This window comes from Eulemur rufifrons, chromosome 2 (assembly GCF_041146395.1).
Source record: "Eulemur rufifrons isolate Redbay chromosome 2, OSU_ERuf_1, whole genome shotgun sequence".
NCBI classification, from domain to species: Eukaryota; Metazoa; Chordata; class Mammalia; order Primates; family Lemuridae; genus Eulemur; species Eulemur rufifrons.
In genome coordinates, this window is record NC_090984.1 from 32,109,996 (window position 1) to 32,172,742 (window position 62,747).

The following is a 62,747-nucleotide window of genomic DNA, read 5'->3' on the forward strand; positions in this document are numbered from 1 at the left end:
TACACACTTCTAAGGTGAAGGAAACCAGGTGCCGAATGTGAGATTTCAGGGGCAGCTTCTCAGACCTGGCTGGATAGAACAGCTGCAGAGTTCTCAGGGCAGTAAATAGAATTTCCACTGGTATCTCACAGTTCTTTGAACAGTCAGGTGGGAGCTCCATGTGCAGGATCCCTGACAGGAGGCTGCCAAGGCAGAGGGACTCTACCTGGGTGCCCTTTCATCTGCCATCAGTGCAGGGGCCGGAGGACATTTTAGGAGAAATTGAGCTTTGGAGGACGAATCAGAGTTACAAGTAGAGGTTTACTTCTCCTGCTGCCTGAATGCCTCAGAGGTTTTGACACTGTACTGTGCTTTGGTTAAAGAACTGAAGCTACCTAGGCCTGATCATTAGAAATTCTTCTGAGATCTGCTACACATTAAGTGCCAAAATAAATTCCAGGCTAATTAAAAAGTTAAAGAATAAATATCACAACACAAGAATTAGAATAGGGCACATTTTGTTGATCCTAAGATGACCAAAGCCTGTCTAAGCACAGCAGCAAAAAGAAAGCAACAGATTTGAAATATGTATGTGTATGCAAGTGAATTCTCATATTAAAAAATTCTGCATGATTAAAAAAATCATCAAAAATGAAATTAATAAGAAACAAGTTGGGAATAATATTTGTAATATATATGATTAACGGTTAATATCCTTAATATAGGAGGATAAAGAAGAAATAGATGACCATCCCAATAGAAAAGTGCTAATGGCCAATAAACATATGAAAAATATTAATTAAAACAACAGTAAAATATGACAAAATACTACTTCAAAATAATGGTTCTTCTGGATTAAATGAGAGAGGAAAAACACAATATCCAGTATTTTAAAGAGTCTAAAGAAAGAGGCATTCTTATACATTTACACCAGGAATGGAAATTGGTTTCACTTTTCTGGAGCATAATTTGGCAATTTATACCTTAAAATGTGCATAACTTTTGATTCAGCAATCCTCTTCTACTAATTGATCCTAAGGAAACAATCAAAAATGTACCCAAAAATTTATGTACAAGAATGTTTATTGTGGTGTTAATAGTGAAAAATCAGGAGGAGTACTGAATTAAGATTTGTGTGGTGGGTACATGGGCTTCACTACTGTATTAGTTTTCTATTGTTGCTATAACAAATTACCATAAAATTAATGGCTTGCAACAACACAAATTTATTATCTTACAGCTCTGTATTTCAGAAGTCTTACCCAGGTCTCACCGGGCTACAGCTGAGGTGTTGGCAGGACTGTGTTCCTTTCTGGAGGCTCCAGGGCAGAGTCGATTTCCTTGCCTTTTCCAGCTTCGGGAGCTGCCCACACTCCTCGGCTCATGGTCTCTCCTTCTACCTTCAAAGCCAGCAACATGGCATCTCTCAGTCCCTTCTTCCATCATCACATCTCCTTCTCTCTTCTGTCTTCCTCTTCCACTTTTAAAGACCCTTGTAATTACATTGAGTCTACCAAGATAATCCAGGATAATCTTCCTAGATTTCACTTGCCAAGTAACTACAGGTCCTAGGGATTAGGTCATTGATGTCTTTAGGGGCCATTATTCTGCCTATACAATTGTAGTATCCTATATCCCTATCTGCATGAAAATAATATTTATCAATCTTATTATTATAAATATCAAATATTTAAAAACCCAAACCTAATGTCCAATTTAGTATATGGTTAAAATGAGGATATATAGTCATAGGATAAATGCTGTGTGCCCATTAGCTATCATAATGTAGAAAAATACATAGTAACATGGAGTGATGCTCATTAATTATATAGTAAGTGAGAGGGGGAAAAAAAATCAAGTCTAAAAAAGATCATGTAAAAGATGATCCCAGTGACATAAAACCAACCCCCAAAATAAACCTACATGCAAGTGAGTCAAAAATGTTTAGAAGGACATAGGTCAAAAGCTAGCAATGTTTATCTCTGGATAGTAATTTAAATTTTCTTCTATCTTTCTGCATTTTCCTAGATGTATATTATACATGTATTGTTTTTGCAAAGAGAAATAAAAGGTGATTAAGAACATCTAGTAAGTACAATTTCCTGGTCAAGGGTCTCCCTGCTTTCTCAGCTTTCGGTCACACGTGCTCACATCGGTCCTTCAAGTTTGTCCTTATCAAAATATTTCACGTCTAGCTATCGGTGGCATCGCCACTTTTTCAGGCCCATTTGTTGACTCTGGAAAGTACAGGCAGGGCAGGAAGGGGCCTCTGGCTGAGCTAAGCACAGCAGCGAACCGGTGCTCTTTAAACGTTTTTTCAGAACAAAGCCAACCTCACCACGCAGAGAACTTCGAAACCTGCACCTTGGAAGGGGGATCTACAAGAATGTGAGCCTCTTTCATAACCTCGCTGGCACATATTAATGGTTAATAACATTGTATTTTTTAATACACAAAAGAACAGAGAATAGTCGCATCGTCCCGTGTGCCCATCCGCACAGCGAACCGAGAGCGGGCTGGGTGGCCGGGGCCGTGGGGTGAGCGGCCCGCCTGGTTCCAGGAAGGCGGGCAGGGAAGGCCCGAGGCGGGTCCCCAGCCCGCCCCACAACCGCCGGAGCCTGGCCCCGGGCGCCGCTGGCCCCAGCGCAACGCCGGCGGCCCTAGCCCGGGAGCCGCAAGGTTCCACCCGCCGACCTTCTCCCCGGACCTCAGACCCCGCTGGAGCGGCCCCACCACCGAGAGGAGCGCCTAGAGCGGACAGGCCCGCCCCGCCTCTCCGCTCCGCTCCTCCCAGCCTCCTCTATCCCGGAAGTTGATGCCGAGCTCCAGATCGCGTGCTGCTCGCCAGGGGTGTCGTCTGAGAGGTCTGGACCAGCTGGGTTCGCGAAAGCATCAAGATGCCTGTGAGTTGTTTGCTTCGGCCTCCGGGTTTGTTTCGGGCTTGTCTGTCAGTCGAGGGGGACAGGGGGCGGATGAGCCCGACGGCTTCCCAGGCCTGTGTAGCTCCCTGCCGAACGTGGCGAGGCAGCTGGGATCGCGCAGCTTCTTCCCGAGTGTGGGCATGTAGGGACTTGCCCGGGCAGCGCGGCGTGGCGGGCCCTGCATGGGCGTGGGCTGCGGTCTGGAGTCGGCGGCTGGGAGGGGAACAGCTCCGTGGGTAACTTCTTCGGTCCTCTTGGTTTTTAGTGGGCGCCCGCGAGGCTGTGCTCTTTGGGGTCCTGCTTGTTTCCTTTTTTAAAAACTGTCTTCGTTGTTGCCTTGTATATTAATTCCATCAAGGACGGTCACGCCTCAGCCGCTCGGAGTTCATGTCAGATCAGATGTTGAACCCTGGGAGCAGAAATCACCCTAGCGTTGGCGTTCTCTGGTCCACTTCAGCAATTTCTAGTCTCAGCGAGTCCAGGGTCCGGGTCACGTTCTTAGTGCAGCGCCACAGTTTTGTTTTTATTGAAGACTGTTATTCAGCTGAGTAAAGGAAGGGGTTAGCCATACCATATGCTTCCTGATCGTCATAAAACCCTTTTATAGGGTCTTGGAGAACGCAAGCATTATAAAAAGTATTGGTGAAAGTTATTAACAGGCTTTAAAAAATAACTTTTTAACATCTGAAGTGTTGCCTCTGCGGGGTAGGACCATTATACCTGTTTTTGCATGTATATTTCACGCATGGTTAAATCTGCCAGCGTTGTGATTTAACTCTAGTGGTAACAATATGCTTTTTTATTCAGTTGGCTAGAGATTTACTACATCCATCCTTGGAAGAGGAAAAGAAAAAACATAAAAAGAAACGGCTAGTTCAAAGTCCAAACTCTTATTTTATGGATGTAAAATGTCCAGGTAAGATTTCAGATATTCTTTTGTAAGGAAAATTTCTGTAGGGATTGCTAACGTGGTGTGTATGTTTAGGCACATTAGGACTCCGTTGAGTGGAAGTGGGAATACAGAATTGGAAATGTCATAAGGGACATGAGTAATAAATGTACTCAAATCGTTTTAGAAACATTGGGGGAGGGTAAGTGAAATGGGCATCCAAAGGGAATATGCTGTTTGACTTACTAAGTCTTTAAGTTGTTCAGATGATGAGTTTTCTACTTCATGACACAATGAAAAGTCTGTTGGTTCTTCAGTCTAAAGCTGTGCTGCCCAATGTGGCCATTAGCCATAAGTGGCACCAAGCACTTGAAATGCGGATAATCAAAATGGAGATGTTCTTTAAGTTTAAAATACACAGTGGATTTTGAAGATGTTAACATGAAAAAAAAAACCATATTAATTACATGTTGAAATAATATTTTGGAAATATTAAGTTCAATAAAATATTAATTTCACCTTTTAAAAAATCTTTTATGTAGCTGCTAGAAAAGTTTATGTTACATATGTGGGGCTTGCTGTTGCACAACACTTAAGTTCTTAATTTTTTACATATTATTGGAAATATGTTGAACAGGTGCTATGTTTTCTTCTGCTTTTCACTTTTAACATTGCCCTCCTCTTTTTTAGGTTGCTACAAGATTACCACAGTTTTCAGCCATGCTCAGACAGTGGTTCTTTGTGTAGGTTGTTCAACAGTGCTGTGCCAGCCTACAGGAGGAAAGGCCAGACTCACAGAAGGTATAGCAATTAGCATTTTCTAACCAGGGATGAGATTTTATGTAAATGTCTCCCATCTTTACTAAAAAGTTTAAAGAAATTTTAAATTCATTATTACCAAAATTATTTTTACCTTTCATTGTGTGCTCTGTCAGTAAAGAGTGCAGTGTTCTATGGATAAATTTATACTCTTAACAACTATTATTTTTTTAGTTTGAAACAGCCAGTTCTTTTGTATTCATTCACTTAGTTTGCTTAACTTGGGATAAATTAAAAATAAATCAGAATGGAAGCAAAAGATTGAGTTCCTATAGTTAGTAGGACATGGGGATTTTTAAAACTATAGAATTTTAAAATTTCTCCTATAAAATTTTGTTTCACGTGACTTAAGACAGTTTTTTTATCATTGCCAGCTAAGCAACAGATGACCAAGGTATAAATTAAAATGACAGAGGTTTTATTTTTATGAGCAACTACCTAATGATTAATATACAAATCAAATTTTAATTTCTCTTTCACTTTAGTGCAATAAGAAAAAAAAATTATACAGTTTGCCACAGTGATACTGTGGATTTACAATTCCATAATGATATTTGAAATTTGCGTGTAATATTTTGGGGAGCTGTGAATTCCATGTTCTTACTGGAAGAGTTACAAGTGGATTGGTAGCAAAACCAAGATCTATTTGGTGTGACTTGGTGAGATGTAAGAAGTCAGCATATGATATTTAAGACTGGTATTGCTCCTAAAGTGTACTTGTAAGATTTCTGAAACTCTTATGTTATGTCATGATTTGGGAAATTTTTGCCCATATGCTGACAGATGGCTCAAAGGGTACATCTGTACCAGTTTTCCAAATAGATCTGAAAAGAACTCTAATCAAAATTATTTTCTTGGGAGAATTATTCAGAATACTTCATAAAAATTAAGAGTGCATCTACTGACAGCTTGCATAAAACAGTTTTAACCGTTGAATTCAAGCTGGTGGTCTTAAATAGACTTTATAGCATTTGAGAAACAGGAGGGACAGTTATATCAGAATGAACTCAGACATAACATTTATTTTAGCAAATTTCTAGTATAAAAGGATAAATATGTGTATGAATATTTCTAAAATTTTTTTATTTAAAAAATACTTTTTGTCAATAAAATTGTATCAAAGATGGAATGGTCTTCTGCTTAATATACTCTTGTGATTCCTTTCCAGGGTGTTCATTTAGAAGAAAGCAACACTAATGATCTACACAACTTCCTGAATTTGTGTTATCTCACAGAAAGCCTTATCATAAGTTCAGTAATTCTAGTTAATCTACCAAAATAATTACATTTGATTTTGTAAGGTATATAACAGTGATCTACTATTTTGGTGTCAGTTTTTCAATAAAGTTTTGATTCTGGGGAGATCCTTTTTCCTTTGTTCTTTTTAAAGTTATGTGTGAGAATGCCATACATTTATATATACTGTGTGTGTGAATTTGGTTTAAACATTTTTAAAACTAATCAGAATTAGTTTGTGTTTCATTTCAAGATTAGAAACCCTAAATATTTGATTTCCAGTTCTTTTCCACACTGCTATGAAGGAGACTAAATGATTACAAATGTAAGGTCCATTATTGGTTCATTGGAAGTGTAGTTTTGCTGTCATACCTATGGAAACATTTATAGAAGTACATATTTAATGCAGTAACAATCACTGTGAAATGCCTTAGATTTATATAGCGCTACTATCCTACTGTATATTTAGGACAGTAATGCTACCTGCTGGTGTCTTGAGTTATTGGAAGCTCCCTTTTGGGCTAGAAAATTTGAGAGGAGAAATCAGGAGTAATGTGAGTTACCCCCATAAGTCCTGGGTGAGCACAGTAGGTGGTGTTGAATTCTCTGGTCCAGACATGTATGTGCACACTCCTTACTACAGATATGTGTTGAGTGGCTTTGGTGCCTCATCATCGTTTTCACAGTTTATAAAGTGACCCTGGGGAGCTGGGAAGGGGAGTGTATCTTTCCTCTTTCTAGCCACTGTATGACTCCTCATTGGACTAGGAAGATAGTCCAATTTCTATTCTGCTTCCATTTGATTTGTTACCTTAAGGTAGGTACTTAAGAAAGGCATTTCCTATCAACAGGTGTTCCTGCATACACACCCCCAATCTGAGTGACTGATCTTTTCATATTCTGCAGCTTGTATCAGAAATGTTGCCCAAGAACTGAAGTATGATGGGAAGTTTGGGGTATATATAATATGTGGGGAAGCTGATGACTCAGAGGTTCTCAGACTTGGTTAAAGGCATCTTTAGAGTCCTAGTAATTTCTTCACTTTGTCTCTTGGCAAAAAAAAATTTCAGTAGTTAGGTTCTAATAAATTTAGAAAATCATAAGAGCAAAAGTAATGTGATAATTTTTATCTCATTCTTAAATCACTACAGTTACTAATGGAATGTATATGCCATTCGGGCTCTGCACAATTTCTCAAAATTGGGGTCAGATTGGACACCATTGTCCTCAATTCTTACACATTGATTTTTGCATAGTGCTTTTTGTTATTGCAATGGCCCCAAACCTAGCTTCATAAAGACATGGTATTATCAAAGGGAATGCAGTGCCTCTTAATGTTAAAACTGAACTACCAGTTTATATTAATACATGGTGTCCAGAAGATGTCTAGTATCAGTGTTTTTCCTGAGGCACTCCAGGGCACCTCCAGGGCTTGTACAGTTTAGGGACCTTGGTTATAAAGAGAGCCAGTAGGGATCACAGCTTTTTAATAGAAGGAATAAAACCTATAAGAACGAATATAGAGGGCAAGCCCCTGGAAATTCCCCTGGAAATAGTATTAAAAGAAAGTATTGTACTTAAAGAACACATCCAAGGATTAAGTTACAGAGATTCTTGACATTGAGAACTCAAACAGTATATTAAGTTTTACTTCATTTAGACAGTATTACTGGGTTTGAAAAATGGTAAATAGGACACTAAGACTTACCCAAACTTCAGAGTCAGCAATGCACATTATTATTTACTGAATATTATGTTGACCTTTTTAATGTAAAAAATGAAGGAAACCTTATATAAATGGAAAAACAAGTTACATAAAGATAGCTAAAAGTAAAATTAAATTCTTGGCTTCTGACCTGATTAGATGACAGATGGTTTTGTGTCTGGTTGTCCCTGTAAGTCATCTGACAAAGTTTTCTCTCTCTTTTTTTTTTTTGAAATTTAATTCAGATACCGGAAAATCCAACCTTTTATAAAAATATAAAAGTCAGTAGTTTTAAATATATTTCCAAGGTTGTGCAACCATTACCACTATCCCAGACCATTTTCATCACCCCCAAAAGAAACTCCATACACATTATTATTGACTCTTCATTCTTCCCTCCTCCCAATCTACTTTCTGTCCCCATGGATTTGCCTCTTCTGGATATTTCAAATAAATGGAATCATACAATATGTGGTCTTCTGTATCTTTCACTTAGAATAGTGTTTTCAAAGGCTATCCATGCTGTACAGCATGGATCAGTACTTCATTCCTTTTCATGATTGAATACTATTCTGTTGTAAGAATATAGGCCAGGTGCAGTGGCTCACACCTGTAATCACAGCACTTTGGGAGGATCACTTGAGGCCTGGAACTGGAGACCAAAACCAAATTTTTTAAAAATTATCTAGGCATGGTGGTAGTGCACACCTGTAGTTTCAGCTACTTGGGAGGCTGAGGTGGGAGGATTGCTTAAGCCCAGGAGTTCGAGGTTGCAATGAGCTATGATAGATCGAGCTACTGCACTCCAGCGTGGAGTGCAAAAAAAAAAAAAAAAAAAAAAACCACTTTCGGCTACTATGAATAATGCTGATATGAACATTTTGTGTGGACATATATTTTAAATTCTCTTCAGTATATACCAAAGAGTGGAATTGCTAGGTCATAGAGTATTCTATGTTTAACTTTTTGAGGAATTGTCTGTTGTACCATTTTACATTCCTACCAGCAATGCACAAGGGTTTATATTTCTCTACATCCTCTCCAACATTTAGTATTGTCTGTCTTTTTGATCATAGCCATCCTAGAGTATGGTTGCAAAACATACCAAAACTACAAACCTCAGTGTGGATTTGATTTGTATTTCCCTAATGATTAACGATGTTGAGCATCTTTTCATGTGTTTATTGGCCAATTGTATATCTTCTTTGGAGAAATGTCTATTCAGATCCTTTGCCCATTTTTTTAATTGGGTTGTTTATCTTTTTACTGTTGAGTTGTGAAAGTTCTTATATATTCTAGACGGCAGTCCCTTATATATTTACTTGCAAATATTTTCTTCCATGCTATGGATTGTCATTTCACCTTTTGTCCTTTCAAACAGAAACATTTAATTTTTATGAAGTCTAATGTATCTATTTTTTCCTTTGTTGCTTATATTTTTTGTGTCATATCTAAGAAACCATTGCCTAATCCAAGGTCATGAAAATTTATGCCTATGTTTTCTTCTTCTAAGAGTTTTATAGTTTTAGTTCTTAATCCATTTTTAATTAATTTTTGCATATCGTATGAGGCAGGGGTCCAACTTCATTCTCTAATTCTTTTTATTTATTTATTTTTATTTTTTGTAGAGACAGGGTCTCACTATGTTACCCAGGCTGATCTTGAAGTCCTGAGCTCAAGCAATTCTCCCACCTCAGCCTCCCAAGGTGCTGAGACTACAAGCATGAGCCACCACCATGCCTGGCCCTCTAATTCTTTTTAGTGGTGCATAATAGTCCATGGTATGGAAGTACCATAATTTATTCATCATTATCCTATTGATGGGTACTTAGTTTCTATTTTTCCCACTATAATCAATGCTGCCATAAATATATTTAAATATGTCTTTAATAATCATCCTTTTATTTCTGTGGGATGGATTTCTAGAAGTGGGATTACTGCTTGGAAAGGTGTTTTTAATTTTAACAGATGATGCCAGATTGTTTTCTACCAGCAACATATGAAAATATTCTTCCCCTTCTCTGTCCCTTCCATTAGTAAGTGTTAATCTCTAAATTTTTTGCCATTTTGATGGTTGTCAATTATATATCATTGCTACTCTAATTTGTATACCTGATTACCAAGGAGTTTGGGAATGCAAAGAAGCCAGAATAAGCTGTGTTCCTAGAATTCCTTCTCATTTGCTTTTTCTTTAAAAAAGAAATCTCCATATTAGAAGTATGGCTAATAATAGTTGGGATATAGTTTCCTATTGCTGCTGTAACTAGTTATCACAAATTTAGTGGCTTAAAACAGCACACATTTGTAGTTCTGGAGGGCAGAAGTCCAAAATGGATCCCTTTTGTTATGTAAGATAACATATTCTTAGGTGCTAGGGATTATGCTGTGTACATCTTTAGAAAGTCATTATTCTGCCTACCACAGAATACAAAGTTGTAAAGTTCTACCCCATAGATTCTGGAAATCATGTCTTTGTAATTAAAAAATATACACACATATATATTTTAACTAGCTGGAGTGCAGTGGCATGATCATAGCTCACTGTAGCCTCAAAATCCTGGCCTCAAGTGATCCACCTGCTTTGGCTTCCCAAAGTGTTGTACTTTTCAATGGGAAAAACCTTCAGTCTGTCTGGAAGAATTTAAGTTCATTATTACATTTTACAAAGAAAAAAGATAACTTTTATAGAATAATGATCTTACCTTGTACCCTTTTAGGATCCTATAGCTACATTTTCACAACTCTGGGCAGAAAGAATTATATCAAGTCATGGTGTTTGCTATTGATCCACACTTAAATAGCCTTTGAATCTTATTTCAAAGGGGATGCCAGAATAGCAAGTTTTCTGCTTATTTCTAAGCTGCGTATTCTGACTCACTTCCTCCCTGCTGTACCAGGTCTGCTATTATTTTCATGCCTAGCAAAACCTCACCTTAGAAAGAACTTAGGGAGAATAGTCCTGTCAAATTTAGTTAAAAGCCTACATTTTAAGTTTTTCTTATGGAAGCAATTTTAGTCTCAATTATTCTGTAGGAACAGAAATTGGAGCTGCTACTGAACCTAGAGCCCAGCACCCTCAGCTTCAGCCCTATTCAGCGTTTTGTGTCTATGAAGGTCTTCTTAATTTTCTCATTTCATGTTTTATATATCATGCTATATATTTAGAACAGAGGGGGTATGTAAGAGCATGACTCTACTGTATCACCTTTGTCCTGTCTTTGTATCAATTTGAAAGTTGTATAATTTTCTTTATTTGCAGCCAGATATATGAATTAAAATTCCAATATATATTTATTTTGGTTTATTTTATGTGACTTAAAATTTTTTCCCCAAACACTGCATCAATAAAATTCCATGCCACTAAGTGTGAATTTTATTGGATAGGTAAATTTTTAGAGATGCTTTTTTTATGAGAAGGCAGGATAATGATTAAAACAGGCTTTAGAGCCAGATATATGTGGGTTTGAAACAAGTTCTAGATAATGGCTTGTGACCTTGGGAAAAATAAGGATAATATTTTCTACTTAATAGAGTTGTGTTGAATGAAGATAAAATGAGACAACATATAGAAAGTGCTTAGCCCAATGCCTTTCACATAGTAAGTGCACTGTTAATAGTGTGTGTGTGTGTGTGTGTGTGTGTGTGTGTTTAAGAAAAAAAGGCTCATGGTCTATTCAAAATTAAGTTCTTTCACTGAAAAAAAAAAAAAAAAAAGTCCTTTCAAGTTCTAGTTTTTCCCTAAAATTATTTACCCACCTTACTACCATGCTGGAGCATAGTTACATTAACTATTGCTACAAAACAAGCCACCCCCAAATTTAGTGGCATAAAATAATGATTTATTATTTCTCATGATAATATGGGTTGGTTGGTTATTCTGCTAGTCTCACCTAGGTTCACTCATGCAGCTGCCTTTATTTAGCTAGAGGCTCAACTGGATTGGAAGGTGCAAGATGGCTTCGGTCCAAGATGGCTTCAGTCACGTCTGGCAGCTTGTGCTAGCTGTTGGCTGGGGCATCTCAAGTCTCCTCCATGTGGCCTCCCATCTTCCAGTAAGCTAGTCTGGCTTAATTACATAGCAGTCTTGGGATAGTGTTCTCAGAGGGTGAAAGATGGAAGTTGAAAGCCTCTTAAAGCCTAAATGCTAGGGCTTATGCAGTATCATTTCCACCACATTCTATGGGTCAAAAAGCAAGTCACATTGCAAACTGAGATTCAAGGCAGTGGAGAAACAGCCACACCTTTGGATGGAAAGAACAGCAAAATCACATTACAAAGTTGCATGCATAATGGAATGGGGGAAAATTGGGCCATTAAAGAATTTGCTACATTTTGGGAGAACTACAATACTTACTAAGTTTATTTATTCCCTAATCTATGAACATTGCCACAATCAATTCTTAAAGAAATGCTTTATGTTCTATGGTCTGATGAGCACAGATTCTAAGTGGGAAACTTATATTAGAGGAAATCCAAATGGCTGACGAACACAAGAAAATATGCTTAATTTCATTAACAATAGGTAAGTGCAAATAAAAACAATATCAGATACCATTTTCATCCATTGTATAGTCAAAAATCAAAAGTCAGATGTTAAACTGTTGGTATACAAATGAGATAATTAAGCTCAACTATATAAAATTGTCCATATTCAAGTCCTTTGACCTATAAAAACAGCAATTTCATATGGTTCAACCCAAGAAAAATATGTTCCTTACAGCATTGCCTATAATAGTAAAAAACACTCATCAATAAGAGAATGGATAGTGCAATGTGATGTAGTGATAAACATAATATTTTATAAAGTTACAATAAACTGGATTTATATGTATCAAATTGACCAGATCATAAAAACAATGTTCAATTTAAGAGAACAAAGAAAACATGTATACTATGATACTATTTGTATAAATGTAAATAGTACAAATTGATACTATGTGTTAGATATGGATACATTATACTGCTATGAAAGTATTAAACAATGAACTGGGAGGATATACACCAACTACTGATAGCATTTGCTTGCTGGGCAAATGCAGTGGGACTTTGGGTGGTAGTTAAAGGAGTCTTAAGCTTTATCTGTTGTATTTTTTTATTTTTATTTTTATTTATTTATTTATTTATTTTTGAGACAGAGTCTTGCTCTGTTGCCCGGGCTAGAGTGAGTGTCATGGCGTCAGCCTAGCTCACAGCAACCTCAAACTCCTGGGCTCAAGCAATCCTTCTGCCTCAGCCTCCCGAGTAGCTGGGACTACAGACACGCACCACCATGCCCGGCTAATTTTTTCTCTATATATTTTTAGTTGGCCAGCTAATTTCTTTCTATTTTTAATAGAGACGGGGTCTCACCCTTGCTCAGGCTGGTGTTGTATTTATTTTTTAATGAAGAAAATTTGACCAAATGTTAATATTTTAAATTCTAGGTATTGGGAATATGGTTATCTGTCATGTATTTTTCTAGGTGTGGGTTTTTCGGTTGTTGTTGTTTTTAGTTTCACAAAACAAGAGATCAATTTAAAACAAGAAAAGTAAAGCAAATCATTTGTAGCCAATGATCACCTTGACATGTAAATTTCAGAGAAAATAACAAAAACACAACAGACTGTGTCAAATTTTCTTTTCTTCCCCCTAATATTATATTAAGGATCAGCCACAACAGAGACAGCATTTTGGGTGATGTGGGAATTTATCAATACTGTTTCTAACAGTATTAGGTGAGAAAATAATAGAAGTTATCATGCAAAAATATCTAAACAGGAATTCTTAACTGGGGGTCTGTGCCCCCTTGATATTTGCATGTTGGCTCATTTTCCGAGAAGGTTCACAGCTCTTCTCAGAGCTTCAGCAAGAATCCTAAAAAAGATTAAAAACAACTAGTCTGAAGCAAGCGCCTGTTCATAAAATACAGTCATTAAATTCACAGGGCTCTTCACACTTTGTGGATCCTCCTGCACCTGTAGTTCAGCCCTACTGTACTTCTCCCTGGGGCCTAGATAATGTTCTTCCCTCATCCCTCTCTCCCAGTTTAAATGCCACCTCTTCCGGGGCTCCAGGCAGTGGGTCTTTCATTCTGTGGTCTCTGTGCAAAGGTTCAAAAGCCACATTGATATCACATGATTAAATTAAAAGGATGCATCCATCTTTTAATATCAAAACCGTTTTTTAAAATTACCAAGAATTTGATTTTTGCTTTTAGTCATAATTTAACACCTATTTAAAATTTCAAATAACATTCATGAAAGGCATGACACTTTTATGTTTATCAGAGTGCATGGGTTGAAAAATCTGACAAACATGAATATAAGACCTACAGGTCAGGAGAGCCAGAGAGAAATAAGGAGACGAAATGGATCTGTTTTAGAGAGCTGCTCTCTTTATACTTCAACTGAACAGAGATATTCATCTAACTACTTTTATAGATTAAAGTGGAAAGTGAAGAAACAGACTTAGGACTCAGAACTACAGAAAACCCTTCTTTTATTAGAGTGCATAAACGCTTTGATTGCTTTTTGAATTTTCCTGAATTCAGTGGCACACTGGTATTCCCCAGTATACATGACCTATGGCTGTTACAACAAAATTCCCCAAAACGTTAAAACTACAATAAGCCATGTGTGAAGCCAGTCTCCATACCTTTGCATAGTCCTCTGCCACATTGAATCAGGGTGGGTCTCTGTGACTGACAAAATTCGGCGTAAGTGGTGACATATTACTTCCAAGGCAAGATTATAAAAGACATTGTGGCTTTTGCCTGGTTCTCTCTTTAATCACTTGCTTTGAGGGAAGCCAAACAGACCTATGGAGAGGCCCATGTGCTGAGAAACTGAGACCTCTTGCCAAAAGCCGGCAAGTAACAGAGGCCTCTTGCCTATAGCCACATGGGTGAGTGATCTTGGAATCAGATTCTTCAGCCCCAGTCAAGCCTTCAGGTGACCGAAGCCCTGCTGACATCTTGTCTGCAACCTCATGAGAAACCCTGAGCCAGAACCACCCAGCTAAGGCGTTCCCAAACTTCTGAAACACAGGAAATGTGAGATAATAAGTTTTGGGGTAATTTGTTATGCAGCAATAGATAATTAATACACACTATACAAAATGAAAAAGCTCAAGACACAAAAGTCCACATATTGTATGATACCATTTATATGAAATATCCATAATAGGCAAATCCGAAGAGAAAGTAGAGGCTGGAAGGAGGGAGGAATTGGGAGCGAATGCCAACGGGTATAAGGTGGTTTCTTCTCTAGGTGAAAATGTTCTTGAATTGAATAGTAGTAATAGGTGCATAATCTTGTGAATATACTAAAAACCACTGAATTATATACTTTAAAGGGTGAGTTTTATGGCATGTGAACTATAAATTATATCTGCATTATATACTTGTGTGTGTGTATGTGTGTGTGCATACTTGGAACACAGCAGTGGGCGGAAGTTGAGAGGACTTTGAAGAGTGTGTTAATGAAAACCCGAAGAGCCTTGAGTAAACTGTTTAAAAGTATGATGGCCTTTGAGGAGGCTGCAAGCGTGGACTTAGGCAAAGTAAGAAAAATCTAGCCAGGTGTGGTGGCTTATGCCTGCAGTCCCAGCTGCTCAGGAGGCTGAGTGGGGAGGATCGCTTGAGCCCAGGAGTTTGAGGTTGCAGTGAGCTATGATCACATCACTGCACCCCAGCCTGGGCAATAGAATGAGACCCTGTCTCTACCAGAAAAAAAAAAAAAAAAAAAAAGAAAAGAAAAAGGAAAGGAAATTTGATTGGAGATGGGAGGAAAAGGGATTCTTGTTTTGTAGCGGCAGAAAGTTTAGCAACACTGTCACCTGCAATAACTTAGGAAGTAGAAAATGTACATAATAAACTGGGTAATCTTGCTGAGGGGATTTCCCAACACACTGTTGAATGTGCCACCTGGATTCTTCTTGATGGTTATACTAACATGCATGAGAGAGATAAGCTAAAGGAAGGATTATTAAACAAAAAGAATGGATAATTGATGGTTTTAAAAAATTCCTGACTCTCCAGATGGCAAATAATGCTAAAATTAAGAAATGGTTCAAAGCAAAGATAAAGGCTAGGGCACTTCCAGGAAAACATGGTCTAAAGATGACATTGAGGGTGTGGCTATAAAATCCTTTCTTAAGTCTTCTAATAGAACCAAGATGGTGCCTCACAGAATTATTTAAACAATAGAGTATATTATTAATAGATTATTGGCTTAAGTATTTTCTACAATTGTCTCAGCAGTTAGAGAGCTGCTTATTTTAAGAGATTTTTGGGTGTGGCTTTTGTTTATGGCATAAATTCCAATAAGATTCACAGGATACCCGTAACATTAAAAAAAATTATATTGGCAGAAACACTGCTAACCTAGACTGAAAGGACAGAGACAGTACAAAGAGGCCTTTGGATCTTGGACCCCCAAACTTCTACAAGCAGAAAAAAGGCTGAGAAAAGCCACTCAGCTGGAAACATGGTTTCCTTTCATGAAAAAAGAATCTCAGAGGGTAGAACCAAGAGCCCAGAGAACATAGCCCGGAGACAAGAATTATTTCCAAGCATTGAGTACTAATCAAGGAGCTGACAACCTATGTCTGATTGAATTTCAGATTTGCCACGGACTCCTGTATGTCACCCATTTCTCCACTTTTTGAACAGGAGGGTATAATAGCAATTATCTTATATCTGTTGTGTCATTGTATGTTGCACATGTGAGGGCAAATAACTTGTCCAAAGTTCATAGATCTTAAGGTCAAGAGGAACTGTACTTGAGTTACTGTATTTAAGGAACTAACCCCAAGGAGCCTCATTCACTTTTGGACCTGATTTAGATGCTAAGATACTGAGCTTTGAGCTGATGCTATAATGGGATGAAACTTCAGGAGACTTGGGAGGAGGTAAGTATATTTTTGTATGTGAAAAGGACATAAATCATTGGGGACCAGAGGTCAGACTGTGATAGCTAACTTCTAAGTTGACCCCCAATGATTCCCCACATCCTGATGATATTCACAATCTATGTAATCCCTCCAATCTTGGTCAGGTCCCATGTGACCCACAGAACATGGCAGATGTGATAGTATGTGACTTGAGTCTAGCTTATAACAGAGTGACTTTGGCCTGGCTCTGTCTTCCTCTCTCTCATCACTTGCTTTGGGGAAAGCCAACTGCCGTAACATTAAGATACTCAAACAGCCCCATAGAGAAGTCTATGTGGTGACAAACTGAGGCCTCTTGCCACCCACCAGCCAGAGGACTGACTTGACACCAGTCATGCCAGTAAACATCTGGGAAGCATTTCCTCCAGCCTCAGGGAATCATTTAGATGACTATAACACCTTGTCTGCAACCTCATTAGAGACTGCGCCAGACCCACCCAGCTATATTACTTCTGAATTCCTGAGCCTCAGAAACCGTGAGATGATAAATGTTTGTTCTTTTAAGATGCAATAGATCACTAACATACCATTTCTCATAGTCTTGATTCTGCTGTCATATTAAAAGGATAATATTTGGAGGCTCCTGTTGAATGAGATTTTTCTCTATATTACACATTCAGAAAGTACATATTTTTATCAGAATACTTTATTTCAAGAGTTAACACTTTTTGCAAAAAGTAAAAACAACATGGATACTTCCCTGAGTATAAAGAATTAATTCTACAATAAAAGACAGTTATAAAATTAAGCAATTAGAGGTACATAATTCTCTGCATTCAATTATCCCCTATTACAAATTTGTTCTTAAAAATCTCATGTATTTTGAAACTTTAATGTTTCAAAAAGCCAAAATAGCTCATTTTGCACCTGTGATGTTAAGGTATCAGTCTGATCTGTCTTTATCAAATTCAAGGGCGATTTTTAAAGCAGTGCTATTGAGACCAACAGATTGCATGTTACATATGATAGAAACAATTACTCCTCTTGGAGGAACCTTGTTATTTACAGCCTCTGTATCCAGTTCTTCAGGAAGGACCAGCAGGACACTACTGGCACCCACTGCACCTCCAGTATGTGACACATAATGCCGTTGCTTCCTACAAGAACCGTATGTTTGCTTCTTTTCCACAACACCCCATGCCATTGCATATTTACCCTCTTTATCCCAAGACATCTCTGTGTTAGGGACTGGTGTCCAAATCATAACCATGGTTTCTGGTTTGAGGTATCCAGGTAAAAGATTTGCATTTGAGTCCTTAAACAGCCCAACTTGGTAACCATACAGCATTGCATTCCCAAATTTCAGAAGGTCACCCACTGTAGACAGAAATCCACCACCAGCCCATTTATAGGAGTTATCCACGTAAGGTGTGTTGACAAGACGTCTCTTTTTATTGTAAACATAAAATCTAAAATGAAATAAGAATGGGAATTAAAATTTTCATAGTCCATTTTTGACTTTACACATGATGATAGGAAAATGTGTGTATGAGACAGATTGTATTTCAATGTAGTGATCATACATTCTCAGAAACTATCAATTAAAGACTAATTTTCAGTATGATTCAGATCCTAATGACACACAGATAACTGAGTAAGGTAGCTTGCCCCTGCTGAGTGTCCTAAACTTTTAATATTGGCAAAATGCATTAATATTATACATATTTGCCCTATGTGTATGGAAAAATACCTATCATTTCATAGATATGCCTAGTCTTTGGGTTTAATGTTGAAACATGTGCCACAAGTGAATTTTATAACCCAAAGTGTGCACATTGGGATGTTTAGGAATAAAGTTAATGTTTATAAGAAGACTAGATTTCTTAGATGACAATACCATATAAGTATCATGTATAATGATGTGATGTAGTATTTTCTTGGTGTAGAAAAAGAGGCTGAAGTTAGCAAACCTCAGTTTGAATACCAACTCTCACCCTTACTAGCTATGCTTATTTTATTTGATTAAAAAACACACACAGAGGCTTGGTAGCTCATGCCTATAATCCCAGCACTTTTGGAGGCTGAGGCAGGAGGATTGTTTGATCCCAGGAGCTTGAAGCTGCAGTGAGCTATGATGATGCCACTGTACTTCAGCCTGGGCAACAGAGAAAGATACCCCCTCAAAATAAATAAATAATAAACAAACAAACATAAATAGTTTTTACCATGTTCCAGGCACCAACTATGTAAATATGAAATAATTTATTCTTATAACAATGTTAGGAGGTAGGCAGTATTATAAACCCCTATTTTACAGATGAGGAAACTGAGGCACAGAGTATATACAACTTGTCCAAGGAAACACAGCTTGTAAATGGCAGAGTTGGATTTAAACCCAGGCAATCTGGCATCCCTATTCTATACTGCCTCTCTGCTTCAGCATCCAAATTTGTAAAATGGGATAAAAATGCCTACTTTGCAGAGTTAGGAATATACATATAAAGCACTTTTCATATTTCTGGAGGTACTTAAATGATAATTACAATATTATTTGTTCATGCATTCAACAATTTTTGATGGAGCACTTACTATGTGCCAGGTACTGTTTTGTTTATTTTTATTTTTAGAGATAGAGTCTTGCTCTGTCACCCAGGCTGGAGTGCCATGGGCATGATCATAGCTCACTGCAACTTCAAACTCCTGGACTCAAGCGATCCTCCCACTTCAGCCTCCTGAGTCGCTGGGACGACAGGTGGGCACCACCATGCCCAGCTAATTTTTAAATTTTTTATGGAGATGGGGGTCTTGATATGTTGCCCAGGCTGGACCAGGTGCTGTTTTGATGCTAGGATAAAGTGTTTTAAAAAGAGAGAGAGAGAGAGAGAAAGAGAGAGAGAAAGTGCCTTACCGCATGAGGTTTCTATTTTAGTCAGAAGAGTTAATGAAATTAAATCACAAAATAATTAAACAAGTGAAACTTAACTCATGAGGATCCTTTCTCTCAAGATTCATAATAAAGTGGTGCTCTTAGGTTTTCAGTTTGCTGACTGCCTCACCTATAATGGTCATTTTACCTTGGTTATTCATAAGCACTGTCACGCCTGAATCTCACCATCACATTAAACTGCTTTCTCTCGAAATCTCAGGCTCAGAAATTTCTTCCTATGACAATGACTTCTAATCTTTCTAGCTCTCCAACTGAACCTGCTCTCTGCCCTCACTGTCACCTCCATCTGTTTTCCTTGCTTCTTCCCTATTTTCTCGGGTCTTTTAGTTCCTACTGATTTTATCTGCTCTTTCTCTTCTAGCCTGAACTGTACACCATCAGCCATCTCAACTGTTTCAGCTGCGGTCTCATTAGCACCTTTGGGTTCCTCACTCTTCTGACCTCACACTACACCAATCCACCAACCCTGAACAAATCTAGGTACCTTTTTCCTGGGTTCCTTATCTGTAGAAATCCATATAACAAAGAGTGTAAGTGAATGACATCACTTCACACTCTCGCTGTGAGTCTTTACTGCTGTTATTAAATCCTTTCATTCTTCTCCTGGTTATTCCTAGGACATTCTTCATAATAGCTACTCCCAACCCCTTCCCCTCTCAATCCTCTACCTCAGTTAGGCCCAGGGAGCAGATAATCGTATCCTTTGTTTCACTGAGAAGACTGAGGCCATCCAAAGTGAGCTATAAATTCACATCTTTATCTCAAAATGTATTTACATCATCATACACTTTCTTTTCTCCACTTAAGAAATTTTCCTATTTTAACAAATCATTCCACTACTTGCATCTTTGATTGCCTTGTTTTCCTTCTAAAACCTTGTTCTACCAGCTATACTTCCTAGATTATTTTCTCTCTTAAAGTCCATTCTCCACTCAGAAGCCAGAGATTATGTCTCCCCATTCTCCCATCCATTTGAAACTCTACAATGGTTACCACTGCAAGGGGAATAAAAGCCACAGTTCTTACTAAGGCCTATAGCATAATCAGTGGTCCTCACCGAAGTAGTGTCAACTCCCTAAGGGAATTTTTTGGAGGCGTTTTTAGTTATCACAATTATTAGAGGGCTGTTACTGATATTTAGCGGATATGGGCCCAAGGGTCCTAAATGTCTAAATGTCCTGTGATATATGGCAGAGTCCCACACAATGATGCATTCTCCCATATCCTGCAAGACCTTTAACTATTCCAACAGATATTCATGTAAGAAAAAAATCTGTTTATAAATAGCTGAGCTAGAACCCTCTCTGTATTATAAAGACAAACACTTTTTGCACATTTTTACTCTACCATGAATTTTTCTTGAAATGTAACCACCGTGAAAATAAAAGAAAGACTGCACTTTATTTTGCTCAAAACGTTACCCAGAGTTGGCCACCAAGGGCATGAGTTGAAACACCAATAAATCCACGTGTATCAGTTTGCATTTACACATTTACAATGCATTTATATATTAAGTTACATCTGACTTTATGTCTTATAATGTTGTCATGAGTAAACTTAAACATAATGCAATATCTATTATTTATTAAAAAGTACATTCCTTTTTCTTCTTTATACCGAGTGTAGAATACCAAGTGTAGGTTATATTAGCTGACTTTTATTTCAGGATATTAAAGAAGGCATTATGACATATTTGTTAAATTAAGGGGCAGTGGGTCTACACCATTGAGACTCTCTGTCCAGTATGATTTAGCTCCTGCTCACATCTTTGATCTCATCACTTGCAACACCTTGTTTTTTTCATACCAGACTTATTTCTGTATTTGCAAGAAGGCAAGCTAGCTTTCTTCATCATTCATGTCTTTGCTCAACTGGCATGGCCTAAAATAATGTATTTTAAATACATTCCCCCATACCCTCCCCCTTTTTCTTTCTATTCCATCACTGTTTTATTTTCTTCATATCAATATCTGAAATTCTTATTTATTTGTTTACATGTTAGTCTGTCTCTTCCCATAGAATGTAAGTTTTGGAAGGGCAAGAACCCTATCTTCCTGTTCACTGATGACTTCTCTACCTAAAACTGTATCTGCCGTACAGTCAGTGCTCATTAAACATGTTAAATAAATGAAAACATCTGTTGGCTAACCATTTAATGAAGACACCTTGCACAGCATTGGAGAGACAAGTAAAATCATACACTGTGGCTGCTCTCCAGGGGCTAATGGTATTGTTGGATAATATTTAAATTTCAAAGCACCACATGAATCATCTAGGAATTTTGTTAGAATGCAGATTCTGGCCAGGCATGGTGGCTCATGCCTATAATCCCAATACTTTGGGAGGCTGAAGCAAGAGGACTGCCTGAGGCCAAGAGTTCAAGACCAGCCTGGGCAACATAGCAAGACCCCACCTCTATAAAAAGTGAAAAATAAAAAACCAGTGAGGCACAGTGGCATGCACCTATAATCCCAGCTACTCAGGAGGCAGCAAGAGGATTACTTGAGTCCAGGATTTCAAGGCCGCAGGGAGCTGTGATAACACCACTGTACTCTAGACTGGGTGACAGAGCAAGCTTCTGTCTCTTAAAAAAAAAAAAAAAAAAAAATGCAGATTCTGCTTCAGCAGGTCTAGAGAGGGGCCCAAAATTCTGCTCCCAGGTGATGTCCTGGACTACACTTTGAGTAACAGGCTGTAGAATTACCAGCAAGACGGATGTGAGGAATCCTGAGCATCAGTGAGAGTGAGCATTGCTGAAATGGCAGCTCACTGGGGAGCAAAGTAGTTTAGTTTGGCTGAAGCAGAGAGCTTGAGAGGATAAGTGGCAAGAAGTAATGCTGGAGGAGTAGACATGAGACAGGGGACAGATCACAAAAGACCTTCTGTGCCATGATAAGAACGTTGAATCTTTCACCTTAGTTTTACAAATGTTTAAATTTCCTCCAAGGGGGGGAAAAATACCCTTGCTACATATAGCTTCCAGCTACCAGTCTTTCTCTTCATTTACTGCTGAACTACATGAAATAGTTCATACCTGCTGTTTCCATGTACTCAGTCTCTCCATTCACTCCTCAACCCCTTAAAATCTGGCTTGTGTTCCCCATCACTACTAAGCAGCTCCCTTGTGGGTTACCAAGGATCTTCTAATTTCCCTTTTATAGTCCCACTGATTTATCCCCCGTAGCACTGTTAACCAGTACTTCCTGGCTCTCCTCTCAGGCCATTCTTCTCTTTGAGCTCTCTCTTCTACTTCTCAATCCTGTGATTCCCTGTACCCCTCCAACAGTAAGTGGTTCCAGTTATACCAGCTCTTCTCTTCTACAGAGATAACTACAAATCTGCATCTGTACCACAACCCCTGCTCCATATGTACAATTGGATTTTCTGCTAACATTATTAATTCTCAAATTTGGTTTGTGAGAAGGACAGAAATGATGTTTATCAGAACAACTTGTGGGCCTTCTCCTTTCCAAATTCATAATTTTGGAAGAGCTGTGGGCACATATAGTTTGAAAAATAACTCCTTTTTCAAGATTCTTGTATGTCCCCTAAAAGCCCAAGACAAAATATTGGGTGAAGTAAGGTTGGCAGTTAGGAAAGGGGCAGCCACAGGTTTGTAGTCTAAATATTAAAAAAAAAAAAAAGGGTGGGCTTAGTGGCTCACACCTGTAATCCTAGCACTCTGGGAGACTGAAGCAGGAAGATCACTTGAGCTCAGGAGTTTGAGAACAGCCTGAGCAAAAGCAAGATCCAGTCTCTACTAAAAATAGAAAAATTAGCTGGGTACAGTAGTATGCACCTTTGGTCCCAGCTACTCCGGAGATTGAGGCAGAAGGATCGCTTGAGCCCAGGAGCTGGAGGTTGCAGTGAGCTATAATGACATCACTGCACTCTAGCCCAGTGATAAGAGTGAGACTCTGCCTCAAATAAAAAAAAAAAAAAAAAAAAAAAAAAAAGGCCAGGCACAGTGCTTCATGCTGGTAACTCCAACACTTTGGGAGGCCAAGCCAGGAGGATTGCTTGAGGCCAGGGGTTGCCTGGGCAACATAGGAAGACCCCATCCTTACTTGAAAAAAAATTAGTTAGTGGCAGGCGTCTGTAGTCCTACTTATTCAGGAGGCTGAGGTGGGAGGATTGCTTGAGCCCAGGAGTTTGAGGCTGCAGTGAGCTATGATTGCACCATGGCACTCCTGCCTGGGAAAGAGAGCAAGAACTTTTATTTTTTTATTTTTTTTAAAGTCTACAGGGGATCTTAGTATGCTCTTTTGAGAATCAACAACTCAATATGTGATTTTCTCATGTCTCAAAATGAACATGTCTAAAACTAATCTCTTCTCGTCATATTTCTTCTTTTTATTAAAACCTTATTATAAAACCTTTGATGACTCTCTTACCCTCAACTTTTACATTCAGTAAGATGCTAAAACCTATTTGTTCAATCTCTGCTTGGTGTCTTACCCTTCTCCCTTCTGTTCCTATCACCACTCCCATATTTTAAGCCCGTATTACTTTCTGCCTTAACTCTGATTATACTTATAATTCCAGCCACTCAAGTAAAATCAAATCTAAAATAAGTCATATAATAGAAACACATTTTCTCACTGAGAAATATATTTCTTAAAGTGAACTCCAAGCTCATAAACCAGAAATACCAATATTTTTGACTAATAATCAGCTTTGCATAACTTTCTCTTAACAGTAAGGCATTTCAAACCCCTTGTAGTAAGATTGGAAACCAGAACTCCTCAATCATTCCTCCTTTAAATATAAAAATATTTGAGTGCTAGACTTTAGAATTCTAAACTTTAAGGAGGCAAATTCTAGATTTTAATCTCTTGATTTCTTTTCACAGCAAACAAATTAGTAGCTTTTCATGAAAATAATTTTGTTCAGCAGAATGATAAACTTTACTATTTCAAATACTCAGGAAATTTCTGCTTAAAAGAATGGAATATAGGCCGGGCGGGGTGGCTCACGCCTGTGATCCTAGCACTCTAGGAGGCCGAGGTGGGTGGATCGTTTGAGCTCAGGAGTTCAAGATCAGCCTGAGCAAGAGCGAGATCCCGTCTCTACTAAAAATAGAAAGAAATTAGCTGAACAACTAAAAATATATAGAAAAAATTAGCCGGGCATGATGGCACACGCCGGTAATCCCAGCTACTTGGGAGGCGGAGGCAGAAGGATTGCTTGAGCCCAGGAGTTTGAGGTTGCTATGTGCTAGGCTGATGCCATGGCACTCTAGCCTGGGCAACAGAGTGAGAGTCTGTCTCAAAAAAAAAAAAAAAAAAAAAAGAATGGAATACAAACACAAGTTCTTGAGTAAGTTACAGGGACATCTTGTTAACTAAATAGCTGAAGGAATGATGCCAGATGATAAACAGCTTTAAGAATCTCCAGATGCTGCACAAGAACATTATATAACCACAGAAATCTACATCTACAAACTTAGAAATGTAAAATACTTTTATTTTTAAAATGCTTCTTAAATACTTTTATAAATAATTATCACTTTGTATTTTATTGCTATGAGAAGTTTAAAAACATTTTAAAACATATATTATAAAAAACCAGTCCCACTTTAACATTTAGCATTAACATTTGGATTGAACTACTAGTAGAGTGTCTGTCATCTAAAGTGGTCCCCAACCCCCAGGCCTCAAGGCCACCCCACCTCCCCACCCCCATCCTGGAAGGATTGTCTTCCATGAAGCCAGTCTCTGGTGTCAAAAAGGTTGGAGACTGCTGATCTAAAGGCATAAAAAGGAGCTTGATAAGGAACAATTCTTTATTATGGAACATACTCTAGAAAATAAATAGAAGGTAAAGGCCATATCTACACTGTCATAAACAGGAAACTTCAGAAAACATTCATTTTATTTGGTTTTGGTCCCATTCAATTATAAAATTAGAGATTTTTGTTGCAAACATTGTGCCAAACACATGGAAAATGTGACCAAGGTCTAGTAATAAGTTAAGGCATTGACTAAGGATTTCCCCCCATCAACAAACTGAGTGTCTTTCAGTGGCAGGCACGTTCAGGCCACTCCCCTGTGGGTGTTAGCTTAAAGAGTTAGAGAGTTTATTTGCTATACAGAATCAATATAGTTATTTGCCTATACAAAATCAATCATTCCTATTCTTCCATTTAACAAAACCCTGATTTTATTCAGGTCAACCATGTACCCAGCTAAAAACTAAAATTCCCTTGCCTCCCGTACAGTTAAGTGTGTCCTTGTGGCTAAAATTCTAACCAAAGAAACTTAAGTAGTATTGTGAGGTAGGATTCTGGGCAAATACTTTAAACAAGTGACAGACATAGGATGGCACTATTTCAAACACACACATACACACACAGAGAAATGATAAAGAAGATAAATATTTACTCTTGGGAATAACCCTAAAAAATCTTAGTCAAGATATTATAAACAGATTTATGATTACACCCAAGAAATCAATAGACTAAAAGACAAAGCTGGAAACATTTTATTTACTGTAAAATGGTACCATAAAGCAATTGAATAGAAACATATGCATTTATTAAGTTTTGCTTTAAGGTTTTTTTGTACATATCCTTGAAAAGATTCCTTTTACTCCCTGAATTCCTCCCAAAAGCTAGTGCCTTTAAACCCCTTTAAACTAATTATTAACAAAAAAGAATCAGAGTTGAGTTTTAGAGGCCCAAATAGATACTGTATCAAATAAAATGAAGACAAAGAAAATGGACAGAATATTTTCCTAGGTAACAATATTTCCTTCTTCTTTTAGTGCCCTGTTTTATTTCAGCAGCCCATTTAATCTAACTGAAATGAATCAACTACCCCTTTAGAACCATTGGGTACTACTAAAAGTTTATTTTTTATTTCATTTTATTTTTGAGTCAGAGTCTCACTCTTTTGCCCAGGCTAGAGTGCCATGGCGTCAGCCTAGCTCACAGCAACCTCAAACTCCTGGGCTCAAGCAATCCTCCTGTCTCAGCCTCCCAAGTAGCTGGGACTACAGGCATGCGCCACCATGCCCGACTAATTTTTCTATATATATTTTTAGCTGTCCATATAATTTCTTTTTATTTTTAGTAGAGGCAGGGTCTCACTCTTGCTCAGGCTGATCTCGAACTCCTGAGCTCAAAAAATCCTCCCGCCTCGGCCTCCCAGAGTGCTGAATTACAGGCGTGAGCCACTGTACCCGGCCACTACTAAAAGTTTAAAACACAAAAAACAACAAAAAATCACCAAAACCCAAATCCCAGAGCTGATAGAGACCCTTAACACTAGAAATGGAAATCCACTGTCTTTTTTCAAAGAATGGGAAATAAAATGAAATTAACTCACCCTCATATATGCCATATTTTGATTTTAGTGCAAGTCACAAATTAGTCATTCAACAAGAAAACAGCAAATGATAGCTGATCTGCAGTCTATACATTCATAGAGCCTTAATTTCCAGTTTCGAAAAGAGGCTCAATGAGTACACATGATGTACTTCTTCCCCTTACATATAGATCTAGACATTCATTTTCAAATGCGTAGATCTAAATCAAAATACGGTCAGGCATCTATGCCACCTTTACTAGAGAATCTTTTACTAGAGAACCTCTGGTATTTGTCATTTTTTCTTATGCTTTCCAGCACAATATAATGTTAGACCTAAAAATAATAAACAAAGATCTGAAGTGGTTTAGAACCACATGCCATTTAAAAAATTAACCTAATTTCTTTTGGGTCCCCAAAATCTCTGTTAGGCCATAGACTTATTTGTAATGCATATTTAACTCTTTTAAATAAGCTGGTAAATTTAAAACAATAATTTAACTAAATACAACAGAAGATTGAATAAAACTAATGTGGGGATAGGAACATAAAGCTAAAAAAATCTACCCCCTCCAAAGCCACCATTTCATCAATTTCTTTAGAAAGACAAGCTTATAAACTCCTGACTCATTTCCTAACATTTGACATAACTGCCCTTTCATAAGTATTCTCTTTTGTTCTTTCTGAATTAGTTTTTTTTTAAAAGTTACCAAGAATTTGCTTTTCAAATACTTTTCCCTCTAATAATGAAATGCCAAATTGCTTTAAAAGGTAAAATAACTCTTTACTGCATTTATTAACACTGTTCAACTTAATTTTTTCTTTTTCATTTTCTGGAGTCTCAAAATTTTCTCTATAAAATAAGCTCAAATTTTGAAAATCTAATGAAATAATTAAAAAATTTGAATATTTCCATGTGTGCTTTTGAAGTAGCCCAGTTCAAAGCATCCTTATGTATTTGGTTTACAATATTTTAATCCTGTTTCATCTCAACTGAACATTGACATTTTTTAGCACTTTCATATAGTTGTGCTTGAATTATTTTAGATTATATAAATCAGTAGCTAAAACTCTAATTATAGAAAATCCCTCCATAACACAAAGCAAAAACTAAATTTAAAATTTTTTAAAGGCTAAAAAGCTGACTAAGCTCTTTTCTATTATAGTGGTAAATGAGTCAAATATGAAATTGTCTAAAATCATAGCATTTTTCTCTCCTAAGGATAAAAAAAAAAAATCCAGTTAATTTATCAAAGTGTTCTGAAGCCTCTCCATAAATTATATTAAAATCTCCTTAAGCAATTTGCTTGAATACCCAATACAAATGTTTGAATACCCAATACAAATGGGTTTGTTTGAATACCCAATGCAAATGTATATAAGTAACTTTAACTTGACATCTTAAATTTAAAAGTTGTAAAAGATAACTGAGAGAAACTATGGCTTAAATGTTTTAAATCTTAATCCTTATAATTTAAAAGTGCCTAAAGATGTCTAAGTATAAAGTAGTCCTTTAAACTCAGATATTTTTTAAATGTTCAATTAGTTTAGTTAGATAGCACTTAGTATTTTTATAATATACCAAAAATCTTAATTACCCTTACTAATGGGTCTACATAATTTAAATCAGAAGAACATTTTGATATTCACTATTAACACACAAAATCAAACATAAAATTATTTTATTAAAAATATATACATATAGGTAAGCAACCTAATAACAAATTGTTTTAATATCTATCTATGCTTAATTTTTATTTTTAGGAGAAGGGGACTTACTCTGTTGCTAAGAGCTGGAGCGTTGGAGTGCCATGGCATGATCATAGCTCACTGCAGCCTTGAAATCCTGGGCTCAAGCAATCCTCCTGCCTCAGATTCCAGAGCAGCTAGGACTACAGGCATGCGCCACCAAGCCCAGATAATTTTAAAAATTTTATGTAGGGGTGGGTCTCAGTATGTTGCCCAGGCTGGTCTCAAACTCCTGGCCTCAAGCGATCCTCCCACCTTGGCCTCCCAGAGTGCTACAATTAAAGGCATGAGCCACTGTACCCCATCTGCTTAATATTTTAAAAGCATGATATTAAATAATGATAGTGACAGATTATAACTCATTAACTAAAATAAGAATCCATGAGTGCATACTGGTATGAATAAATGCATAAATAAATAAAGGAGAAGAAAAAGCACTTTCTTATAATAGAATGCCAACTAACAAATATAGAATGAAGTGTGGAACTAGAAAATCACCATTTGGCAACTATCACTGTAATAACTGATTCAGTCATGAATCATCAATGGATGCTAAAAGTAGTAGAAAGTTTGACGAGAAAGAGGATTTTTACATTGTCTCAAAGTATCTCCCCAAAATATAGTTGTTAATAAAAAGAGAAAACCAGTAACTTTACAGAGGAAAAACCTGACAGGCACGCTCAAAAAGAGATTAAAATACTATCACCAATAATAGGACAAACTGATATCATGTGACTGAGACATGACAACTAAATGCAATATGGGATCCTGGATCAAAAAAATTTTTTTCTTTTCCTCTGCTATAAAAGGACATTATTGGAACAATTAACAAAATTTGAAGAAGGTCTATAGATTTGATAAACGCATTGTATTGTTAATTTCCTGAATGTCCTTGTTTTTAGAAAATAAAAATTTAAGTACTTACAGGTAAAGGGGACCATGTCTACAATTTATTTACAAATGGTTCAGAAGAAAATAACATACGCATAGATAATGCAAATGTAATAAAATAACATTAGGGAAATCTAGGTTAAGAGTATATGTGAATTCTTAGTATTCCTCAACTTTTCTGTAAGTATGAAATTCTTTCTTTTAAAAAAAAAAATTAAAAAAATTTTTTCTTCTGAGACAGGATTTGCTATGTTGCCCAGGCTGGTCTCCAATTCCTGGCCTCAAGTGATCCTCCTACCTCAGCCTCCCAAGTAGGTGGGATTTCAGGCATGAGCCACCTCACCCAGCTAAATATTAAATAAATATTAAAACAATTAAAAGACAATAAAACATAAACAAAGCATTAGCTAAAACATAAGAAAGTGAATGATTAAAGAGCAAATTACAGATGCCCATGATAAGTGCAAGTTTGGTTTAATTATTCATGTGCTTGAATTATTACTGCTGTCTTTCATTGAAGGTCTTGAGGAACTTTACAAACGTGTTTTATTTCCTTCAATTTATAGATAAAAAAATAAACATGTAGGAAAGCTCTCTTAATGTGGCAAGTTGATTTTGGAATGGAGACAAGGAAAAGTTGACTTTTAATTGAAAACACAGAGTTAAGATGAGATACAGCTGCACACACCAAAAGGTATTTGTTTACCTTGCTCTATTGTAAATCACTGGCTCATTTTCTTCCTGCACAGTTGTCAGCATATCCAAGTCATGGAATATTTTCTGCATATAGTCCAAATATTTATATCCTGAAGCTCTTTCTACTATGGCTGCCAGTAGGGTATAGCCAAAAGTTGAATACAAAAACTGACTACCTTGAGACATCATTGTAAGGGGAAAAAAAAAGAAAATGCTTGATTATTATTCAAAAATATGTAAAGTATTTTTCCCACTGAAAATTGGCATATCTTTAAAACTGCAATATTTTACTTCAGCATTTAGAAAAAGATTATGGATGATATATCAACAAATTTAGTTAACTTTACAAAGGCCCGGCTTATTCCATGTCCTTAACACAAGAATAAAATGATGATTAATATATCTAAAATTTCACATGACTCTGCTCCTTTCTCTGATAATGAAATAAGCAAATAAATCCTAACTCAAAACAAAATAAAACAAAAATCCTTCAAACTGACAACAAAACAGGAAGGGGAAGAAATCCAAATTTGGGTAGACGTTTTTTATATACTTTCTACCCATTGTTTAAGGCATAAATAGGTACACAGTTCTTATTTTAATAAAATATATGTAGACCTAAAAAACCCTTGTTTAAAATACACATTTAAATGTGAATACATATTTCTATATATTGTTTCAAATATATCTCTATATCATTTTAGATTCTGAAAACTTAAAATTATATGATCTGTACTAAAAATGGATAAGAACTTTATTTATTTATTTATTATGAAGGAGGGAGTAAGGAGGGGAGTTCAGTTTCCTTTTTTTTTTTTTTTTTTGAGACAGTCTTACTCTGTTGCCCCAGGTAGAGTGCAGTGGCGTCACTGTAGCTCACTGCAACCTCAAACTCCTGGGCTCAAGCAATCCTCCTGCCTCAGCCTCCCGAGTAACTGAGACTACAGGTGCATGCCATGATGTCCAGCTAATTTTTCTATTTTTAGTAGAGATGAGATCTCACTCTTGCTCAGGCTGATCTTGAACTCCTGAACTCAAACAATCCGCCCATCTCAAGAACTTTATTTTTTAAAACAAAATGTATAATTATATTCTTTGCTCCTATTAGTTACATCTATATAATATCTATTCTGAGTAAAAACAATTCTTAAAATGAAAATGGAATAACAATACATACACCTATGGTAAATTTAAAGAACTTAAAGTGGTTTCAATATGCACCATATTCAAATATACAAAAATGAAGATAATTATTTTCATAGATCAGCTTTTGGGGAAATAAAGTTGATGATTACTCATTTCTTTAAGAAATGAAGACACAAAATAAGTTGAGCAATTTAAATTCTAACTAAATTCTAAAAATATTAGCACCACTTTATCGTGTCCACTTTGGTCAAAGTTTTATTTGGAGAACTATTATTCTAACATTTCTCCGTAATTTTCCATGCATATCTTGATACTGAGAATCCTTTAAATGATTCGGTAGCCTAAATTTAAACAACTATCTCCCTGGATGCTAGGCTTTGTTAGGAACTACAGACAAAAGGGCAAGCACTGCACTGGCCCACACCACAATCATCAACCTCACTGAATGTGCTGCAAGATGGCATCATTTTGTATTTCCTGAAAATTAACACTTCAATAATGACAATTTTGTTAAGAGAAGGAATTAACACTCACCAGGTTTAAAGAACAAAGGATCGTTTTTAAATAATCTTAGGGATTCAATTGAATTTTCAAATTTTTCTTTCAAGTATAATTCGCCTTGTTCAAAATCATTTTTTTTCTTGCCAGGTTTTGAGTTCCGCCATTTGGCTTCATTATCCTGCTCTGTCTTAGCTTTAGCAAAGTCATTCTTTTCGTTACTTTTGCCTTCTTTTTCTTGGTCAGATGCCACCGTCCCTTTCATCATCTTCAAGGCTTTATAAGCTTTCTCTTCTTTCACCTTTTTCATGTCCTTTTCATAATGACGAATTCCACTTAAATGGGAAATGAGTAATCTTGTTGTGACAGAAACCTAATTGTAAAAACATGAAAATTCAATTATAATATTAAACTGTATAATAAAAAGTTAGTAGCTTTGGAATAATGCCTCAGTAATATTTTCCATTTTGGACTGCTGCTGGGAAAATGTCATGTACAAATCCTTAGTCTCAAATTTCAGAAAAATATCTATCCAATTATCATTTGGACTAAAAAGCCCCTAAATCTGTTAATTACAACTAAACACAAACCAAAGAATCCTATGAAACATCTTAAATATAAATTCCAGCATAAACCATTTAACATGCCATTAGGAAAACAAGGTGTGAGTTTCACTACCTTTTCACCTTCATATTCCTTTTCCGGGAATTCAGGAACATAATGTTGTACTGGAATATCAAGATCCAGTTTCCCTGCCTCCCATAATTTGGCAAGAGCAACCATGGTGAGGCTTTTGCTGATGCTGGCAATTCTCATAACTGTCTCTGGCGTACAAGGTACGCGGTTCTCAACATCAGCATAACCTAAACCTTTGGGGAAGAAAAAAAAAAGCAAAACATCACTATTAATGGGCTTCATGGTCAAACAGTCTTCAAAAACTGAAATACTACTATCGTAAAACATCCTGTGCATTTATGTTCCACTTTTATAAGTTACTTAAAACTGGATGTGTAAGGGATGAGAGTCTTAGCAACATTGATACCAGTAAGCCTAGCAATTTAACCTTATTACTAAAATAACATTGTATCCTGTGTGCAATAGTAATTTTCCATCTGATTCAGATACTAATTTTTCTTAGCTTACCTAAACAATTTAATTATTCCACATTTTAAATAAATTACTCTACATTCTTAAAGAAAATATCATGTCCTTCAGATTATATTTATCCTTGATTTTTGAGTGAGTTTCCACTGAATTCCTTAGATAGCCACACTATAAAAATAAATGTGAAAAGATGTCCTGCAAACTCTATGTAGCTAATTATCAATTTAATTTGGCTGGCAAACCAGAAGGAAAACTATGTTCTACTAATTTAATGTTCCTTCTAGAAAAAATTTTAAGTTTGCTTTCCATCTTCTACACAGGCTAACAGTATGGAACTCTAACTAAAAAATATAAAGAACTGAGGCCAGGTGTGGTAGCTCACACCTATAATCCCAGCACTTTGGGAGGCTGAGGCGGGAGGATAGCTTGAGGCCAAGAGTTTGAGATCAGCCTGAGCAACATATCGAGACCCCATCTCTACAAAAAAATAGAAAAATTAGCTGGGTGTGGTGGTATGCACCTGTAGTCCCAGCTACTTGGGAGGCTAAGGCAAGAGGATCACTTGAATTCAGGAGTTTGAGGTTGCAGTGAGCTATAATGATGCCACTGCATTCTAGCCCAGGCAACAGACCAAGACCCTGTCTCCTAAGAATAAAAAATTTATATACATATATATACAATTTATATGTATATATAATTTTTTTATATGTATAAATTCTTTGTATAAAAATTCTTTATGTATATATAAAGAACTGAGATTTGAAACGGAGCACAATGACTGTTTTTAACTGTAAATGTATACTGTGCTGAAAAATATTTTCACAAAAATAAAGCTCTCACCCATTAAATCATAAATTTATATAATTTTTTATTATAAGAGTTTTATAAATTAGGTATATTGACTAGATTATACTTATACTTTGAGGAAGAATTATTTTTCTTTAAATTCAAAACCCTACTGCTCTCATCAACTTCTCCTTAAAGTTTTACTTTCTTTAAATGATGTCTGAAACATAAGTTCCTAAAAGTAAGATTACTAAAAGCCTGGGATGACCAATTGGACCAATTTGTGTGCAATTTGTGCAATGAATAAATTATAAAATAATGCTTTGATAAAGTATCATAAAATGAATAGAAATCTCTTTCCCAAAGCTTCTAGCCATGTGTTTGAAAAAATAGTAGACACCTCTGCCTAGTAAAAACAGTAATAGACTGTAAACTCATTAAGGACAAGGAATAGTGAATATCCCCATTACTTAATACAATGCCTTTTACAGAATAGGGGACTTAATAAATTGTTAACTGAATTTTTAAAAAATTAGCTGGGCATGGTGTCGGGGGCCTGTGGTTCCCAGCTACTTGGGAGAGTGAGGTGGGAGGATCACTTGAGCCCAGGAGTTTGAGGTTGCTGTGAGCTATGATGACATCACTGCACTCTAACCCAGGCAATAGATTGAGACCCTGTCTCAAAAAAAAAAAAAAAAAAAAAGAAGGAAAGAAAGAAATTCTGGTGTTTTATCTATCCATAGGGGTTCTCTACAAATACGCAGTTAATGGATTGTTACTGTAATCCCCTCTTATCCATATCTGTGGTTTAGTTTGCCTGAGTATATTAAATGGAAAAGTCCAGAAATAAAAAAATTCATGTTTTAAATTGTACGCCATTTGGAGTATTGTTGTAATTGTTCTATTTTATTATTAGTTATTGCTGATAATCTCTTACTGTGCCCAATTTATAAATTAAAATTTATCATAAAAACACAGTATACACAGGACTAATTACCATTATCAATTTCATGCATCTACTGAGCGACTTGGAACCCAAGGATACACTGTAACAACTTTCAGACCAATAAATCCAGTCCTAAGAGAAAAGTAAGGGTAGAACCAAGCCATCTTTAAGACTCCAATTTATTAGTCACATTTTAAGTCTTGCTGTGATAAAAATCTTATTCTTCCATTAGATATGCTTTCTCTGAAATACATATCACTTTATGTAAATGGAATAGCATTTCACGGGATTCACTCCAACCAGTAAAACATCTATATTTTATTCACCAATTGGCACAAAACAAGCCACTAAATAACACTTTTCTGGGCCCACCTTCTGACCAGACTTCTTTTCCATCTACAGAAACTCCAACCACTATGCCCGGTGCGCCCACCTCATCCTAAGATCGAAGGGGAAAAGAATGGACAGTTCAAAGACAGGCTGAAAAACCCCAGCGCTCTCACGAGGGCCTTCCCCCGGCCCCGCCCCCTAAATACAGGCCCGCCCCGCCCCCTCTGCCTGGCCCCGCCCCCTCCGCTCAGGCCTTGCCCTGCTGCTAACGGCGAGGGGTGTGCCCAGTCCGCACACTGAGGGGTAGGGACGGTCCCCAGGCTGGCGGTGACCTCCGCCCCAACTTGGGCAACCCCCAAGAGCTCTGACCACTGCCAGGCGGTAGGGAAAGGGGAAGTCTTTCTCGGAAGCCGATCGCCGGCACCCCACGCCCAGGGTGGGGTCCGCTCAGCCCCGGGAGATGACCACAGAGGGGTCCCGTTCCGGGGCGAGGGGTCCCCGGCCGCCTACGCCCCCCCTTCCCAGTCGCCGCACCTTGATCCTGTGCAGCAGGTCGCGGCTGCTCTCGATGGCTCTGGCGAAACACCTGGAGGGAGGCGGCGCGGGGCTCTGCGGAGACCACGGGGCGAGGGACTGCTCCTGCGGCTCGGCCTGAGGCGACGCCTCGGGGTCGGGGGCAGCGGGAGGCTGCGCAGGGGTCGCGCCCCTCAGCCCTCCCGCCAGCTTCACCCCAAGAGCCAGTCCCAGCCCCAGCCCGAGGCCTCCGACCCAGCCGTGGCCAAGCGGCGGCAGCCCGGCGCGCTGGTGGGCCCTGCGTCGCCCGCAACCCCAAGGCTGGGCCCTGGGGGTCGCAGCCCGGACCGTCACGGCTGACAGGAGCCGGTGCATGGCGTCTCTGGAGAGCCGGCGCCTCGCAACTAGCGCAGGCCGGGCTGGCAGCGGCGCTGGAGGGAGAGGAGGGGCAAGCAGGGAAGGGAAGGGGGCGGGGACCGCCGTCAGACCCTAGCAGTCGACGCCCGACGGCCGGAGCGCCGATCGCATCGAGCCCTTCCTCTTCCCCTTTCTTCTCTTTGCCTTGTCTTTTTCTTGTTTTTTTTTTTTTCTTTCTCCTCTTCCGTTTTTATTTTTTGTCTCCCTCAGATCAAGTGTCACCTCTTCCGAGGAGCCTTCCTGGTTCTCGTCCACACCATCTTGTCCCCACAGTGTGCACACTTTCTTAACGACACAACACTTTGTGTCATTGAACTTGTCAGATTCCTTAGCAGACTGACTTTGAAGAGCCCAGACTTTTAGTTTTGGATCTTCAACTTCTGGAACAGCGCCTGGCACATAGCAGACGCTTAGCAGACATCTCCTTTTCTGTCAAAACGCTCTTTTCATTCCCTTCCCATCTCCCTTCATGTCTCATTTCAGCTCCTTCCATGTCCCTAAAGCTCTTTTAAAATCTATTACCTCTGGAGTTCTAGCGCCATACCACATCAAACATATGAAGTTATATCCAGACCCTATACTATATTTTTATGCTTTAAAAAGAAAAGTGTTTTTTTAAGTTTGCACTTGAAAAATTTTAATCCAAAAGTAACCCGTGTAATTTACAATAAGCTATGAGTTTCTGTATCTGTCAATGATCAGATTCTTGTGTAATAAGAAACCTAATCTCAAATTGGTACAAAATGTAAAACATGTATAAAATTTTAATTCAACATGTAATGAAGTTGATATGTTAATTTTGAAGATACCTAATTAAACATGTATCCATTCCAATTTTGCAATTTTCTTTTATATTTTGGGATATATATATGATTTTTGAAAGCTGTGAGCCTTAGACCTTAGAAATTAGGACAATATACCCCATATGTAAAATGACCCTGTCTTTCTTTGCAGGTAGAATAGATAGTTCACAGACTTGAATTGACAAGCCTTATTAAAGAAAAGCTGTAAACATTTTGAGGTAATAGTTATTTAATTGGAGGAAAAGGCAATGATGGTAACCACTCCTAGTGAGAAGATGCTGGAGCTAAATAATTTTAAGCTGCTGGGGCTACTCACAAAGCCCAAGACCCCAAGATAATAGTATGGTAGGATCCAGAGGGTTTGGCACTGAAACTCACAGAGCCATGTGTTTTGCCCCGTAGAGGGCAAAACCCAATATCCTGGTGGACTTCCAGTTTAGAAGCAGATACAGAGAGGCCACCTGAAGTTTGGTTTCTGTGATGGTAACAGAGAATAAATCTTCTCCATGTAAGCTAAGTGCCTAGGAGGCAACCTGACCAAGCAGCCTGAAGACATGCTGGTAATATCTTTACTGTCACTTTGAGGCAGGAGCTCAGAGCCCCAACATTTGAGCTGGCTTTGGCCTGGGAGCCACAGAGACCAGACAGAAGAAAAGTAAACCACTAGACATGGAGAGGAATAGAAAGACAGAAAGAAAGAGAGAGAGGAAAGGGAAGAAGGAAACTTTCCACTAAAAATAAACCTACAAACTAAATTTTCAAAACATATGAAAAAAAGTTCTCTAAGGAAGACTACAAAATCAACAATCAAAATGTGAAATCACCCCAAACAAAAGAAAATCAGTAGAATGATCTACAGGGAAAGAGGAAAATAAGAGGCTATTTGCTGGCTAAAAAGCAGATGGGTGATAGAAAACAAATTTTTAAAAAAGAATTCTCCAAGAGAGAAATTCCTGTCTCCATGAATGTATAAAACCAAACTAACCTGGCCACCCTGGGCACATTTTCTCAGGACCTTTTGAGGCTATGTGCTCTGAGCGATAGATCACATATATTTGTTTTAGAATAAACCTCTTTAAATTGTTTTACAGACTTTGGGTTTTTTTTACCGTTAACAAGATTAAAAAGGCAGAGATAAAACTGTCCTTATTTGCAGATATATGGTTGTCTATGTAAAAAAATCCTAAAGAAAAAAATAAAAAACCCCTCCTAAAATTAAAAAGTGAGTTTCGTCAGGCAAGGTGGCTCACACCTGTAATCTCAGCACTTTGGGAGGTGAGGTGGGAGGATTGTTTGAGGCCAGGAGTTCAAGACTGCAGTGAGCTATGATCTTGCCACTGTACTCCAGCCTGGGTGACAGAGTGAGACCTTGTCTTTAAAAAAAAAAGTGAATTCAGCAAGGTTGCAGGATATAAGATAAGCATGCACATATAAATTCTATTTCTATATACAAGCAATGAACATGTGGCACCAAAATTTAAAATAGTACCACTTATAATCATTCAAAACATTTTCACAATATTTAAGTGTAAATCTTACAGAATATGTACAAGACTTGTATGCTGAAAACTATACACCACTGATGAAATTATAGAAATAGAGACTAGACTAGTGGTTGCTGTGGGTTAAGGAAGGGATGGAGTTAGGAGGGAAGTGGGTATTGCTTTAAAAAGGCAACATGAGGGATACTTGTGATGATGGAAATGTTCTGTATCTTGACTGTATCAATGTCAATATCCTGGCTGTGATATTGTAGTATAGTTGTGCAAGATGTTACCATGGGTTAAACTGGGTAAAGGGTACACAGGATCTGTCTTACTTTTTTTATTATTATTATGATGCCCCCCCCTCTATCTTATTTCTTAAAACTACATGTGAATCTATAATTATCTCAAAATAAAAAGTTTAATTTGAAAAAAATAAGGACGCCAGGTGTGATGGCTCATGGCTGTAATCCTAACACTTTGGGAGGTGGAGGTGGGAAGATTACTTGAAGCCAGGAGTTCTTCAAGACTAGCCAACATAGTAAGACCACATCTCTACAAAAAACAGAAAAATTAGCTGGGCATGGTGGCACATGCCTGTAGTCCCAGCTACTCAGGAGGCTGAGGCAGGAGGATTGCTTGAGCCCAGGAATTTGAGGTTTCAGTGAGCTATGATGACGCCACTGCACTCTAGACCAGGCAACAGAGTGAGACCCTGTCTCAAAAAAACCAAAAGATGGAATATGAACCAGTACGAGTATTTCAAAACTCAAATATAATTATATCTAATTTCTACTCAAAATGCTTTAAAGCTCCTTTTACCAGTAGGAGAAAGTCCAGGCTCCTGTGGTTAGACATGTGGTAGGATAACCTATTGAGAAAAAAATGGGTTTTGTTTTTTTTCAGAATTGAATTTCCCACAAAGGAATGAACTTCATTTCCTCTTCTTCCAAGAGGGTGGCCAGGCCTCTGAGTCCCAAAGGTCTGGGCTTTTCTTACCCCCAAGAGGGTAGTTAACAATTGTAACTGATTGTTTGAGGGGTCTCAATCCACTGAAGTAAAAACATAGGTTCCCCCGCCCCAGTCACTGCTAGCTGCTTTACTTAGTCAAATCCCTCCCCAGTTGGGTAGAGGGGAACTTTAGTGATGTCTCCAGCTGGTTCAATACCTTTTCAGTCACATCTAGCTATCAAAACAGTGTAATTTCAAGTGAATATTCAGTTGCTTCAGGTCTATTTCCTCTGCCAAGTCCAGTTCAATGCCCCCTCTCTCCAGCAGCTGAGCAGGGCACCTCTCTAACCTGCAGGGGGTCCTGGAAGAAGCCGGTAGGTGGTGGCATCAGGAATTTCCTTCCCAGTCACCATTCATTTGGCAGCAGGTGTGGGAAGGAGGCTCACCAATTAGAGGCGCACATTTTCGAAAGCTGATGATGCCATCTAGGTTGGTGGCGGAGACGTGCGGCTCCCTGGGCAGCGGCAGCAGGGGTTCCCGCGGTCCCGTGCCCAGCAGGGCAGCAGAGCTGCACCGCCATTCCCACAGCTGTTCCAGGCAGCATTGCGGCTCTCAACCCCCCAACTTCTGGGAGCCCCCAAGTATTAAAAGACTCCATATGTGTCTCCTTTACACCTGCAGTCCCAGCATAATAAAGAATAAGCTCTTCTTTCCCTCTCAAATGAGGCAATAAAATATACAGCCATCCCACCCAATATGTTTTAATAAAATCCTTTTGTACTTGAACTGACCAGAGTGGTCTTTGAATTTGCAGGTAAGACATAAATAAGCTAAGTTAAAGAGGTAAGCCCATGCCTCCTCCCTCACTCAACTGCCACCTCACCTGTGATCTTTTTTTTTTTTTTTTGAGACAGAGTTTCGCTCTGTTGCCCGGGCTAGAGTGAGTGCCGTGGCGTCAGTTTAGCTCACAGCAACCTCAAACTCCTGGGCTTAAGCGATCCTACTGCCTCAGCCTCCCGAGTAGCTGGGACTACAGACACGCACCACCATGCCCGGCTAATTTTTTCTATATATATTTTTAGCTGTCCATATAATTTCTTTCTATTTTTAGTAGAGATGGGGTCTCGCTCTTGCTCAGGCTGGTCTCGAACTCCTGAGCTCAAACGATCCGCCCACCTCGGCCTCCCAGAGTGCTAGGATTACAGGCGTGAGCCACCGCGCCCGGCCTCACCTGTGATCTTATCGCAGTTCTGTGAAAACAGGCAGCTGTTGATTGCCTTCAGGACTTTGCATAGGCTTTTCTTTCTCCTGGAAAGTTCTTTTCTCTGGTGTCCACCTGGAAAACACCCTCTTCCTCCCTCCATCGTGCCCTGTATTCCTCCATTGTAGCATTAGCTTCATGTTACAATTTAACTTAAACTTTTTGGATTTGTTCTTTGAGATCTCTCTGCCAAAGGTTTGTGAATTCTATTAGATCAGAGATTTAGTTTCATCTAGGTTTAAGCCCAATGCCTGCTACACGGTAAGCTTCAACAAATGTGTATTGAAAACTGCATAGGAATGAGGATAAAATTGAACTTTTGTAGAAAAATAGTTCAGTTGATTGATTATGATTACAGATTTACAGAGTGGTTTTGGTAGTCTACCATTAAAGTTTAATTCTCGGAAGATTTTCATTTGCAAGACAAGTCTTTTAGCTTGAGAGAAACCCATCAGAGGTTTGGAAAATAGAATTCAAGGCAGGCCTAGTACTAGGCCATCTCCACATGTAGGGAGGATAGCTCACCATTAGACTATTATTGTGTGCTGGCTGCCTCATGAACATGTTTTCGTTTTATAGTAGGTATTTTCTCTCTTATAAGTAACAAAACTGAGGTTCGGAGAAGCTAAGTTGCTTATGGTTAAATGGCAGAATGAGAGCTTGAATTAGGGTCTGCTCCAGGGTCTGCCCATTCCCTGGCCTGACTCCCTAGGACTTTGTACAAAGTGATTCAGGCAAGGAGTGTGTGTTCATGTTGAGATTTATAGAGGAGAAAAGGCCACCACCTCCTGCATCCTCCCTCCCACTGTTTAACACTTCTCTATACTGTCTTTTCAGCCTGTTTCTCTGGTTTTATCTTCAAATGGAGACAAAGTAGCCAGCGATATTATTTGTAGGATTTCAAAGCTGGAAGGCACATTAGGCATTATCTAGTGTGGTGGTTTTTATGGGCTGAGATATTTGGAAATGCAGCAGGTTACTTTTTCGCTTATCATAGTGGGGGCTGGGAGGAGGTCCTGACATTTAGTGGAAGGGGACCCAGGATGATTTTGAAAGTTCTGTAATCTGTGGCAGCAGTCCCCAACCTTTTTGGCACCAGGGATCAGTTTTATGGAAGACAGTTTTTCCAGGTCTTCTGAGGGGTTTGGGAGGGGCAGGGATGCTTTCGAGATGATTCAAGCACATTACATTTATTGTGCACTTTATTTCTATTATTATTACCTTGTAACAGATAATGAAATAATTATACAACTCACCATAATGCAGAATCAGTGGGAGCCCTGAGCTTGTTTTCCTGCAACTAGATGGTCCCATCTGGGGGTGACAGGAGACAGTGATTTATTATGGTCTCTGTACAGTCAAACCTCTCTGCTAATGAAAATCTATATTTGCAGCCACTCCCCAACGCTAGCATCACCACCTCAGCTCCACCTCAGGTCATCAGGCATCAGATTCTCATAAGGAGCGAGCAACCTAGATCCCTCGTGTGCACAGTTTACAGTAGGGGGTCTCACTCCTATGAGAATCTAATGTCACCGCTGATCTGACAGGAGGCAGAGCTCAGGCGGTGATGCCAGCTATGGGGAGTGGTTGTAAATGCAGATGAAGCCTCCCTCCTCGTCTATCCTCCGCTCATCTCCTGCTGTGTGGCCCCTTCCTAACAGGCCACGGACTGCTACTCGTCCTCAGCCTGGGATTGGAGACCACAGATCTGTGGGACAGTTATCCTGACAAAAATTCTCTCTTTGACCAAATTCCAGCCAGGCTCCTCTGAGCCTTCTTGTTGACTAGGCCTATAAAGACAAACACTAACACAGTTTCTAATAGCTCAAGGCCACATCCTTAGGATGACCCTAGCCCTCCTTAACATGCCTGCCTGAGATTCAAAGCTGCCAAAAGAATTATCACTTGTTCCAGCCAACACCTGAAGATGAGGCTCCTGTCTCCCCGGCCTCTAGGAGGGGAGGAGCCTGACTTCCACAGGTGTCAGTTAGCCAAACCCAAATGGGTTTCGTGTGAACTAACCATTTCTTCCTGCTTCTTGTGATTTTTCACTACTCTGACTCTGCTCAAGTCCCTGCCATTCCCCCTCCCAACTCCTTCCTTCCAAAACGCCTGATCACGTCCGCACAAATCAGAATGGAGCTCAGCCCATTGTCAGCAGTGAATAAAACTTATTGAATAATATCTATCTTTGTGGCTTTAACTAATACCCAGCTGTGTTTGTCTATGACGGTGCACATTGAATTGTTCTGCCCAAAATATGATCCTTGAGAAAAAGATCCTTGTTTGCAATACAAGCTCTTATGAATGTGTTTATTTTGTGACAATCTTTGAAATTTGAATTTTGATCTTTAAATTTTGAAATTCATTGAGTTGTACACTTATGATTTGTATACTTTTCTGTCTATGTGTTATACTTGCATGTAAAAATTCATGTGTAACAAAAAACCTGAAAAAGTGATAATGAAGGATAATTTAAGAAAAATCGAAATGATATTAAGTGAAAAAGAAGATATTATGATTTGCAATGGCAAAAACACAAACTTCTGTATAAAGACCATGAAAACATGGAGGAATAGGAATTTGGTATGCTTACAGGTGTTTTATAAAAGAATATTCTTTAATGGTGCACTTAAAAAACACTTTATTTACAGGCTCATGCCTGTAATCCTGGCACTCTGGGAGGCTAAGGTGAGAAGATCATCACTCGAGGCCAGGAGTTCAAGACCAGCCTGAGCAAGAGTGAGACCCCATCTCTACAAAAAACGAAAAATTAGTTGGGCGTGGTGGTGCATGCCTGTACTTTCAGCTACATGGGAGGCTGAGGCAGGAGGATCACTTGAGCCCAGGAGTTTGAGATTGCTGTGAGCTATCATCACGCCACTGCCACCAGCCAGGGCAACAGAGTAAGACTCTGTCTCCAAAAAATAAAAAAATAAAAAAAAAGAAGAAAGACAAAAAGAAAATGTTTTATTGAGATGTAATTGAAATATAAACTGTACATATTTGAAGTGTACAATTTGATAAGTTTTAATATATGTATACACCTGTGAAAACATCACCACAATCAAGATAATGAATATGTTTATCACTTCCCTTTATAATCCTTTCCTCCCTCTCTACTTGCTCCCCTTCCCCTGCCCCAAGCAACCATTGATCTGTTTTCTGTCACTATAGATTATTTTACATTTTCTCTCTCTATATATTCCAGTGTGGTGGTCTTTGTGGGATGCACTCTTTTTTCACCTGGCTTCTTTCACTCAGAATAAATATTTTGAAATGAATGCACGTTAATGCATATATCATTAATTCATTCCTTTTCACAATATGTAACACATTATACATACTGTATGGATGTACCTCAATTTGTTTATATGCTTACCTGTTGATGGACATTGGGTTATTTCCCAGTTTTGTTATTACAAATAAAGCTGCTATGAAATTCATATACAAATTTTTGTGTGGACATCTGTTTTCATTTCTCTTGGGTACATGCCTAGGAGTGGAATTGCTGGGTCATTACATAACTCTATGTTTAATCTTTTGAGAACCTGCCAGGTTGTCTTCAAAGGCAGCTGCATCATTTTACTTTCCCACCATCATTGTACGAGGGTTCCAATTTCTCCACATCCTTGCCAACATTGCCCTTTGGTAATAGCTATCCTAGCAGGTGTGAAATGGTATCTCATTGTGGTTCTGCTTTGCATTTCCCTGACGGCTAACAATGTTGAGCTTATTTGCTATTTGTACATCTTCTTTGGAGAAATGTCTATTCAGATCCTTTGCCCATTTATATAACATTCTTGAAATGACAAAATTATGAAAATGGAGGAGATTAGTGGTCTACAAGAGGTTAGGGACTGGGGTGTGGGGAGGAGAGAAGGGAGGTGGGTGTGTTTATGAAAGAGCAACACAGGGATCCTGGTGGTGATGGGATTGTTCTTCTTGACTGTGGTGGCCGATACATAAACCCACACATGTTATTAAATGTCTTCTTTGTAAATTTCAGAATATTATGGGGGTACAAATGTTTTGGCTGCATGAATTGCTTTTGTACAGCCTGAGTCAAAGTTATAAATGTTTCCCTCACCAGATAGCATGCATTGTACCTGTTAGGTGTGATTTTACCCATCCCCTCCTCCCCCTTCCCACCTGCTTGATTTCCGTTGAGTTTTACTTCCATCTGAGCACACGAGTGCTGATCGATTCTTTACAATTTAATAGTCAGTACATGTGGTGTTTGTTTTTCCATTCTTGTAATACTTCACTTAGGAGAATGGTCTCCAGTTCCATCCAGGTTGTTTGTTATTAAATTTCATAGAAATAAATACACATACACGAGTACATATAAAACTGGGAAAACCTGAATTAGATTGATGGATTGAATTTATGTCAATATCCTAGTTGTGATATTATACAATAGTCTCATAAGGTGCTACCACTGGAGGAACTGGGAAAAAGTCACATAGGATCTCTCTGTATTGTTTACCAGCACATGTGAATCTATAATTTTTTTTTTTTTTTTTTTTTTTTTTTTTTGTTGAGACAGAGTCTCACTTTGTTGCCCAGGCTAGAGTGAGTGCCGTGGCGTCAGCTTAGCTCACAGCAACCTCAGACTCCTCGGCTTAAGCGATCCTACTGCCTCAGCCTCCCGAGTAGCTGGGACTACAGGCATGCGCCACTATGCCCGGCTAATTTTTTCTATATAGATTTTTAGTTGTCCATATAATGTCTTTCTATTTTTAGTAGAGACGGGGTCTCGCTCAGGCTGGTCTCGAACTCCTGACCTTGAGCAATCCACCCGCCTCGGCCTCCCAGAGTGCTAGGATTACAGGCGTGAGCCACCGCGCCCGGCCTATAATTTTCTTAAAATAAGAAACTTAATTTTAAAAATGCAATTTAAAAAACCCCTATCGCCCTCAGAGTGTTTTCATGTCTGTTCCTGATTGTGACTATTGCACAACTTCCGCAGCCCAACTCGAGTCCTGGCTTCTCCACGTAGGCTTCTTTGATCAACATGTTCTCTCCTCCACCTCCGTCTTTTGTTTTCTAACTATTGTCCATGTTGATTCTTCTGACTCAGACTGCAAACCCTGGAAGGCATAACTGTCATACACATTTGTGTCCCTCATATACAAAGCAGTGCAGGACTTGTTGTCTGAAGGGTCTGAATTTGGGTGATAAGCTCAGTTTCTTCATCTATAAATTAAGGCCAATAATAATTACATTGAAGATTTATTTTTGAAGATTAAATGTTCATTAACTTGTAAAAAGATAAAATATAAGCTTTAGTGAGTAGACTGGCTGAATGGGGTACAGATCAGAAATTTATTTCCCATTAATGTTATTTTTAGTGAAAATAAAAAACAAGATGTCAAATACTAAAATCCCTAGTTCTCTTCCTTCTACATGTGAACTAATCTTCCAGTTTGAACTTGCACAGTTTATTTTCATCCTCACATCTCTTTCCCTCAACCTGTCAAGTTAATTGGTCACTGCCCCAGTGATCAAGGACAAAATAGGAATTCAATTCCAATCATCCGAAGAGCCAGCCTATATCCCTGTTGGATCAGAATTGATGGAAAGTTAGTGAATAGCCCTTTCTTGAAACGTCGTAATGACCTTTTAAAAGAAGGTAATCAAGTCGTACATGAATGCATTCTCACTGTCATCATGGGGATTTTAAGCTCTTGGGAACTGGGGCCCAACCCTGCAGACTCCTCCACGTCCTGTCCCTCTGGATCAGCAGAGACTAAAACACCTCTCTGTTGCTCTGTCGCTGTGTGCTCCTGCGTCAGCCACAGGACCTGCGGCGTCCCCACTTCGCTGATGAGCAAGTTGTGCAGCAGAAGGGACCCATCGGAGGGCCTTTCAGTCAGGTGGTTTCTCCTGTGACCTTAAGCACAATTAGCCCCAGACAGATTTACCTCCTGGGAAAGTCAGAAAGGATTCTTTTTTTTTTTTTTTTGGTTCAAAAAACAAAGAATGAGGTAACCTACATTTAGTCTCACAACTCTGAACAATTTCCAAGTGCAAATGTTAAAACTCCAGAATCCAAGGAGGACAGACAGATTAATTTATTCATCCCATCTGCACTGCTGGGGGCCTTCTGCAATTCACAGCGTCTGATGCACGTGAGTGGAGCAATCCCTGCCTATGGCTCACAGGCTGCATTCAATTCACTGCAACTTGTGAAACCTTTTACAGAGAGTCACTACGGCATCTGGCTTCTGTGTTGGGGACATACAAGGATGAACAAGGCCGTGGACTGTCAAGGAGCTCACAGGCAGCAGGAAAGGCAGGTGGAGAGCCCTGCACGTGGTTAAGCAGCTGTGCTCTGCACAAGGGAGCCTGGTGGGGGAGGAGAGTGGGCGCAATCCAGCCTGTGCTCCTATTGCCAGGCCGGGTGTTTACCTCTGGAAGAAGGAGCACCTTTTCCCACTATGCACAAAGGAGCAATGTACAGACTCAGGACTAATATAATGCCATAAGATAAGTGCTATAATAGAGGTGGATATTAATAGCAATGGGAAGGGAGGAGAGAGCAGGTGAGTCTCCCCAGGGGAAGGGATTAAGGAGAGTGACAGAGAATGAGGGACATTTCAGAAAGGCCTTGGAAGGGGAATGGGAATTTACCCAGTGGAATTGGTCAAAACAAAACAAGGCTGGGAAGCAGAGGCAAAGATGCAGAGCTGGACAATACAAGGCCTGTTTGCAGAACAGGGAGTGGCTCCAGTGGCTGATGCAGGTGAGGCCAGAAGGTAGGCAGAGCCAGGTGGTGCATGCCTTATAAGCCACCCTGAGGACTCTGGGCTTTAGCCTTTAGGCTGTTGGTTCAAACTTTGGTGTATCTGAAACACATGGAGAGCTTGTTCCAAGGGTAGTTTCCTTAGCTCCAGCCCCAGAGATGGGCTCTGACTCAGTAGGTCTGGGGAAGGGTCCAAAATGAACATTTTAAATGATTTGCCTGCAGGTTTTTGGTACAGTGGTCAGAGGAGAGACAGTGCTGAGCAATATGGGTGTTCACAGGAGTTTAAGCTGCAGAGCATCTGGTGGGCTCCCCCCCCACCCCTCGTCGAGCAAAAAGCCCCAGCTGCAAGGTGGAGGGAGAAGGGCAGCTGGGGAAATTCACTTTGCAGTGAATGAGCAAGCTAGCTCAGAGCTCAGTCCTTCGTTAACCCACCCCTAAATAACCCCTAAATGTGTAGATCAAACAAACAACAGTTTAAACTGTAAAGCAAGCAGATGGTAGGGACAAGAGGCAAGGATTTCAGGCCCAGCTCTACCACCAAAGGGGTGGGGCACTTCGGGCTAATCATTTTCCCTCCAAATCCCAGAATCTACATCTGTAAACCAACATGCACACTGAGGCCCCTTTCAGCCATATGGTACAAAAATTCTAAACCTCCCAGCAAGAGGTTCATTATAGAAGATAATGGTAGATAAGGCAAAAAACAAAACAAAACAAAACAAAAAACCCCAACTTTCTAATAGAGGAAGTTGGAAAAGGCTCAGAGTTGTTTTGGGGAAGGGAGGTTCTTTCTGGAAGCTTCTCAAGCCTCTCTCTATGCCTCGTAGCACCCATCACAGTGCTCTGTATCTGTATCTGGCCCCCCAGTAAACATTTCCTGCTAATGAACAGCATGTAGGGTGCCAGAACTGGGTCTTCCAGGCTGGGCGCATCTATTGAACTCCTCTGCCGGTGCTTTAGCCAGCTGTGATAAGCAAGCATTCAATATAGTGACCCTCCTTTTCCAGATTTTTGTTATTTAGGCTCCAGTATCCTCAGATAGTGATAACAAGGCCATAATGATAACCCTGAGGGGGTCGTAACTTTTTTTTGAGATGGAGTCTCACTTTGTTGCCCAGGCTGATCTTGAACTCCTGGTCTCAAGTGATTCTCCTGCCTCAGCCTCCTGAGTCACTGGGATTACAGGTGTGAGCCTTTGTGCCTGGCAAGGTGCTTGTAACTTTTATGTGATTGGGAGAAAGAATTAGAGATTTTAAAGGTTCTTCTTGAACCTGGACAGCCTTTGATATGGGTACAGTCTGCCCTTAAAACTCGCCAAATGGAGGTAGTGTTGTGGGACATTTGAAAATAAAATAGAAAGTGTAGACCAGAGAAAGCAGCGTTTGGTTTGCTGGGGAAATGGTTTTCCTTCTCATCACAAAGCATTTCACTACCTATATGCATATCAAAACATCATGTTGTTTGCCTTAAATATATACAATAAAATCTAAAAAAAAAACCTTTTCATTATCAATCCTCAAGTTGGAGGAGCCGGAGAGGAGGATGCAGTTAGGCTGGAACAATGCAATAGGCACGTTGAGCGCATTGTTGGTCAAGGAACGGGCAAGGCTGGAATGGAAGCTGTGACCAGGGAGACCATTTAGAGGATACTGTAGCCAGTGACACTCCCGAGGAGAGGCAGAAGCTGTCCCTCCCATATCTCCATGCTGCCCATTCCAGCCCCGGGCACCTGCCTGAGGACTCTTGGAGGTGGAGCCTGTCTTGCCCATGAGTGCAGCAAGCAGGAAGTGTCAGGGAATAATTGCTGCCCCTTCCAAAAGAAGACTTATAGGAGTAGGTGTAACATGCCTCAGCACCCTGCCCCTTGGGTGGGATGACCGTCTCCCAGCGTCCCCCAGAATCCCAGGGATTAAGCTTCAGCCATCGCAGTAACCTGCCTGATCTCACATCCTTCACTGTCTCCTTCCTGCCCCTGTCTCACATCCCCACTGGTATTTCCTGGGATCATCTCCCAGACAAACTACCTGATCCAGAACCCTTGTGTCACGTTCTACTTCTGGGGAAACCCCAACTAAGATACCAGGCCACTGGGAACATGATCACTAGGGACACTGATTTATAGCCAGGGGACTAACAGAAGACAGGGCGCCACCACGGGGCTTATAAGACTTAAGAGGAAGTATCTGAAGAGTTGAGCATAAAAAGAGGTGAGCACAGGGGAGATGTGTGGAGCGGTGCAGGAGGAGACGGCCTTGATTGGATGCCTACTCTGGGCCTGACCCTGTGTTTGGGGTTAGACATACCTTGCTTCTATCCATCCTTACAGCAACACTATGAACTAGGCAGATGTCATCTGCATTTTACAGATGAGAAAACTCCCACTGAAGAAGTAACTCATTTATGATCATGTGACTAATGAGTGGAGGAGCGATTTGTGCTCAGGCCTCCCTGGCACCAAAGTCTATGCTGTATTCCCGAGAGCTCACCTAGCAGCCCACATGTCCCCAGTGATCAGTAACCAGTCAGTGTGATCTTTGTGAGGAAGAGCCAGCTGTTGTTCCTCAGGCTAGGCCAGGCCTCCCAGGGTGGAAGGACCTTAGCGAGGTTGAGGTCAGCCACGCTGGTTGTCAGCTTAGCAGATCCAGAAACTTGATTCGTCATCCCCCTGGCAGTGACTGGCCCAGAGGGACTGAGTGCCAGCCACCAAACCCTCCAGCAGCTCATGCATGATCTAGATACTAATCTGTTGACTTGACATTCATATTCTTCGGTGTATTAGTTTCCTGTTGCCGCTGCTACAAATTACCACAAACTTAGTGGCTTCAAACCGCACACTTTTATTACCTTACTGTTCTGGAGGTCCGAAGTCTGAAATCAGTTTCACTGGTCTCACATCAAGGTGTGGGCGGGGATACATTCCTTCTGAAAACTCTAGGGAAGAATCTATCTCTGCCTTTTTCTGATGCTAGTGACCACCTTCATTCCATGGCCCTTTTTTAAATCTTCAAAGCTAGCAGCATCTTCCAGCCTCTCTCTCTGACTCCGATGCTCCTGCCTCCCTCTTGCTACATTTGGCTCATCGGAATAATCCAGGATAATCTCCTCATTTCAAGATCCTTAGTTTAATCACATCTGCAAAATCCCCTTTGCCAAGTAAAGTAACTTATTCATAGGTGCCAGGGATTAAGACCCGGACATTTTGGAGAAGGCCTTATTCAGCCTCCCCTAGGTGGTCAGTTTTTTCTCTCCCCATAGCAGGAAAGGCTATGTTTGAGCCAGTCTATGATCAGAGGCTGCATGGGGGACTTGAAACCAGAGCATAGGGGTGTGTATGATCTGCATGGACAGGCCATCAGCCAACTGTGAACAATCTGGGCACCAACCTGCTTCCAACCAATGCAGAGTGGAAACTTCTGACACTCGGGCTTCCCTTCTTGTAGACGGCATACACTTTGTCAGACAGACTCCAGCACCGATCGTCAGGTTACTGCTCTACTTACTCCTGACACTCCATCCTTGGTGCATTTACAAATCATCTTGTATGGTTGCTTAATGGGACCTGTCCCATCCTGGGTTCCCTTTAATCGTGTCCATTAGCTTCTGTGACAAACTAGAACCTAGTGACAGCATTGCACCCAGGTGTTTGCCCAGGGCCCTACTGCTCCCTGCCCTTCTCTCCCTACCTCTCTGACTTTTGGCCACAGACTTGGGTTCCCAAATCTGCTCTGCCCTTCCCATATGGCTTTGACAACCTGCTAGGACTTTTTCCTCTGGACTCTGTGCACAGATAATCTCATCCATCATGTGTTGAGTTCTATGAGTCACCTCGTCTCGAAGTTTTGGGAATACCTGATCTTAGCCTTTGTACTGACCTTTTTTTTTTTTTAGAAAAAAAAATTGCTGATTCTCAGTTTTCATTCCTCACTCAATTTCTACCTCTCTGAAAATCATTCCCTAAGTGTTCTGTGAGAACCCATGTATATGCTGAACGCTGAGGATGGCCTTGGGGATATGACAGTGAGACTTGCTCCTGCTCTCAGGGAGCCCAGAGACCACTAGAGAAGATGGATCTTTATCAGATAATTACACTCACCAATGTGTAATTATGAATGGGGATAATTACTCTTAAGAACAGAAACACGATTAATGAAAGTTAAACAAAGAGACCTGCCCTAGATTGAGGGTTCTCAAGGGAACCTGCCCTAAGGAAGTGCCATTTGAACTGTGATGGGTGGGTGGAGGGGAGGGGAGGGGGAGCTGGGGTGTGAATGTGGCTGCAGGCAGGGAGGGGCCAAGGAAGGGTCTTGGGTTTTAGCCTAAGACCAAAAGGTTTTAAACAAGGGGAGGGTGGTGACGCAATCCGATTTGTGTGCTGAAACCATCTTCCTGTTATAGCGTGCAGAACAGATTATTGTGGGGAGGGCAGGGCAGAAATGGTGCAGGGACAGCAGTCAGAAGGCTCTTGTAGTCACAGAGCAGAGACATGATGGTAACTTGGCCAGGGTGGTGGCAATGGAGAAGAAGGGGAGTGGTTGGTTGCTAGGGGGTAATTCGAAGGTTAAAAACCCAAAGGTATGTGGTTCAAGTTGGAATATGGGGCAAGAGAGTGGAAGGTTTCAAAGATGAAACTAAGCCTGCTGTTTTAATAACCAGAGCGATGTTTACTTTTAATGCAGTAAAACATTTTCAAAAGGAGGAAGTGCCAGCTCTTGTGTATTTTGTGACAGGCCTAAGGAGAACAGCTGGCTTCAGCATGAGGGGGTTGCCCAATCCTTGTGAACCTCAGGCATGACTGTGGAGGTGGCTTCTGGGAGAAGTTTACATAGCCAAGTTCAAGTCCGTGGGTGGCCAACAGAATTAATGCTTTTTATCATCAGATTCCCCCTAACGTTCTTTGTAGTAGGGTGGTTGGGAGAGGGACTGTCTCTAAAACCAAACCACCACTGTGAGAGGGCTGACCTTAGAACGAGAGACTCGCGGTAAATTGGAGAATTCTGGGAATCCAACCCCAAGAATGCTGGTCCCTTTCCCCACTTGTGGCTGCCTTTTGAACTCCAGGATTTGGCAGTCAGTCAAACTAAATAACTCTGGGGTGCAAAAGTCAATGGAGTCCAGAACAATCTCTGCCCCACTGCTTCAGACTAGATGTCTCTAACAGGTGCGTCTTGGAATTTTTGCCCTCTTCCCCTTTCAGTTAGAACAGATTCTCTGGCACGGACACTTTCTTCTCAAAGTATCTGCTTTTAGTTTTTATAACAAGGCACTTGGTTGCTGCTTTATTGGGAGAGAACTTCCAAGATTTCAAATCTGTGTCTTTGGTCCCAAGTATCCTGGTGGCACCACCTGGATGTCCTAGTTAAAGCCACTTGTTAAAGTGAGTGGACCCCTTTGGAACACTCAGAGTCTGCCACCCAAGCCCCGGAGACCTGGCCTCCCAGCTCAGCAGAGGGACAGTGAGGGAGAGGGGTGTGTACCTTAGAGGGAGACTGAGGCTCTCAGACAGGGAGCCTGGCCAGTGCGCTCCAAACCTGCCATTACTTTTGTTCAATTACACATTATGAGAAGGGGAAGGAACAAGGAAAGAAAACTAATGCTTAATAATTATTGCCTCCAACGCACATCTAAGGAAGGCACCAGCACATCACAGTTGAGATCTACCTACAGCTGGAACACCTAGGAGTTCAAGGTTGCAGTGAGCTTTGATGGTGCCGCTGCACTGTAGCCTGGGCGACAGAGCAAGACCATGTCTCTAAGAAAAAACAATGTGGTAACGATTTCATTCATCAGCACATGATGTGTGAGTCACTCCTCCTCACCCCATTTGTGTCTTACTTGAAGACCGGTAGGGCAGCTGCAGCCACCTCAGTTCCAATCTGTCATCTGTTCCACTTGCCCAGCACACAGCTTCTCCCTCCCCTATCAAGACACTTGCTGTGTTGTTCCCTGTTGCACTAGTCCTTATGCCCTGTCTCAGCCTGGAAACTTCTCTGTCTTGCCCCTTTCTGGCCTCCAGGAACCAGATCCTGGCTCTGACCTCCCACTAGGCGTGTGGGCAGGTGTTTAGATCCTCATGAGCAGACTGTGAAGTGGGAACTATCCCCATTTTACAGCTGGGGATACTAGTGCCCAGAAAGGTTCAGTGATTCATACAAGACCACCAGCTCTGGACTTCGCTGCTTTTGATTTTGTAATCCAAAGAATCCATCGTTGTAATTTTAGTTCTAAAACAGCAAAAATCATCACCCACTTACTTGGGTGATAAGAATTAGAGAGATACAGATGCAAAATTAGTGAGACTAGCGTAAATAAGGCTTGGGTCATTGAAAGCCAAGCGAACAAATTGTAAGTGTTCACTCTTGCCTTGAGTGTTTTGTATTCATTTATCTTGGACTGTCATAACAAAATACCACAGACTTGGGTGGCTTAAACAATAAAAACTTATTTCCTTTCAGTTCTGGAGGCTGGAAGTCTGAGATCAGGAAGCCAGCATGGTCAGCTTCTGTGGGCCCTCTTCTGACTTGTGGACAGCCACCACGGCTGCTTCCTTACTTGGCAGAGGGAGGGAGACAGAGCCGGGGTGGGGGTGGGAATGGGGGTGCGGGTGGGGGTGGGGGAGAGCGAGAGTGTGTGCACTCTCTGGGTCTCTTCTTATAAGAACTCTAATTCTAATGTATTAGGGCTTTAACGTATGAATATTGGAGAATGCAATTGAGTCCACAGCATGTTCCTAGAGAAATCATTAAATGTCAGAGTTGGAAAAGAACACAAAGATCATCTTTTATTTGCACATTCCTTCCCAGTAATTCATTTCAGTGTTCAGCCTTCTTTCCTAGGGTGAGATGGGGGGAGGTCACCTTTCTGTCTACTCTCAGGGTCCAGGAAAGGTTGTCTAAACAGACTTTAAGTGTCCCTTTCAAAGGTCTTTCTTGGCCTGGTGCCTGTAATCCTAGCACTTTGGGAGGCCAAGGTGGGAGGATCGCTTGAGGTCAGGAGTTTGAGACCAGCAAGAACCAGCAAGAGCAAGACCCCATCTCTACAAAAAGTAGAAAAATTAGCCAGGCGTGGTGGCACAAGTCTGTAGTCTCAGCTACTCAGGAGGCTGAGGCAGGAGGATTGCTTGAGCCCAGGAGTTAGAGGTTGCAGTGAGCTATGGTGTATGGTGATGCCACTGCACTCTAATGGGCAACAGAGTGAGACCCTGTCTCAGAAAAAAAAAAAAAAGGAAAAAGAAAAACTCAAAGATTTTTCCTGCCTTTGGGTTGGTTATTTACACAACTACCTCAGGGATTCCCAGAGAAAGCCCCCCAAATTCTGAGAAGCTGGCTTCCACTCTGGATTCAATGCTCTGATCCATAGTTCACTCAGCCAGTCTTTCCATCTTAAGGAAAGGGAAAAACTAAATTGCGGGGCAGCTTTTCTTATTCTCAGAGCCATTTTACACTCTAGGTGAAGAGGATGTTGGAAAACAATCCCAAAGGCAGGTCTAAAGGACTTGTCCTAATGATAGCAATGGCTCCCAAAAGCATCCTCCATGGTATAAGGTCAAAGGTTTAGTCTCTCTCTGAAAGATCATAACTTCCCATTTTTGTGCTAAGAGGCTCTTCTTATTATGTTATTAGAAGTGGGCTCTCTGAGAAAATCTTAAGAGGCCCTTACTGTAATAGTTACAAGAAGTTTAAAATGTAGCCATATCATCAGGGCACTCCCGTGAAAGAAAGGTTAGAACACTTTAGTACGGGAGGGACTTGAATTAGAGTTAGGAGAATCAGAGTTGGGCACTTTGTAGAACAGGATGGCAGTCTCTGAGGTCTGCACCATCTGGGTGGGGTGAGGGGATGACAGCACACAGGAAGGAAGCCCTGGGGTCCCCTCCAGTTGAGGGTGCCTGCTTTGGCTTCCGCAGGCAGACTGTGGGGAGAATCTGGTCTCTGTTGCTAACCACCTCGTTGCCATGTTACAGAGCTTCATTTTCCTCAGCACAGCCCTGAGAGCGAGCGCCTCCTTGACTTGTGCGTGTGTGTGCACGCAGGTGCGTGCCTCCTTAATTTGTGTGTGTGCACGCAGGTGCGTGCCTCCTTAATTTGCGTGTGTGTGTTCATGCAGGTGCGTGCCTCCTTAATTTGCGTGTGTGTGTTCATGCAGGTGCATGCCCCCTTAATTTGTGTGCATGTGCATGCAGGTGCATGCCTCCTTAATTTGTGTGTGTGTGTGTGCACGCAGGTGCATGCCTCCTTAATTTGTGTGTGTGTGTTCATGCAGGTGCATGCCCCCTTAATTTGTGTGTGTGTGTGTGCACGCAGGTGCATGCCTCCTTAATTTGTGTGTGTGTGTTCATGCAGGTGCATGCCCCCTTAATTTGTGTGTGTGTGTGTGCACGCAGGTGCATGCCTCCTTAATTTGTGTGTGTGTGTTCATGCAGGTGCATGCCCCCTTAATTTGTGTGTGTGTGTGTGCACGCAGGTGCATGCCTCCTTAATTTGTGTGTGTGTGTTCATGCAGGTGCATGCCCCCTTAATTTGTGTGTGTGTGTGTGCACGCAGGTGCATGCCTCCTTAATTTGTGTGTGTGTGCACGCAGATGCATGCCTCCTTAATTTGTGGCGTGCGCACACCTGCTTGCACCTCCTTAATTATGCAGCCTAGGCCCCTCACTCCCCTCACTCCCCTCGTGCTCGTCCCACCCTGGATACTAATGTCTTCCTCACAGGGATTTGTGGAGATCAAATTACATAATGTATGAAAAGTGCCTGGTATGCAGTGTGCATTCAATAAATGTTAGTTTTCCTTTCTTCTCCTCCTTCTAAAAATGTAGTTTCAGGAGGAACTATACACTTAGCTGTCACTTAAAATCTGAGTAGTGATAACCAATCCCTATTTAGCTCTTAGGTGCCGAGCATTGTGTTAATAATGACCACCTGTTGGGTTCTTTCTGTGTGCCACGTGCTTTATAGGCACTGTTCTAAATAATCCTCTCAACAATTGTACGAGACAGGGATTATTGTCACCCCCAATTTACAGGTGAGGAGTCTGAAGTGAGCAATGGAACAGTTTAAGATCACACAGTTAGTGAAGAAGGATAGAATGATGAGCTTGGCTCCAGAGTCAGCCCCGAGGACAAAATTAGGAAATAAAAGATCTTGAAAGGGGAGAGGGAAGAATGAAAGCGTGAAATGTTTTTTTACCTTTTTTTTTTTTTTTTTTTTTTGCCAAAAACTGTTGCACACTTTTACCTCCATTTTTCATGTGAGTCCTGTGAGGTAGGTAGATGTACTCTTATTCTATAGAAGGGCTCAGAGAAGTGAAATTTTTCATCCAGGGACACCTAAAATTTCTCAGCAGGTGGCCATCAGTGCCCTGTGAGTTTTCCACTGATGACAATGGCATCATTAGGGTTCGTGGGCTCGTGCATACTGTTCCAGTCCCAGCCTCAGGTCAAGTGCTGATTCTCTGCTCATGCTTGTTTTCTTGGGTCAGGATTTCTTCATGTGCCCCATATTCAGGTATATATTATTTTGGTTTTGTAGTTCTGTATGTATTTAACATGTTTTGCTTTTACAGCTATATAACAATTATAGGCTATTATGAGAAGTTTATACATAATTCCATGTTAGTGTATATTTAAATATACTAAATTTATTTGAATATAGCATTCAAATAAAATTAATTTTAGTCAGCCTAGGGGTCCACGAGATATGTCCCTTTAAACATAGATACCTACAAAGCCAAAGTAGCTCAAATTAATAGTATTCATTTAAAGATGTTTTGCTGAAATAGAGTTGCCACTAGTGACATGAATGTGATATGGATGCTTATGGCAAAACTTCAGGTTGCTAAAAGACAATTTTGAAAAAAAGGTAACATCATGACTCATGCAAATATCAAATGAGCATATATCAAACAATTTTATTCAATTTGTTAATTAATAAGGGAAACAGAACTGTAAAGACTAGTTTAAAGTGTGTCTTCAAAGCTAAGTATTTGTAAGTGATTTAATAGAGGAATGTTAGGATACAGTTGCTAGATTAGATACAAAACTTGTTAATGTGGTACAGGGCAATAAATTATAACATTTGGAATTATTGTTTCTACTGGGTGGAAATCGTTTGTATCTTCCCTAGGCAAAAATCAATAATCCAACATGTAATTTCACTAAGCCTTGGACCTACAGTGATTCCAATTAAGTATATTCCCCCAATGGTTCTCAAATCTGGTTCATGAGAGTTTCCAAGTATCTGTGTGTTCAAAACTATTATGATAATACTAAGACATTATTTGCCTTTTTCATGGTGTTAACACTTGTATTGATGGTTCAAAAGAAATGGTGGGTAAAACTGCTGTCACTTTCACATAAATCAAGGCAATGCAGCAAACTAAATTAGTTGCCATTGTACTCATCAACAAGCACTTGCAGAAAAAAAAAGAAAGCCTGTTTCATTTAAGAATGTCCTTGATGAACAGGCTGTGGTGGCTCACACCTGTAATCCCAGCACTTTGGGAGGCTGAGATGGGAGGATCGCTTGAGGCCAGGAATTTAAGACCAGCCTGGGCAACATAGTCAGACCCCATCTCTAAAAAAAAAAAATGTCCTTGGTGGAGCTGTAAAAATTACTTTTATTAAATCTTGGCTGTTGAGTACACATCTTTTCAAATATTCTGTGTGAAAAAATGGGAAGTCCACACAAAGTACTTACTTCTATAGCATACCCAGGGATGATAGTTGCCTTGAGGAAAAGCAGTTGTGAGTTGCGAGTTGAATTAGCCACTTTTTAAGTGGTACACTATTTTTATCTAAAGGAACGGCTGACAAACTCTTATTTTTTTGACTTGGGAATCTGGCAGATATTTTCTTGAAAATGAATGAAGTAAACCTGTCATTTCGAGGAAATTGTGTGACAGTACTTATTGCCAGTGATAAACCTTGGGTTTTCAAGTGAAAATTAGAATTTTGGGAAGCCTGTGTCTGCTACCATAAGCTTGACAGCTTTCTAGTCTTAAAATACTAATGAATGTAATTTTGAATGTAATTTGATATTATATAATGAATATAATTCTTGATATTGTATAATGAAATATGTTAACATTTTGAAGTACAAATCATTAAATCAATATTTTCAAAATGACCAATGCATGATGTTAGAAAATCCTACATGAGCAAAAGAGCCATTTAAAATATAAGACGAACCAGTGGATTTTAATGTAACTGAATACAAAAAGTTTAGTGATATGGTTCCAGGTTCTACCTCACAATTAAAGTTTAAGCAGCTACTACCATTTATTGAATTTGGTGCAGTATCAAAGAAGAACACCTACAGTTATCTGAAAAGTCTTTTAAAATACTCTTCCTTTTTCCAACTATACTATCTGTGAGGTCATATTTTCTTCATATATACCAACCAAAACAACATGTCAAAACAGGTTGAATACATAGACACAAGAAACCAGCTGCTTTCTGTTTATCCAAACATTCAATGGATTTGCAAAAATGTAAAATAATCCTACTCTTCTCACTAAAGTTTTCTGTTTTGGAAAATATATTTTGATTAAAAATTTTAGGTTAATAATGGGTTTATTATTGTCATTTAAAAATGAATGAATTAGTAAATAAATTTATCAGTTTTAATTTCTTACCTGTAAATATTGATAGATATAACCCATGTAAACAAAAGCTCTTTGGGCATCTCAGTAATTTTTAAGAGTATAAAGGGGTCTTGAGACCAGAAAGGTCATCCTTGGGCAGGGTTTCATCCCTGTCTGACATCAAGGCACCTGCTGCCCACCTTTTTTGGATATTTTTTTGACAGGCAGTTCTGAATTTGGCATGCCCATACCCCATGGGCTGTTTTCTATTTGAATGACTAGAAAAGTGTTCTACATGCAATGCTTTGTGATGCTCTTTGGCCTCTACTTGTTTACATATTAAGTCTACTTCTATTCTTTTTTTCCTCCTGCCTGTGACAATTCAAACAGCATGCTTTGGCCCCAGTCCTATCTAAACACAGTGCTGATGTAGACACTGAAACCATGTTATGGTGGCTGTCCAGATGACTCAGAATCTGCAAACACTAATCTTATTTTAAACAGTCATCAAATGAAAAGATAAAATTTGAAAGTCCACAGGTGCTTGAGGATGAGCTTGCAGATCCTACTTTGAGAAGCCCACGCCAGCTGGCTCAGACACAGGGGCTCAGAGCCATGACCGGAACCACTGAGAGGTTGGGAATGCTACTGTTATCGCCAACTGTGTGGTTACTTAGTCATTTTTTAAGAACTTTACCTGGAAACTATCTCAAGAGTCATTGCTTTTATTTCTATGTCCCGGGTCTAAGTTTGAAAAGTTTTCTTCTCAGTTCTCTTGATCACGAAGGGACCAAAAATCTAAGTGTAGGACCACACTTACTTCTTCCTCCCAGAGTCTCCATCAGGCCCTGTGTTCTCCTCATCTCCCTCTTGTAGATGCCTCTTTGTTCTGGGTCCCGAGGTCCCAAGTCATCTTCCTGCAATTGCCCCACACTCTGGTTTCACCGCGTGGCTATTAAGCTCTCCAACAGGTCATTATGGGGTCCTCTCCAGGCACGATGCCTCGTTTATGTTCCACAAAACATTCCTTTCTTCCCCTAAAGTCATGCAGTATTTTCTCCCAGAATCTCTGTGCCTCAGAGTTGATATGCTGACACTCACTGAGAATTTGGTCGTGTCCTCTTAGGTCAAACACTTCTCAAATATTTAGTTCCAGCTCTGCCATTTACTGGCTGAGTGAACTTTGGCAGCTCACTTTGCTTTCTGAGTCCTGGCACCCTCATCTATACAATGGTCAGAATATTACAGCACACTGCCTCCTGTTGACTCAAATAAATGACTGAGGTGAAAATCTCCATCAGTGGAGGTTTATTAAGCCAAGATTTTGAGGATGCGCTCGGGGACAAACACAAACCGCAGACAAGATGTGGCTGTTTTTCCGAAGGGGAAAAACAGGGGAACCTTCAGCATTTTAAAGGCATACAGAGAGAAGGAAAAAGGCATGGGGGATGAGGTAGTGGTTACATTCTTGCGAGGCCCAAGAAATCTATATGTTACATAAATTAAGGGAGTGAAGGAAGCATCAATTATGTAGCTGTCCCTGGGTAGGTGGAAGAAAGTCTGGTTCTGTCTTGTCTCTAGTTCTGTTACCTGTAAGATAAACTTGTAATTCATTGTTAGTGTGGAGTCAAACAGGTACCTGTAAGATAAACTTGTAATTCATTGTTAGTGTGGAGTCAAACAGGCTTTAGTTTTAGGTGCTATACATATGGCTTCCATAGTTATCATTCTAATGGCAGAAGAATATTCCATGAGCTTAATTAATCATGATCCCCTTTGGGTCAGGATTTAGGTTGTCTCCAGCTTTTTCTTTTGCTATTATTGATAATGCTGCAACAGCTTCTTAAATATAGCTTTGTGCCTTTGCTGAAAGATAAGTATCAAGCGTAGAATTATTAGCTCAAAGGGTATGAACAATCTTTAGGGGTCTTGCAAATATATTTCTGTTGCTTTCCAGAAGGATTTCACAAATTACAATGCCATTAGGCATGCTTGATTTCATTGCAAACATTCCAGCATTGAGTGATTCACTATAAAATTTTATTAATAGGTGTAAAATACTATCTTTTATAAAATGCTATTTTTATTTCGACAAAGGAAAGACAATTTTCAAGGGCTACTTTTGAGAGGGAAAAGTGTTAACACCAAAAAGAGAAATCAAGGTAGCAGATATATCTTCATTTTGTCCATACCAAGGAGGCAGGAGAGCAGTTTGGTCTCCCCTTTAGAGGGTGAGAGCAGCTAGACCTGGCCCCTCTATCCCATCGCAGCCAGGCCTATGGGATACAGTAGAGTGTATACTCCTGAAACAGTTTACATGGACTTGCTGGAACTCACCAATAGACAGTTTCGGTTTTGCTGAACTTCCAAACCAGCAACATAAGTTAAGGATGCAGGAATATTAGAGGCAACATGCAAATTGAGTATCATCCAACGACTGGCAGCTAGACTCAGTCAGAAGGAGTTTTCAGGCAAACAGAATCTGGTGTGATGTTTATAGCTGCTGAGAGGGAGCCAGGCCTCTTAGCTTTGCTAGTTGCATCAGTTCCCAAGGGAACTTGAGTGGAAAAAGCCCACTCTAGTTTTCTCAGTTTTAGATTGCCCATTTGCCTGAGAGAAGTGATGTGATGATACTTGTGAACCAGAATCTTGGAAATACACTGACAATCTGAGATGCAAAGGATGATTTTAATTATGAGACCTTTCTTTATTACAAAAAATCAGACCCAGTGCGGTGGCTCATACCTGTAATTTTAGCCCTTTGGGAGGCTGAGATAGGAGGATCACTTGAGGCCAGGAGTTCAAGACCAGCCTGGGCAATAGTGAGACCTCATCTTTACAAAAAAAATAGAAAAATTAGCCAGGTGTGGTGGCACGTGCCTATAGTACCAGCTACTCCAGGAAGATCACTGGAATCCTTGAGTTTGAGGTTGCAGTGAGCTCTGATGATGCCACTGCACTCTAGCTCGGGCAACAGAGAAAGACCCTGTCTCAAAAACAAAAAACAGATGAACAAAAAAAACAGATAATCATTTCAGTATTTCATATTCTGTTTCAAATATTCTTAATAAAATGCAAAAAAAAAATGACTGAGAGTTAACTCTGATAAACTCAAAATCAGTAGCAAAATATAGAGGGAGATGTTTTATTAAGAAAAAATTATTGGCCGGGCGCGGTGGCTCACGCCTGTAATCCTAGCACTCTGGGAGGCCGAGGCGGGTGGATTGCTCAAGGTCAGGAGTTCGAGACCAGCCTGAGCGAGACCCCGTCTCTACTAAAAATAGAAAGACATTATATGGACAACTAAAAATCTATATAGAAAAAATTAGCCGGGCATAGTGGCGCATGCCTGTAGTCCCAGCTACTCGGGAGGCTGAGGCAGTAGGATCGCTTAAGCCGAGGAGTCTGAGGTTGCTGTGAGCTAAGCTGACGCCACGGCACTCACTCTAGCCTGGGCAACAAAGTGAGACTGTGTCTCAACAAAAAAAAAAAAAAAAAAATTATTAATATTTTGTTAAAAATGATAATATAAGCAGAGGTGATTTTAGGTATTTAGGGACATTTAAGTGTGCCCCATCACAGCTTGCCCTTTATATATTTGATTTTTTTTCTAGTAGGAAAGTCCATTGTAGATGAAAAAAATCTTATTTCATCTTATAAAAATTGTATGAAGCCAATATTATTACTGTTGTCTTCATTTTACAAATGAGGAAGCAGACTCAAAGAGGCTAAGGGCCTTGCCCCAAGGATGTACGGCTCAGGAATATACCTCAGTTCTCTTATTCAAGCCTTTCTACTTCTGCTGATGGTTTACCCTTCTTGCATTTGAAATTGAGGAAATTGAATTCTTCTACCCAGGCTGTAGAACTCGTCTGGGTAAGACCGTAATAATCTTGAGAGGATCATGCATGAAAGGGTTGGAGAGAAGCCATTGGATGGAGAATGTGTGAACAGCAGGTGGCAGCAGTGTCCTTGGAGTTCGTTGTCCCCCTGCAGTCCTCAACAAGCCAGGTCAATGGGCACCATGGAAGGCCCAGATCTATAGCCTGACCCTCTCATCTCTGCCCTGTCTCCCACCCCCGTCCGCCTCCTGCTGAGCCAGGTGGAATACCTGCCATCTAGTAAGGTGTTTCCCATTCCCTGCAGGGTATCCCCGAGGAGTAAGTGG

General features: G+C 39.9%; 2 protein-coding genes across 3 annotated transcripts; one reads left to right on the forward strand and one right to left on the reverse strand.

Annotated features, from left to right (window-relative positions):
• Positions 1–2,754: 2,754 nt before the first annotated feature.
• On the forward strand, positions 2,755–5,965 carry RPS27L (ribosomal protein S27 like). The gene is made up of 4 exons (XM_069459204.1): positions 2,755–2,882; positions 3,708–3,816; positions 4,480–4,590; positions 5,777–5,965. Exons 1-4 carry the CDS (start codon positions 2,877–2,879, stop codon positions 5,803–5,805), a joined length of 255 nt encoding a protein of 84 aa, XP_069315305.1. The 5' UTR covers positions 2,755–2,876; the 3' UTR covers positions 5,806–5,965.
• An 11,146-nt stretch (positions 5,966–17,111) lies between these two features.
• Positions 17,112–35,745, reverse strand: LACTB (lactamase beta). 2 transcript variants are annotated; one of them, XM_069459218.1, is made up of 6 exons: positions 35,355–35,745; positions 34,863–34,929; positions 32,333–32,523; positions 31,691–32,027; positions 30,021–30,186; positions 17,112–17,889 (listed from the first exon to the last, which is right to left on the reverse strand). In XM_069459218.1, the coding sequence occupies exons 1-6, from the start codon at positions 35,706–35,708 to the stop codon at positions 17,364–17,366; spliced, it is 1,641 nt and encodes a 546-aa protein (XP_069315319.1). In that variant the 5' UTR covers positions 35,709–35,745; the 3' UTR covers positions 17,112–17,363. The 2 variants fall into 2 exon arrangements, with proteins under 2 accessions (XP_069315319.1, XP_069315323.1); XM_069459222.1 differs by lacking the exon at positions 17,112–17,889 and having other exon boundaries at positions 30,075–30,182.
• Positions 35,746–62,747: the final 27,002 nt, after the last annotated feature.

What these genes read in the sequence shown, in the direction of transcription:
- LACTB (XM_069459218.1), bottom strand. Translation starts at nt 35,708, where the DNA reads ATGCACCGGCTCCTGTCAGCCGTGACGGTCCGGGCTGCGACCCCCAGG. An exon ending in ACCTGCTGCACAGGATCAAG is followed by an intron (nt 34,930 to 35,354) that starts GTGCGGCGACTG and finishes CTTCGATCTTAG; the next exon opens with GATGAGGTGGGCGCACCGGG. An exon ending in AGGAATATGAAGGTGAAAAG is followed by an intron (nt 32,028 to 32,332) that starts GTAGTGAAACTC and finishes TTTTACAATTAG; the next exon opens with GTTTCTGTCACAACAAGATT.
- RPS27L (XM_069459204.1), top strand. An exon ending in TATGGATGTAAAATGTCCAG is followed by an intron (nt 3,817 to 4,479) that starts GTAAGATTTCAG and finishes CCTCTTTTTTAG; the next exon opens with GTTGCTACAAGATTACCACA. An exon ending in AAAGGCCAGACTCACAGAAG is followed by an intron (nt 4,591 to 5,776) that starts GTATAGCAATTA and finishes ATTCCTTTCCAG; the next exon opens with GGTGTTCATTTAGAAGAAAG.